Source organism: Anolis sagrei, chromosome 6 (genome assembly GCF_037176765.1).
Source record: "Anolis sagrei isolate rAnoSag1 chromosome 6, rAnoSag1.mat, whole genome shotgun sequence".
In the NCBI taxonomy this organism is placed as follows: domain Eukaryota; kingdom Metazoa; phylum Chordata; class Lepidosauria; order Squamata; family Dactyloidae; genus Anolis; species Anolis sagrei.
In genome coordinates, this window is record NC_090026.1 from 15,124,064 (window position 1) to 15,192,604 (window position 68,541).

The 68,541-nt window shown below is 42.6% G+C and overlaps 4 protein-coding genes across 4 annotated transcripts; 1 reads left to right on the forward strand and 3 right to left on the reverse strand.

The window, feature by feature from the left end:
• Positions 1-3,206: 3,206 nt before the first annotated feature.
• LOC137097325 (caspase recruitment domain-containing protein 8-like) lies at positions 3,207-5,503 on the reverse strand (the record flags this gene model as incomplete). Its single annotated transcript, XM_067469604.1, has 2 exons — positions 5,296-5,503; positions 3,207-3,340 (listed from the first exon to the last, which is right to left on the reverse strand). Coding segments are annotated over exons 1-2 (342 nt in total), but the record flags the coding sequence as incomplete, so codon positions are not given.
• A 6,884-nt stretch (positions 5,504-12,387) lies between these two features.
• Positions 12,388-29,993, reverse strand: LOC137094780 (NACHT, LRR and PYD domains-containing protein 1b allele 2-like). Its single transcript, XM_067469605.1, has 10 exons — positions 29,787-29,993; positions 29,632-29,667; positions 27,182-27,252; positions 26,556-26,620; positions 24,863-25,086; positions 21,141-21,394; positions 19,791-19,919; positions 19,228-19,369; positions 17,064-17,099; positions 12,388-12,674 (listed from the first exon to the last, which is right to left on the reverse strand). Exons 1-10 carry the CDS (start codon positions 29,860-29,862, stop codon positions 12,388-12,390), a joined length of 1,320 nt encoding a protein of 439 aa, XP_067325706.1. The 5' UTR covers positions 29,863-29,993.
• Positions 29,994-53,846: 23,853 nt separating this feature from the next.
• Positions 53,847-58,855, forward strand: LOC132783356 (uncharacterized). Its single transcript, XM_060788501.2, has 2 exons — positions 53,847-54,460; positions 57,886-58,855. Exons 1-2 carry the CDS (start codon positions 53,848-53,850, stop codon positions 58,515-58,517), a joined length of 1,245 nt encoding a protein of 414 aa, XP_060644484.2. The 5' UTR covers position 53,847; the 3' UTR covers positions 58,518-58,855.
• A 3,342-nt stretch (positions 58,856-62,197) lies between these two features.
• On the reverse strand, positions 62,198-62,922 carry LOC137097326 (apoptosis-associated speck-like protein containing a CARD). The gene has a single exon (XM_067469606.1). The coding sequence runs from the start codon at positions 62,780-62,782 to the stop codon at positions 62,198-62,200; it is 585 nt and encodes a 194-aa protein (XP_067325707.1). The 5' UTR covers positions 62,783-62,922.
• Positions 62,923-68,541: the final 5,619 nt, after the last annotated feature.

Genomic DNA, 68,541 nt, shown 5'->3' on the forward strand with positions numbered 1-68,541 from the left:
GAAAATAGGATTTATAGCTCAATGGCATCAGAGGCTGATGGTTGTCCATTTCTACTATACTCATATGTAATTAAAACAGTCCATTGTGGGACTCTAATAATTCAGCAAAGGTGGGACAGCATATACTGAGTGACCTATCAATAAATTACATGGAAACACCGAATACAAAATAAGAAATATATTCTGTGATGAAGATAAGCACTTGGAAACTTAAATGCTGAATCAATATCATGTAATAAACTTAGTTTGGACAGAATTCAGTCTTCACTACCAAGCCATCAACAGTTTGATCTACAAAATGTAGATGATAACTGTAAAGAAGTTGATTATAAATTGTATGACTTTAACTGTATTTGTGTTTAGATTGGCTGCACTAATGCTGGAGCGGCCTAGCTGAGAGGAGTGCGTTACCATGGAGACGATGCTGTAGAGAAGTGGGAGGAGCTTAGAGGGGAGAGTTTGAAAAATGACAGTTTATGTTCAGTTAGGGTTTTGGAGTCGGAGTTAGCAGTTGAGAGAGAGAGAGTGGGAAGTAGAGAAGCAGTGTTTGTGAATAGTCAGAGGTTTCTTCAGTTTAGGAAGGCTGAAGGGGAAACCTAATTGCTTTCATTAGTTAGAGAGGACTAAGAGAAGCTTGTTTAGATCACTAGTTAGAAATGAACTAGAGGTCTGGGGTTTGATCACGGAAGGATCAAACAGGAAGGCTATTCACCTCAGGAAACATTGTTTAAGAAAGTGCTTCACCACAGTAAAAGTCAATTACAAGTTGTAACATCCAGAAGTGTGAACTGTATTGCAACCAAGTTACATGTAAAGTTCTCAAAGTATTTCCAAGTTTATCAACAGCCTGCAACCATACGCTTTGTTCAAAATAAACTTGTTCTCTTTTGTTTGAAGACTGCCTCATCTCCATTAATTCTGCGTCCAGTGTGCCATATCTCCCAATAATACCTCATATCACACATTGGTGGCACCATTAAGAGTAATAAATAATAAATCGTCCCTCCTCTCTCCTAATTCGTTACAATAACATTAGAAAATATGTATTTACGGTTTAGAAAATGAGGACAATAGTTTTCTTGTGCACAGGCATCTTTGAGAACTAAGAAGGCTATTATTGGTGGGACTACTATTGCTGGGATCGGGGGCGGGGATCAGCAGAGTTTTAATCCTTGTTGTGGAAGAGAATGAGGTCTAGGTACAGCCCTGGTTACAAGCAGAATGTGTCAGTTTCAAAGTCTATAATTAGAAAGGAGAATTTAAATAAGAAAGTTAAAGTACATGGAGCTGCTCTTCCTTCCCCAACACACACAAAAAACATAGCCTGAAATTGCTACAATGTCACGGCTATGGTCTTCTGATCGAATTGCAGCCTCCCCGCTCTTCTCCAGTAAGGAGCCACTGTAGTGACCATGCATGTGTCTTGATAGCTAATAGGTTGGAGGTGAATACAAGCCATGATCACTTGGTGCAGGATCTTGACCGTACTTTCTAGGACCAAATCAAGGCAACATGGTGGAGCACATTGTTATGATCACTTCATGTAGAATCTTGCTCCTTCTAGGACCACACCAAGGCTGCAATTGACCTTGGGCTCCTAGGCTAGTGTGTGTCCCTCATGCAAACATTTTGCATCTCCAAGCACCAGACATGTCCACAGAATCTTCCTCACCTTCTATGGGAGGTGAAATAGTAGACTTCAAGTCCTCTGAAAGAAAACAGGAAAAGAAGACAGTTGGAGAGAGAATTTGACTGGTGTAGTTTTCTAAACCTTAAATCCCAGCTAGTTATGGATTCCACCCTGGGCCAAAACTCACCTTTTCTTATGAAGGCTGCCCAGACTATTGAATCTGTGTCCCTTTCAATCAGGATAATATATACATCTTTCATGTCTTTAGCGTGTAATTCAAGGTACTGTTGTTCCATGTCTGCAGGCAAGTATTTAAACTTCAAGTCCTGTGGAAGTGAGTGAGGGTTCAGAGCATGACGCTATTGCTTTGCTCATAGCTTTTCACTTAGCCCAGCCCTCCATGTTAACAAAACATTCTTGGTCTTTTGACTGTGAATAACTTGAGCCAAAACCTAAATAAAAAAATAACCTCTTCATGCAAATAAACAACCAAACCCTTGTAGGAAAAGGCAAAGTTTCCCTTCCTACCTTACTTCTTTGGTTGACAGAGTGACAAAAATGCAATCTTTGAGTCTCACCTCTGGACAGACGGTGACATCAGTCATCTTTTGCGGAGAGAAGCAGGAACCAATAATCAGAGCCTTCTTGGTCTCAGGTGGCTTCCGAACCCTTTGTGAAGAGTAGTTCAGTTCAAGCTCATGGACAGCCTGGAAGAGAGAATAAGATCACTTCTGAGACAGGCAGTGAGAGTTTACTTTATGCACAAGGTTCTAAAAGTATGTTCTGGTGTTGCAAACTTGTGTTTGTCAGCCCACACACTGCCTTGCCAGAGAAAGAAAATATCCCATGCAGATGAACAGTAAAAAAACAAGTAGTTTACACTTCTTAGTTCAGAACAATGTATGTGTAATATGATCAGTTGCACCAACTCATATAATGTCCTTTTATGAGAGATTTGAAATAGTCTTTCTTTGTCCATGTAAATAAACTCTTTCAGCAGCTTATGAAGCGAGAGCATACTCCAAACTCTCTCTTTCTGCTTCTCTTTCTGCACTTGCATAGCTCAAGCCCGAACAAAAATGTAACAGCATCCAAAAGTCCCAGGCTCAGCTTGCTCCCCGGGCATTGCCCAACCAATCAGTTTCATGCATCTTATTTTTCAGTTGACGCACACACACTACTGATTCCTTGCATGCTTCAACAAGCTTTAGTTTATAGGAAGCATGGTTCCTGTTTGAAACTTAGCTGTGAGAAGACCAACTACATGTTCCACCAAAAGCTATACACTTTTTGCCAGCAGAAGCTATGTACTATGACTGGCTTACAATGAATTCACAGCCCTTATTTCTAAGATACTGATTTCTGAAGAGAACTTTTACAGAGGTTATCATGAGGACATGACCTTGCTATGCCAGTTCAGGGTGCCCTGTCGCATTTGCAATACCTAGGGAAGTTAGAGGTTCCCAATTACCTTTTTTAAGGAAGAGTCATTGGGAAGGAGGTAGAAGTGTAATTTCATGCTTTGGACTCGAAGGTCTTGATACAGTAGGGCCACCGCATGGACTTTTATCTTTCGCTTGAAAACAACTCCACGAGGAGAGAACACAGGGTTTTTCAACTCCACATGATACGATCCCACTGAGTCTGGCTTCTCCAAGCTCATGCCTTCTTCAATAAAATGTGCCAGATAGATGTCAGGACAGCCTTTACCTGACAAAGGAATACAGAGGAAACCTATTCTAGCCACAGCAGCTGGCTCAAGACACTGCATGTGGAAAAAGCTCTTTCATTACTAACGCCTTTAGCTCACACAGTCCTGGTTCAAAACATAACGATAGAAATACCTTATGCTACATCTTGTGTTTGAATAAACACTGAACTCTCTTTTTTGTATGCTTTGGTAGCTTCTTAATAGTCATCTGACATTATGATTCCACTTCTGTGGTTGTCTTTTATGAAATCCTGGGGGTTGTAATTTTGTAAAATGCTAGAGTCTGCTGGTTGAGTCTTGCAAAGCTCACCTTCAAACTACAAAGCCCAGGATTCCAGATGATGGAACTCTGGAATTTCAAGTAGAACCTAAGGGTTCTAAGCAACCATAATGTGCAGACTTATTATTATTTTATTATTATTATTTACAGTATTTCTATGTCGCCTTCCTCAGCCCGAAGGTTACCCAAGGCGGCTTATAAATTGTCAGCAATTTGATGACACACAGTCATAAAACATAATTAAAAACATTTAGCACACATTATAAAAACCAAATAAAAATAATTAAAAACATATAATCACCAGTGACTTCCTGTTAACTCATTTACCAGAAGCATTGTCTAAGCTGTTCCATGCTCACTTTTTCCTAGTTCCATGTTATCTGTTACGCTGGAAGTCCAAAAGCTTATTCAAAGAGCCAGGTTTTTACTTTTTTCCGAAATGCCAGGAGGGAGGGGGGCAATCTAATATCCCTAGGGAGGGAGTTCCATAGCTGAGGGACCACCACTGAGAAAGCCCTGTCTCTCGTCTCCGCCAGGCACGCCTGCGACGAAGATGGGATCGAGAGAGATATGTTCGGACAGGTAAACTGTACCTTAAATGTAACTTTAGGCCCCCTCTATACTGCTTTATAATCCAGATTATCAAATCAGATAATCCATATTATCTGCTTTGAACTGGATTATATGATTTTACACTGCCATATAATCCTGTTCAAAGCAGATAATCTGTATTTTATATGGCAGTGTAGAAAGGGACACTAGACAAAACTGGCAGCTGGCTATCAAGTGAGTTTCATCTGGTTCATCTTGTATTTTGCTGATCTCAGACCTTTCTAAATGGTGGTAAAAAGGAAGGAAAGGAGGCAGGGCTGGGTGTCATACATATAAAGGCAGTCCCAAAGTTATGAACATGATGGGTTCTGTAGATTTGTTCTTAAGCTAAATTTGTTCGTAAGTCAGAACAGGTACATTTTAAAGTGTAATTCCAACCAAAAATGTATATTTTTAAAGCTCTGGAGAGCAAAGGGAAGGGTTAACACACATGTGGTGTTTGGTTTGCAGTCTGTGTCCCTGTTCAGAAGATTTCACTCACTTTCTGTCCCTGTGATGATTGGACTTTGAAAAATGTGGCTGGTTGTGGAAACAAGGACTGGTGAGGAAGCTTCAGTGAAGGCATCTTTTCTCCATGATGACTCTTCCAAGAGTGAACTTCCCTTCCTAGAGGCAGATTTAGCTCACTTCCTGTTGTCTCACCCCCGTTCTTAATTATGAATCATTTATAAGTCAGATGCTTGTAACTTGGGAACTGCCTGTATATTGGTATCTTCTTGTAATATCATGGAAAGGACCCTTGTAGACGTTTAGGTGAACCCCTAACTTGATGCAAACATTTCAGAGCTTTTGCTTAAAGAGTGAGACTACTCTTTTCCCAGTAATTGGTTCTGTACTAGTTGCTATTATTGTTAAAATATGCATAAAAGTAACGGTGAATCTTAAATTAGTATTATGACAAATACGAATGTATTAACTTTTAAAAATAATATTCTAAACTGGGCTTTTACTAGGAAATTTGCAGGTGCACAGCTGTTAGTTAGCTCTCCTCTTTAAGATTCCTCCAGTTGTATATTCAAATTCTGTATATTATGTATATTCACATTCTGTGTCCTGTTATACCTTCAAGACAAAGGAAGTGAGGAAAGTGAACGGCTGCCACAGCCTCTTTGGGGTGTGCCTGGATGTTGAGCAAAGGCCCCACAATATCACATTGCTTTTTATGTTCTTCGTTGAGATAGTCTGACCATAAATCAAAGTAGTAGGTGAAGGTGACAGCTGCTCTCACATCAAATATCAGATCAGTAATACAGCAGCGGAAGGAACCCATCTTGGCGCAGTTCAATCTGAAAACAATAAAAAGAAAGACAAAAGGGAAAGAGAATTTGAGCATGGATCCATATAGTTTCAACTGATATTTTTCCAAGAGGTCTGAAGTACTCTAGGATCACATTGCAACTTAGATAACTTTTTGAATTATCTGTTTCTTTTGTTCATCTGAATGAGACACAAGTGAGTGAATGGCCTGTAGAATTGGCCTTTTAGCCAAGTATACAGTTATTTGAGGCTGCTTCCATACGGCACTAAATCACAGGTTTTAAACAGGAGCAAAAAATTTCAGGACTTCAGAAGAGGTCCACATACAGACTTGTTGGTCCTGGGATTTCTGTCTCTCTTGTCCAGACTTGATGCTTTGTTTTGAGATTTAGAGGCTCCCAAGATGGCCGCCACGGGACTTCCACCATTGCTTTAAAAACAGCGAGATGCAGATGTGCGGAGATTCGGATATGCAGATCACTCCAAAAGTTCCATTCTTTGTCCCAAAACTTGTGCTCTATTTGACTAACTGCTTACTTTTCTAACAGGATTTCTTAACTATCTCTCATGAACAGGAATCCCTAACTCTCTGTCCTTCACAAACTGCAATCCCTAACTAACGGTCATTTTTTAAAAAAACTCTCCCTCTAACTCCCCTCCTTTTTGAACTTTTTTTTTAAATATATCTTTATTAAAAGAAGTTTCTTTACATGGGGATAGAAAGTAGAAAGTGAAGGGGGAAGAGCAGAATAAAGGAAGAGATGAGGGAAAGAGATCGAGGGGAGAGAGGGGGGGGTAGGGATGATAGGGGTAGGCGTGATAGGGGTAGAATAGGGGGATTGATAGGGGGGAATAGGGGAGAGATAGAGAGAAGGGAAAGAAAAAGAAAAAAAAGAAAGAAAAAAGAAAAAAGAAAAAAAGTAAAAGAGTTGGAGACGGATGTTATGTGTCTCTCTCGTTGACTTCCTTCGTATCTTCCAAGTGGGTTTTCCTTTTCCTTCTTCTGTCGTTCATGTTTCATTCATGTGCTCTCTTCTATTTAGTTTTCAGTGTTTTTATTTAATTGATCTATGTAATTTGTCACCTTCATCCAGTCAGTTTCTTTGATTGGTGTTCCTTTATTCTTAGACATCAGGTATGACAGTCTGTCCATATTTCTTATGTCAAGTATTTTTTCCAGCCAGTCCTTTATGTCCGGTATTTCTTCTTTTTTCCAGAGTTTCGCATAGCACATTCTGGCTGCTGTGTATAACAGAAAAAGGAGTTTCTCTGTGTTTTTTTCTATTTTTTCTTCCATCATTCCTAATAGAAAGGCTTCTGGTCTGAATGTGTGTTTCGTGTTTAGGATTTCCTGGGTTGTTTTATGTATTTTTTTCCAATATACTATTGCTTTTGGGCAGGTCCACCATAGGTGGAAAAAAGTGCCTTCCGTCCTTCCACATTTCCAGCAGTTAACATTTATATTTTTATATGCTTTATTCAATTTTTTTGAGGTCATATACCATCTATGAGCTATTTTTAGCCAATTCTCCTTTAGATCTGTTGCATATGTGTATTTAATCTTGGTTCTCCAGATTTTTTCCCATTCTTCTATTCTAATTGTTCTTCCCAAATTTTCATTCCATTTTTTTATATATTTCTTTTCTCCCGTTATTTCTGAATTCCATTCTAATAATTTCTTATAAAGTTTTGTTGTTATCTTTCTATCGGATTTTAATATTTTATCCCAGAACACCTCTTCTTCCTGGAAACCATTCCTTCTATCTTTCTTATAGCATTCCAATATTTGTCTGTATTGAAACCATGATTTTTTTTATTTATCGAATTCATTTCTTGTTGTGTTTTTAATACCACCTCACCGTCTTCTTTTTTTAGTAGTTCTCTATACCTCGGCCAATTGTTCCATCCCATTTCTCTTCTCTGTGTTGCCTCTAATGGGGAGAGCCAATAGGGAGTTTTTCCACAGATTTTTGATTTATATTTTTGCCAGATTTTTATAATAGATGATCTAATGAAATGATTTCCGAATTTTTTCTCTTTTTTAAAACCATCGTACCATAAGTAATGATGCCAGCCTGTTCGCAAATTGATGCCTTCTAGGGTAAGTAATTTTTCTTTTTTGAGTTCTGCCCAATCTTTGGCCCACATGAGGGCACTAGCCTCGAAATATATTCTCAGGTCCGGCACTGCAAAGCCGCCCTTCTTTGTATCTTCTATCATATTTTTCTGATTTATCCTTGCTTTTTTTCCTTGCCAGATGAATTTCAGTATGTCTTTGTTCCAATCCCTTAATATATTTTGATTCCTAATTATCGGCAAGTTTTGAAATAAAAAAACCATTTTGGGTAATATTTTCATTTTCACGCAGGCAATTCTCCCTAAGAGAGATAGATTCAGGTATCTCCAACTTTCCATTTCTTTTTTTATTTTTTTCCATCCCTCTATGTAATTGTTTTGTAATAGCTGTAGGTTCTTGGCCGTTAACACGATTCCTAAATATTTTAGTTTAGTTACTATCTGGATGTTCCATTTTTCTCCTAATTTCTCCTTTTCTTTTTGTGTAATATTCTTTGTTAGGGCTTTCGTTTTATCTAGATTTAATTTAAAACCCGTCACCTCTCCGAATTCATTTATTGTTTTAATCCATTTTCCCAGGTTTTTCTCCGGTTCTTCAATAATACACATGATATCATCGGCATATGCCCTTAGCTTGTATTCCTGACCATATATTTTCATACTTTCCAATTCTTTATCTTCTCTAATTTTTTCTAGTAAGACTTCCAATGTCAAAATGAATATTAAGGGAGAGAGGGGACATCCTTGTCTGGTCCCCTTCTCGATTTCAATTTTTTCTGTTTCTTTTCTGTTAATCCAAATTTTGGCCTCTTGTTTATCGTAAATCGCGTTTATCATATTTTGGAAATAAAATCCTGAATCCATCTCTCTCAAAAGTGCCTTAAAAAATTCCAATTAACCTTATCAAAGGCCTTCTCTGCGTCAAGGGCTAGAAACATAACTTTCTTTTGGTTGTTAATGTCATAGTATTCAATTAGATCTAAAATCGTTCTTACATTCTCCTTCTGTTGTCTGTTTGGCAGGAAGCCAGATTGTTCTTCTTTAATTCTATTTTTTAATACATTTTTTAGTCTGTCCGCAATTATAAAACTAAATAATTTATAGTCCAGATTCAGCAACGAAATAGGCCTGTAATTTTTCACTTTCTCCGGGTCCGAATTTTCTTTGTGTATCATTGATATATTCGCTTGTCTCCATGAGTTTGGAATTATTTTGGATTCTCTTATGTTGTTCATAATCTTTCTTAGGTAGGGTGTTAATTCTTCCCGGAAAGTTTTATAATAAGCCGCTGAAAAACCGTCTGGTCCTGGAGCCTTATCTGTTTTCAATTTACTAATTGCTTCCTTTATCTCTAGATCTGTAAACTCCTTATTTAGGTTCTCCCTTTCTTCTTCTGTAATTTTTGCTATTTTTCTTTCTCCCAAGTATTTATGGATCTTTTCTTCGTCTATATTATCTTTCTTATACAGATTCTTGTAAAATTCTGTAAATTGCATTTTTATCTCCTCTTCTTGTGTATATACTTTCTCGCCTTCTTTAAGTTTTGTCACGTATTTGGCTTCTTTATTCTTCCTTAGCTTCTTTGCGAGCCATTTTCCAGGCTTGTTCGCATTCATAAAGTGGTTTTGCCTCAGGTATCTTAGTTCTTTTTCTCTTTCGTCCAGTTCTAAGTATTCCCTTTGTTTATGTAGTACTTTAAGTTTATTTGTAATTCCATTGTTGTCAGGGTTTTTTTTCAGATTTTCTTCTTCTTGCTTGATTTCTTGCATAATCGCCTCCACTTTTTGCTTTTTCATTTTGTTTTTTCTTGCTTTCTGCTGGATAAAGTTGCCCCGCATAACAACTTTACTAGCTTCCCATAGAATGTATAGGTGAGTCTCTTCTTTGTCATTTATTTCGAAGAATTCCTTCAATTTTTTTCTGTTGTTTTCGATGTCCTTCTGAAGAGACAGCATGACCAGGAAACCTTTGTGTAGTACTTGTAGACCAAAAATAACAACAAAAACTTAAAATCATTGCTAAGTTTAATAAAATATTTGCATTCTTTAAAAAATGTTAATTTGTGTTAATTCTATGTAATGTAACTATATAAAGGTTTCCTGGTCATGCTGTCTCTTCAGAATATTTTTCAGACTTCGGGCTTGCTAATAACAGAACTCAGTTCCATGCTTGTTTAGTCTGTCAATTAGTTTTGTTTTGGAGAACGCAGCCCGAGGAGAATAGACACCTCCTTTTGAAGGAAGCAAACTCTTGTCCTTCAGAAGTGCCACGCCAGCCTGGACCATTGCAATGGGTGTGGCAACATAGGTTTTTCTGGCTTTCAGTTCTGAAAACCCGTGTACTAGTACATCTGTTTCCGTTTCATCCAACAAGTCATTTTCAATGGCCAAGGTACTAGTCCACTCAAGAGCTCTTGACTCAAAGTTGATCTTAAGTATGTTTTTATAAGTTTTAATTTTGAAAAACTCCACGGATACTGGAAGTGTTATCAGAATTCTCAATGCAATATGTAACAAAATTTGAAAAAAAATGTTCTGGGTTTAAAGTGTTCCTGTTTAACTGTGTGGTACTTACTTTGAAAGTAGTTGTTATACTCCAAAAACTGCCACAAATTATGTTGAATTGGTTGAGACTCTATGAGATATTCATTGAACAACTATAGCAAAATATGCTGCAGGGTATCCCGCAAAAACAGTTTTTTGCAGTTTAATAAACTTTTCCCATGTTTTTTGGATAACCAATTAGGAAATGACATTTATAACCCAGGAAAAAATAGTGTTATACTGTGTTATGTGTTCCTGCATGATAGGGGTAGGACTGGATGGCCCTTGGTATCTCTTCTGGCTCTATCATTCTATGAAGCTCTCTTAGCCAATGGTCTGGGAAGTGACCTCCTGGGACCACTAGCCCTTGGCCAGATTTCAAGGGAGTTCAACTCATGCACCAGTCTCTCCCTTCACAACAATGATGATATATTCCAGTTCAAAGCAGAAAATGTAGGATTTTATTCCGCTGTGTGGAAGGGGCCTGAGATTACGCAACTTCAGGTATAGGTACCTGAGTATGTCTGCCTTCCCTTTGCCTTCTCCCTATCCTTTTCCTCATAGCTATTCTCTACACAGCACAATACAAATGTCTCAGGTTTCTTGGTTTTTAGGCTTCTCCTTGGGGTCATTTGGAGATCTGATTCAGGAAATTGTATTGGATGGACCGCATTCGCTCTAGTTTCTTAGATATCGTTATCAAGGTTTTCTATGGGCAAAGCAGAGTGAAGAGTGATATATGTCATATGCCAATTTAGCTCTGAATGTAAAAGAATATGAAAGAACTTAATTGCCAGGGCTGTATGCTATGAAATCAGGGGAGTTGTAGTTTGCTGAGGGTCTGGGACTATTTTGCTCTTGTAAAACTACAACTCCCATGATTCCCTAACATGGAGCCCTGACAGTTAAAGTAATGTTAAATTGCATTAATTCTACAGTAATGATTCTCCCCCTGTCATCTACAAAGAGGGAGCTCTTGCAAAGAAGTGTCTCCCAAATAAAGAAGTGGGAATAAAGACCCCTTCTACACTGTCATATAAAATCCAGAGTAAATTTGAGCTTCAGTTACATCAGGAGAATTCTTTGGGACTTTCCTTCCTAGGCTTTTCCCTCATTTATTAAAGGGAGGTAGCATTTTAAGAAGGCCCTTTCTATAATAACTGTATTGGAGCAAGGCAATAATAGATTACATAATAATTTAATGACAACCCGGACTGGCCCAGGAATATGACCTGGATTATATGATTTTTAATTGTTTTAATGTTAATGTTTTCATTGGTTGGTTATTTGTTGATGTATGTATACATGCGTCATTGAATTGTTGCCTTTGTAAGGCCGCCTTGAGTCCCCTTAGCAGGAGGGATACAAGTATGGTAAATAAATAAATAAATAGGCTGAAGAGAGAAACAGCACAGTGGTTTGCCTATTGGACTCCATGTGGCTCTACACTGCTGAATGAATACAATGGCTCGATGCAATTGAATCCTGGGAGTTGCAGTTTGGTCAGGCTCCTGCACTCTTTGGCAGGGAAGGCGAAAGACCTTGTAAAACGACAACCCCATGTCACACTCTCTCAGCCTCTGATGGAGGCAAAGATCAACTCCTTTCCAAACAAACTTGGCTAAGAAAGAAACCTCAGTGATGGGTTGGGTTGGCCTTCTGGTCAATGGGAATTAACCTGAAAGCACACCACCACAAACAACCTGGTGGGTGGGTTGTTGTGAGCTTTCTGGGCTGTATGAGCATGTTCCAGAAGCATTCACTCCTGATCTTTTGTCTGTATCTATGGCAGGCATTCTCAGAGGTTGTGAGGTATGTTGGAAACTAGGCAAGTGAAGTTTATATATCTTTATATGTCCAAGGTGGGAGAAAGAACTCTTGTCTGTTTGAGGTAGGTATGAATGTTTCAATTGGCCACCTTGATTAGCATTTAATGGCCTAGCAGTTTCAAGGTCTGGCTTCTAACTGCCTGGGGGAATCTTTTGTTGGGAGGTGTTGGGAGGTGATTAACTGGCCCCGATTGTTTCTTGTCTGGAATTCCCCTGTTTCTGAGTGTTGTTCTTTATTTACTGTTATGATTTTAGAGGGTTTTTAAAAAATTTATGGGGGATAGTGCCTTGTCTGCTTTGTGGTTTCATTGCTTTTTAGGGTCATCAAGGAGAAGACAGTCACTGCTGCTTTGTACGATTGGCAGGATTTGGGATTGGTATCAAATATATTTAAGAATAAGAGCAGAGAAGTCACACTGTGCAGGTGTATGTCTTCTGGCATCATTTCATCATCTCTCGCCATCTTTAAGGTCCTCAATAAGATACTTCTGCTTAACCTTCAATGCCTCATAAAGACGATCCTTGCAAAAGCGGTTCCAGCTTGGGAGGAGCATGTAGAGCTCCCGCATTTTATCCTGGGAGGTCTTCATGGAGAGGATTTTTTGGTATTGCTCATAATCCAGGACAGCCCCATAAAGCATATCCAAGATTCCCTCTACATTGCCGGTCCGCCTTATCAGCATCTCTCGGTGCCGCTCAACGAAGTGCATTCCTGGTGCATCAGGCAGATGTTCCTCTGAACGAAGGGAGGGAAAGAAAGAATGCATAAAAATTAATCACATATAATGCTGTGACATCTTAGAGCTAGGGAAAAGGTAAAGTGACCACCTGTTGGATACTTAGCTCTGCCACCAAGCAACTCTGATTTCCAGAAAATTGGAGGGATTAAGAGAGCCTAGAATAGAAAGAGGGACTCACCTTCTGTCTCTGGATTTGCACCAACATCGACTGGTCTGTGGGTTGGCCTGCAAGCAGCAGCACCTGGAAAAGGAAGAAACAGCAACTGTGTGTTTAAACTGCATTAATCAGGGAGTGGAAACAGTGTAGTCACATGTGACACCAAAGATTATTTTGTATAAAAAAATTGCCTTTAAATGTGCAAACTGCCTCCTACATGTTTATCAGAATCTCTCTATCCTGGATATTTTTAGGCATGGGAGCAGCTCTTTTTCCCCAAAGGAATTTCCCCCCCTGGAGGTGATGCCGAGCATCTCCCCCCCCCCCCTCCCAAGTACTTATAGTTCTGCCAAGGGCAAGGACACCAGACTACACAGCAAGGGTTAAGTCTTGGCCACATTGCCAAGGCACTGACAACAACAAGGACCCCATGAGGTTTTTTTGGGAAATGGCTGGACCTTGGGACTTCTGCCCTTTTGTGGGAGTTGTAGTTCCCCAAGGGCTGAGCGATGGATTCTGTTATTGATCAACTCAGCGCCCATCTGCTGATTCCAGCCTGAATCCATGACTCTCTGCTGAGTGGACTGGACTGTTTGCCACAACCCTGGCCATGAACTTTCTATCAATGCTTGATTTGAACTGCTAGCAACCTCTGCTTCCACATGCCCTTCCTAAGAGCATGGGATTTCCAGTTTGGACCTTAATAAAGATCAAATATTGAAATAACCTTTATGGGGTGGGATGGGGGTTCCTCTTCTGCTCTAACTCTGTATCAGTGATGCCTATTGCATATGATATTGATATATGTATGTAACCTTATGAATTTCCTCTGTACCCTCATCCCCTTGACCCCTGCCCCACAAAAACTGCTGTGACCAGGAACTGCCTGGGGGAGGGCTACAGCCTCTCCCTCAATCACCCTTGATTGTTTCAATTGCATGGACAATGCTGTTGCTCCCCCAACCCTGGCCATCGGAGCAGGCCAGCCAGGAGAGGAGGGTCAACAGGAACTCGGAAAGAAAAGATTGATTGAATCAACCAGGTATCGTTGACCCCCCCGAGGTCCGATATCGAAAAAGCCTTTTCATATTTTCCCCAAATCCCATCACGGACCAGGCAGTTCATTGTTCCCCTATCTGACATCCCGCCGGTGAGGATAAAAGCCTCACATTCCAGCTGGCGAATGCCCTTAAGCAGATTATTTCCTCAGCCTTTGTCAAACTTCATCCCGCCTCCTAGCTGCCGATTGGTCCATCTTCAGAGGCGCTAGGAAGGCACTGATTGGCCCCTCAGAGGCAGCGGAGCTCGCTGATTGGTCTAGAGGCAAGGCGGGCTGCCAAGCCTCCTCCCAGCTGTTCCGCGGCCAGCCAATCAGCATGAAGCCGGCCGGCAGAGGGCGGGCGGGAATTTTGAAACTGTTTTCCTTTGTCTGCATGCTATAAAAATGCTTGGAAATTCTGTAAAATTATGCTTGCGGTGGAATGATCCCTGCAATGCATCTGATCTCAGCTGAATCACAAATAAACCTCGGTTGCTGGAAAGAAACCTCTTCCACCTTGATGAGGCATTATTATTTGTAATATTTTTTTTTACTCTTTGGATTGGCTCTCGCTGACCTCACCAAGGTTCCAGGGCCCTTTTGAGCGGTCCTCAGGGATCTCCTCCGCCGGGAGACCCTACTAAAATCAGCTCGATATCAGAGGGACATTGCAACTAATACAGCCCTCCCAGGGCTCTTCCACACAGCCCTATATCCCAGAATATCAAGGCAGAAAATTCCACAATATCTGCTTTGAACTGGGTTATCTGAGTCCACACTCAGATAATGTGGGATTTTCTCCCTTGATATTCTGGGATATAGGGTTGTGTGGAAGGCCCCCCAGGTTCCTCAGGGGAATAATCTGACAAATATGATTTAAAAAATGACAAGATATGAACCAATTCCTCTGGAACAGGTTCAGACAAAGTGTTCTTCCACAGGTTTTTATCAAACTGCAGTTCCCACCAGTCCTAGATGGGGTAGCCAATTGTCATGAAAATAAGATTCATAGCTTGATGGCATCGGACTGATGATTGTCCAATTCTGTTATATTCATATGTAGCCCATGGGCTGTTTAAACATGTAATTAAAACAGCCCATTGTTAGACTCTTCTCATTCAGCAAAGTTGGGGTTTCATATATTAATACATGTAAACACTGAAAAGAAAACAAAACAAATTATTTTAATTAAGATAAGCACTTGGAAACCCTGAATGCTGAATCAACATCATGAAATTAACTTAATCTAGATATACAGCCCCTTCTATAAAGCAGATAATGTGGATTTTATATGGCAATATAGATGGGGCCTACACTGCCATATAAAATCCAGATTATCTGCTCTGAACTGGATTATATGGCAGTGTAGACTCACAGAATCTGGTTCATCTGGATTCTCTGCTTTGATAATATGAATTATATGTCAGTGTAGACCCAGCTTTAGCTGCACAGAATTCAGTCTTCACTACCAAACTATCAACAGTTCGATCTACAATTTGCTTTTGATGTATAAAATGTAGATGTTAAAATAAGAAAATATGTATTTGTGGTCTAGAAAATGAGGACAATGGTCTTCTATTGCACAGGCATTATTTGAGAACTAAAAAGGCTATATTGTAAACTATTATTGGTGGGATACGGCAGAGCAGTCAGCAGAGCTTTAATCCTGGTTGTGGAAGAGCATGGGTTTTAGGTACAGCACCGATTACAAGCGGAATCTGTGGGTTTCAAAGTTATAGTTAGAAAGGAGAATTTAAATAAAACAGTCAAAATAGATGGAACTGCCCCTTCCTTCTCAAACACACACAAAATTATAGTCTGAGGCCCCTTTTAAACTGTCCTTATATCCCAGGATCCGAACCCAGATTATATGCTTTGAATATAATCTGAGATAAACAAATAATCCTGGGATAAAAGGACAGTGTAGAAGGGGCCTGAGATTGCTACAATGTCACAGCTATGGTCTTCTGATCCAACTGCCACCTCCTCCTTCCTCTCCAGTAAGGCACCATTGTGGTGGCCACTGATGTGTCTTGATAGCTAGTAGGGTGGAGGGGAACACAAGCCATGATATATATAATATATAATATAACTTTATTTTTATACCCCGCCTCCATCTCCCTGAAGGGACTTGGGGCAGCTTACAAAGGGACAAGCCCAAGGATTACAAGTTAAAACCGACATAGTAAAATACAATAAACAACAACAGATAATAAAAGATTAAAATCAATTGCCATCATAAAAACAACACCCTGGCTGGCCAACCATTTGAAGCAGGGTTCAGGCTCAAAGTAAGTGCAATGAAACCTTGGTAGAGCTCAGGGAAGGTGAAATAGTCAGTGGCTGGGTTGCCAGGATAATGCCCTTGGCCATTAAAGTGTCATAAGTAAAGAAAAGAGGCCAACTAAAGTGCAGAAACTTAGATAAGGTCAGGATAATTCTCTAGTGAACCACCTAGTTGAAAGCACAACGAAACAACCAAGTTTTTAATTCCTTGTGAAAAATGGAGAGAGTGGGGGCCTGCCTGATCTCCCTGGGGAGGGAGTTCCAAAGCCAAGGGGCCACCACTGAGAAGGCCCTCTCCCTCGTCCCCACCAACCGCACCTGAGACGGTGGTGGGAGCGAAAGGAGAGCCTCCCCAGAGGATCTTAGAGTATGTGCTGGTTCATAGGGGAAGATGCGCTCGTGAAGTTAGGCAGGTCTCGAACCGTTTAGGGCTTTGTAGGTGATTACCTGCACTTTGTATTGGGACTTACTGGCAGCCAATGGAGCTGTTTGAACAGTTGCAGTTTCTGGCCATCTTCAAAGGCAGCCCCACGTAGAGTGAGTTACAGTAATCCAACCTGGAGGTAACTAGGGCATGGACCATCATGGCCAAGTCAGACTTCACGAGATATGGGTGCAGCTGCCGCACAAGCTTTAATTGGGCAAAGGCCCTCCCAGTCACTGCTGATCACTTGATATAGGATCTTGATCATACTTTCCAGGACCAAATCAAGGCTACAATGAACATATGCAATTCCATGGGTGGAGCATGTTGCTATGATCACTTAATGTGTGATCTTGCTCCTACTTCTAGGACCAAATTAAGGCTGTAATTGACCTTGGGCTCCTAGGCTGATGTGAGTCCCTCATGAACACACATTTTGCATCTTCAAGCACCAGACATGTTCACAGAATCTTCCTCACCTTCTATGGGAGGCAAAATAGTAGACTTCAAGTCGTCTGGAAAACAGGAAAAGAAGACAGTCGGAGAGAGAATTTGAGTGACACAGTTTTCTGAACCTTAAATCCCACACTTAGAACCCACGTAGGACTTCACCACATTAGTTAAAGCCTACTACATTCTGCACTTAAAATCTGGGCATCCACTGGGCTTACTACATTAGTTTGGGTTAAAGTGTAGTTTTTTGGTCTTTCAAACGTAGGGGACAGCAGTGTTTTTCAACATATCAAGATGAGGTGAAGAAATTGATTTTTCTTAACTCTCCGGTTGTTTTTTTTTTAACCAGATTTCTAATGAAGTAGCAATTGTTGCTCCCAGTTGAAAATGTGGGAGGGGAAGTTATGGGAGGAGCTAAAACACCCACCCCGGTTAGGAAGAGTTCTGTCACCGTCACTTCCTTGGTCTTTGCCAAATAATTTCTTTTTTTAAAGCCTTGGAAATAATCTCCACTGAGTTCAGTTAAACTCTAACACCTTTCAGGGCTGCCTGGCCATGTTCCAGAAGCATTATCCCCCCAGTGGCAGGCATCCTTTCTGGGAAGTTAGAATGTAGAAATTGGTGACTTTGAATAGAACTGAATAGCCTTGCAGCTTCAAAGCTTGACTGCCATTATGCAATGATGCAAGTATCCAGATCTTTGGGATTCAGAAGCAGGAGTATATGGCAGAGTAGATGGGGGCCCCACTTATCAGAGGCAAGCGGGAATAATGCAATTGGTGACCTTGATTATCACTGAATAGCCTTGCAGCTTCAAAGCCTGACTGCCATTATGCAATGATGCAAGTATCCAGATCTTTGGAATTCGGAAGCTGGAGTATATGGCAGTGTAGATGGGGCCCTACACTGTAGATGCGCCCCCCACTTATTAGGAGCAATTGGTGAACTTAATTAGCATTGAATAACCTTTCGGCTTCAAGGTCTGACTGCCATTATGCAATGATGGAAGTATCCCCTAGTAATTTGGTTGTATATGATTATGAAAGTATTATACAGTGTATATGCAACTTTGTTCCCAGAACACATACAGCTAAGTTGCAGAGTTTGTCCCCCTTCTCACATGCCAGAAATGACACTAAAATACCGAATCCTTCTTTCTTCCCCCCTCGACAGCATCCCAAAGGGACAAACTGAGGTATCTTTAAGAAAAAAAACCTCAGAGGAATGGTGAGTGGGGCCTAATGTCTGCAAAAAAAGCTGAGTACACTGGAAAAGTAAACCAATGTGGAGTCAGACACAACTCTCCTCTCCTAGAATCATAGAGTGGAAGAGACCTCATGGGCCATCCAGTCCAACCCTCTGCCAAGAAGCAGGAAAATTGCATTCTAAACACCCCTGACAGATGGCCATCCAGCCTCTGTTTAAAAGTTTCCAAAGAAGGAGCCTCCACCATACTCCGGAGTAGAGAGTTCCACTGCTGAACGGCTCTCACAGTCAGGAAGTTCTTCCTAATGTTCAGATGGAATCTCCTTTCTTGTAGTTTGAAGCTATTGTTCCACTGCATCCTAGTCTCCAAGGAAGCAGAAAACAAGTGTGCTCCCTCCTCCTTATGACTGCCTCTCATGTATTATACATGGCTATCATGTCTCCTCTCAGCCTTCTCTTGTTCAGGCTAAACATGCCCAGCTCTTTAAGCTGCTCCTCATAGGGCTTGTTCTCCAGACCCTTGATCATTTTAGTTTCCCTCCTCTGGGCACATTCCAGCTTGCCAATATCTCTCTTCAATTGTGGTGCCTAGAATTGGACACAGTATTCCAGGTGTGGTCTGTCCAAGGTAGAATAAAGGAGCAGTGTAACTTCCCTGGATCTAGACACTATGCTCCTATTGATGCAGGCCAAAATCCCATTGGCTTTTTTTTTGCCATCGCACCACATTGTTGGCTCATGTTTAACTTATTGTCCATGAGGATTCCAAGATCTTTTTCACATGTACTGTTCACGAGCCACGCATCCTTCATTCTGTATCTTTGCATTTCATTTTTTCTGCCTAAGTGGCGTATCTTGCATTTGTCACTGTTGAACTTCATTTTATTAGTTTTTCCCATCTCTCTAACTAGAGAGATGGGCCAAAATTAATTAGGGACTTCCCAGCTTAATGTGGTGAAGTCCCTAATTAGGGATTCCACTCACCTTTTCTTATGAGGGCCATCCAGACCAATTCATTTGTATACTTTTCCATCAGGGAAATACTTAGTTCATCTTTCATAGTTTTAGCATATACTTCAAGGTACTGCTGTTCCATGTCTGCAGGCAGGTATTTCAACTTCAAGTGCTGTGGAAGTGAGTGAGAGTTCAGAGTGTGACACTATTGCCTTGCTCACAGCTTTTCACCCAGCTCGGCCTTCCATGTTAACAAGACACTATTGTTCTTTTGACTGGGAAGAACTTGAGCCAAAACCTAATATAAGAATAATTCCTTCAAGCAAATAAACAATCGAACCTTTGTAGCAATACAAGATTTGCATCCCTACCTTATTTTTTTGGTTGGCAGGCTGACAAAATATGTATGTATGCATTTATTTGAAGAATTTATATTCTGCCCTTCTCACTCTGAAGGGGGCTCAGGGCGAATCACAGAACATACATATGTGGCAAACATTCAATGCAATTTATACACAGACAAGACAGGCAATTGAACATAGATAGAGGTATATAGGTTTTTCCCATCTTTCCATGTAGCCTCCGAGTCTCACCTCTGGACAGACGGCAACATCAGTCATCTTTCGCAGAGAGAAGCAGGAGCCGATTTTTAGAGCCTTCAGGGTATCAGGTGGTTTCCGAATTCTCTGTGAAGCATAGTTCAGTTCAAGCTCATTGACAGCCTGGGAAGAGAAAACAAGATCACTTCTGAGATAGCCAGTGAGAGTGGACTTTACTGCACAAGGTTCTAAAAGTATGCTCTGGTGTTGCAAACTTGTGTTTGTAGAATGGCAGATGGCATTTGAATCATCCAATGAATCATCTGAGCAATGGTGTTATGCCTCTGCTTGTAGTCTGTCTACATGATCTTCTTGCAGCAGCTGAGGATGTGATCTGTTGTTTCATCTCCTTCCTTGCAGAGTCTACATTTGGGATCTGTCGTTGACTTTTCAATTCTGGCTTTGATAGCATTTGTTCTAATGGCTTGTTCTTGGCTCTTCGTCTCCTTTTTCAAAATCACATTTGTGAGCCACAGCCATGTTGTTGTTGTTGTTGTTGTTATTATTATTATTATTATTATTATTATTATTTGCACAATTTGGAGAGGAAAGGAGGAAGGCAACCCCCCTCCCATCTCCAAACTACATAGGCACCTTTTCTGATATTGATAAAGGAGTGCAGCAATAGCTAGGAGCAAAAATACAACACAGGTCAGTGGAGTCCCCCTTTCCCTCCAGTGTGGAGTGCTGGCAAAGTGGGATGGTGGCACTGGCTCATTTGAACAGAAGGGCCAGTTCTGACTCCTCAGCAACTTAACTACAGAACCTTTGCAAACTTTAGTTTGTAGGAAGCATGGTTACTGTTTGAAACTTAGCTGTGAGAAGACCGATTACATGTTCCACCAAAAGCTGTACACTTTTTGTCAGCAGAAGCTATGTACTACAGACTGGCTTACAATCAATTCACAGCCCTTATCTCTAAGATACTGATTTCTGAAGAGAACTTTTACAGAGGGTGTCATGAGGACATGACATGATGTAAGGTTTGCCATGCCAGTCCAGTGTGATCTTTCTCATTAGCAACACCTAGGGACAGGCATGTAGCCGGGGGGGGGGGGGGCTTCAGCCCCCCCCCCCAAATTCTCATGGTGGTTTGCGAAAAGGCCTTACTGGTGCATTATTTAAACTGTTATGTTTATTCATATCATGATCTGATCACCATTCTCAATATATCCCATATGCATGGGGGTATTGGGGTAATGATACAAAAGTTTTGCTAGGCTAGACCCTCTTTCACTCAGACTCAGCCCCCCCGAAACCCTCCTGAAAAAAATTCACCCCCCCCCCCCCGAAACGAAATCCTGGCTATGGGCCTGCCTAGGGAAGTTAGAGGTTCCCAATTACCTTTTTCAAGGAAGAGTCATTGGGAAGGAGGTAGAAGTGTAATTTCATGCTTTGGACTCGAAGGTCTTGATACAGTAGGGCCACCGCATGGACTTTTATCTTTCGTTTAAACCATGGTCTCTTGAAAACAACTCCACGAGGAGAGAACGCAGGATTTTTCAACTCCACATGATATGATCCCACTGAGTCTGGCTTCTCCAAGCTCATGCCTTCTTCAGCAAAATGTGCCAGATAGATGTCAGGACAGCCTTTACCTGACAAAGGAATACAGAGGAAACCTATTCTAGCCACAGCAGCTGGCTCAGGAAACTGGATGTGGAAAAAAAGCTCTTTCATTACTAACGCCTTTCGCTCACACAGTCCTGGTTCAAAACATAACAATAGAAATACCTTATACTACATCTTGTGTTTGAATAAACACTGAACTCTCTTTTTTGTATGCTTTGATAGCTTCTTAATAGTCATCTGACATTATGATTCCACTTCCATGGCTGTCTTGTATGAAACCCTGGGGGTTATAATTTTGTAAAATGCTAGAGTCCGCTGGCTGAGGCTTGCAAAACTCACCTTCAAACTACAAAGCCTGGGATTCCAGATGATGGAACTCTGGAATTTCAAGTAGAATTACAGTATTATAAGTGCCCAAGGGTTCTAAGCACCTGTAATGGGCAGACTGTATTATTATTTTATTCTTATTCTTATTATTTACAGTATTTCTATGCTGCCTTTCTCAGTCTGAAGGTGACTTAAGGCAGCTTACAAATTGGCAGCAATTTGATGCCGCACAGTCATAAAATACAATTAAAAGCATTTAAGATACAATATAAAAACCAAATAAAAATAATTAAAAACATATAATCACCAGTGACTTCCTGTTAACTCATTTTCCAGAAGCATTGTTTAAGCCATTCTATGCTCACTTTTTCCTAGTTCCATGTTATCTGTTACACTGAAAGTCCAAAAGCTTATTTGAAGAGCCAGGTTTTTACTTTTTTCTGATATGCCAGGAGGGAGGGGGGCTGATTTAATATCCCTAGGGAGGGAGTTCCATAGCCAAGGGACTGTGGCAGTCATTAGGAAGAAAAGTAATGAGAAACTAATGAAATTAATGAGGAAGTCTTACCTTAAAGGCTTTCTTAAGGTTCGGGGGTAGAATTCTGGTGGAAGGGAAACTAACAGATGGAACAAGACTGGGACAAGGCAGGAGAAGCCATATCTTAAGTAAACAAATAGAAGGACGGCTATGTGCTAAATGCGGAAGGTCAGAGAATTGGCTCTAAAAGTAAATCGATAATTATTGATCCAAAACAAACATCTGAAGATATGGTACAACAGCGCCATCTATCCTCCATCTGATGTAAATAGCAGGTAATTCAGTCCTATGAACAATCCTACATAAGTAAGAATATAGGAAAATAATGTGAAAGTAATTACAGAAGAATTAATAAGGGAAATGCTTGCTTTGAATAAGTTAAAGATACATATATAAAGATATATGGAGTCATATATGTGTGAAGAGATATATGAAGTTAAGATTCACTTTTACGTAATTCATCTAGGAACGTGGCTGGTCAGCTGATGAAAGGGGAGCAGTGGAAATTATAGTATCTTGCCAACAAGTGTTCTTGGCCACGATTCCTCGAGGACAAACTGATATTGATTAGATTGTGTAAATGTCAAGAGAGTTATGCGCATGTGCGAACTAGGTAATTCTGCCTATAAATACTGGATGCTTTTGGGGTAGTGCTCTGTGCCACATCAGCCATTTTGAGAAGCTGGGGCGCCCTTACCCGGGGTAAGCATTAAATTCTGTGAACTTGCAAAAGCTGTCTCTGTCTCTTCCTTCTTCACTGATCTCTTGGAATCCTGGAAATCGGGGACACCCCCTCAATAGGACCACCACAAAGAAGGCCCTGTCTCTCGTCCCCGCCAGGCACGCCTGCGACGAAGATATTTTTTTGTCGTGTCAGGAGCAACCGCTCCTGTTGTGAGAGAATTGGCCATCTGGATGATTTTTTTTAATGTTTTATCATCCTTGTGGGAGGCTTCTCTCATGTCCCCACATGAGGAGCTGGAGCTAATACAGGGAGCTCATCCACCTCTCCTTGGATTCAAACCTGCGACCTGTCGGGCTTCAGTCCTGCCGGCACAGTGCTTTAACCCTCTGCACCACCGGATCGAGAGAGATACCTTCAGACAGGTAAGCTGTACCTTAAACATAACTTTAAGCCCCCTCTATACTGCTTTATAATCCAGATGATCAAATCAGATAATACATATTATCTGATTTGAACTGGATTATATGAGTTTACACTGCCATATAATCCAGTTCAAAGCAGGTAATCTGGATTTTATATGCCGGTGTAGAAAGTAGGCTTGGGTAACCATGGAAAAATTTGGTTCTAAACTCGTTTTGTTTTTAGGGGGCCCTTGCGTTTTGTTTTTTTTAAGAATTCCGAAATTTTCCTTTTAAAAATTTTGAAATACACGAAATTTCGTAAAATTACGAATCGATTCGTTAATGGCGGACACGATATGCTAAAAAAACCTCCAAATGGGACAGGGGGAACTTCTGAAGCTTCCCTCTCCCTCTGTTGTTGACTGTTGGTGTGATAAAACAAACAACAACTATAAAACTTGCACCAGACATGCGAAAATAATTACGAAATAATTACGAAATAATTACAAATAATTGTTTGAATCTTAATTACTCCTCACACTATTCCTGCATGACTCAATATTGGATCGTAAACTAATTTAAATACGAATTAATAACGAATTACGAAATTAACTAACAAAACCGCCCAAGCCTAGTAGAAAGGTACCCTAGTCAAAACTGCCAGCTGGCTATCGAGTTTGATCTTGTTCATCTTGTATTTTGCTGATCTCAGACCTTTCTAAATAGTGGTAAAAAGGAAGGAAAGGAGGGAGGGCTGGGTGTCATACATATAAAGGCAGTCCCTAAGTTGTGACCAAGATGGGTTCTGTAGATTTGCTCTTACGCTAAATTTGTTCGTAAGTCGGAGTAGGTACATTTTAAAGTGTAATTCCAACCAAAAATGTATACTTTTAAAGCTCTGGAGAACAAAGGAAAGGGTTAACACACATGTGGTGTTTGGTTTGCAGTCTGTGTCCCTGTTCAGAAGATTTCACTCACTTTCTGTCCCTGTGATGATTGGACTTTGAAAAATGTGGCTGGTTGTGGAAACAAGAACTGGTGAGGAAGCTTCAGTGAAGGCATCTTTTCTCCATGATGACTCTTCCAAGAGTGAACTTCCCTTCCTAGAGGCAGATTTAGCTCACTTCCTGTTGTCTCACCCCCGTTCTTAATTATGAATCATATATAAGCCAGATGCTTGTAACTTGGGAGCTGCCTGTATATTGGTATCTTCTTGTAATATCATGGAAAGGACCTTTGTAAACATTTAGGTGAACTCCTAACTTGATGAAGAAAGCTCAGAGCCTCTGCTTAAAGAGTGAGACTACTCTTTTCCCAGTAATAGGTTCTGTACTAGTTGCTATTATTGTTAAAATATGCATAAAAGTCAAGGTGAATCTTAAATTAGTATTATGACAAATACAAATGTATTAACTTTAAAAAATAATATTCTAAACTGGGCTTTTACTAGGAAATTTGCAGGCGCACAGCTATTAGTTTGCTCTCCTCTTTAAGATTCCTCCAGTTGTGCTTATGTATATTCACATTCTGTGTCCTGTTATACCTTCAAGACAAAGGAAGTGAGGAAAGTGAACGGCTGCCACAGCCTCTTTGGGGTGCGCCTGGATGTTGAGCAAAGGCCCCACAATATCCCACTGCTTTTTATGCTCCTCATTGAGATACTTTGACCATACATCAAAGTAGTAGGTGAAGGTGACAGCTGCTCTCACATCAAATATCAGATCAGTAATGCAGCAGCGGAAGGAACCCATCTTGGTGCAGTTCAATCTGAAAACAATAAAAAGAAAGACAAAAGGCAAAGGGACTTTGAGCAGGGATCCATATAGTTTCAACTGATATTTTTCGAAGAGGTCTGAGGTACTCTAGGATCACACTGCAACTTATATGAAATAACTTTTTGAATTATCTGTTTCTTTTGTTCATCTGAATGAGATACAAGTGAGTGAATGACCTGTAGAATTGGCCTCTTAGCCAAGTATACAGTTATCTGAGGGCGCTTCCATACAGCACTAAATCACGGGTTTTAAAGAGGGGCAAAAAATCCCAGGACTTCAGAAGAGGTCCACATACAGACTTGTTGGTCCTGGGATTTCTGTCTCCGTTGTCCAGACTTGAGGCTTTGTTTTGAGATTTAGAAGCTCCCAAGATGGCTGCCACGGGACTTCCACAATTTTTTAAAGAACAATGAGATGTAGATATGAGGAGATTTGGATATGCAGATCACTCCAAAAGTTCCATTCTTTGTCCTGACGAGCGAAATGGTGCCCTACAGACATTTCATGAATTATCTCCCACACAAACAAACCTAATGGGGTAGGATCACTTCTGCCCAAGTCAGCACTGCACAATCAAACAGGAACACACACTTTCAAGCCAGGAACAGAACTTTGTCATTATTGACGTTTTTTAGAGACTAGCTGTCCAGACAGATTTAATTGTGTACTTGTGACATGGAACAAGTGGCTGCTCCTATTAGCCACCTGCAGAACCTTGGCTCTCGGTATTTACATTCCCCTCAAGCACATCCATGTTCCAACAGCCAGTAGTACGTTTTTGCCATTTACTAAACTGTAATTAATTTAATTTAATTTAATTTACTTCTCTTATATACCGCAATTCTCAGCCTAATGGCGACTCATTGCGGTGTAAACTGTACCCTTGCTGTAAGCATACACCCAATCAGGAACCAACATGTATAACCCAGCAACATCATCCTATTGTTCCCGGGTACAAGTACACTATGAAACCTGTCTGCACAGATAGCCATATAAGGTCTGAGTAATTACAGTAATGATGACATTCTGTTCCAGGTTTGAAAGTGTCCATTCCTGTTTCATTGTGTACTACTTAATGTGAAAATACTTGTTGCACCCCAGGAACTTAATTTTTCTGCCACAAACTTCATTAAACAGGTGAAGGACAAAGTTCCTCTTCCCGGGACAAAGTTTTTGCCTTCTACTCAAGTGTCATCTTCTTTTTAGGAACTGACCAATCAGGAACAAACATCTAAAACCTGGGAACAAACCCAGATTAAAAAATCCTGTGATTTCTGATTTCAGGGACATACAGACATACAAATATCTGCATATTTGGCTCAAAACCATGATATTCCCGCACCTGGAAATCTCACATTTTTTGCCTTTTGCAGTGATTGCTTACGCATTTTGAGGGAAAACATACCAGAAATCAAAAAAGCTTGAAAACCACTGGCCAAAAATAGATATTCATGTGCTCACCTGTACATATTGTAGCCCCTTTGAAGGTCCGAAACTGTTTCAGGTTGGATGCTTACTGCATAATTCTGTAACAAAACAGTCACCTTTGATGTAGCCATCTCATCTGAAGTTAGAGCAATTAACAGAGATCTTTTGGGCTGAGCTCCATCCCTTCCAGTCAGAAAAGGTTCCTCTAAACGTGGTATGGTCTGTATTCATGGGACCCTAAGAGCCCACTCTCTGTCACACATCTAGAAACCCAACTCTATGAGGTGGGATATAAGACAACTGGACACACCTTTATCTAACATGGCAATTCATGTCATTGTTGGAGATACAACAAGATGCCCTTAAATAAAAGGAGAATACGTCACTTTTCTATTGGACGAAAGTGTTTGGATGGAGACTCAACAAAAAACACAAAGTTTTAAGGAGCAACTTTAAATGTGTTATAAATCAGCACTAATTACTAGCCTGGATGAGCCCAATCTAAATAAGTCCATGGAGGTGGTAGTGGGGTGAGCTGGTGATAGTGAGCCTTCCCACAATGAGCTATAAAGCTAAATCCCATGGCTCCCATTAAAAATGCATCTATCTGTGCATTACTCCCATACACAATTAATTTGGATCAGATGATTTCAGCTTACCAAAATTAGACAGTCAATGCATTTGAAAAATGGATTTAATTCTTCAGTGTTCTCCTCAATTTTTTCTTCTCCTGCAAATAGGGGAATAGATTTAAATGACAGCTCTCTGCTCCATAATACTCTCTGCATAGTTGATAGTCACTAAACAGGAAGGTATGGGATGGAAACAGAGAATGTAAAGGATAGATTTTTGCTCATGATAAATTAATAGTTTACAATATCTTTCCCTCACACTGTTTGTAAAGGGAAGATGATGTTATCCTGTTGTAGCAGAAAAGGGGAGCTGGAGAAGGAATGCAACATATCTTTCAACATGATTTATTGTTATTGTCGTTATAATCTTAAAGAGTTCCTCTTGTCTTGTTTACTATTTTACTAATATTAGCAAATCCGTAAATGTTAATAAAACTGTGATCGCACCCGGGGAGTTTTCTTCTTCTTCACAATTAGGACTAAAAGTTGAAAGTTCACAGTATGGAGAAGATTGTTGATGTTCACCACAAAGGCTAATTTAAGCAACTACTAATTTAATCAACTACAATTTAATCAACTACCAAGTTTGCAAATTTTGTCGTTTTCTGTCTGTTTGTTTGTTTGTTTTTGTTAAAAATGTAATACAAATGTCTGGTTGCTGATGACATGATAAATAAATAAACCTCAAAGGCTAATCCATCTTCCAGTCAAATTTAGTAACATTTATTTTAGAAGTAACAAAATAGCTTGCCTTTATGATGATTTACAAAGCCAATGGAAGGGAAGGTTTTTAGACCTTGGGCATCATAATGAAGAGAAACACTTGGAATCCCTAAATGTGGAATCAGCATAATCCTATAAAGCTGGCCAAAACCTAGTATTCACCAGTGAGCCGTCAATAATTTGAACTTCTGTATAGACTCGAGTATAAGCCAACCCGATTATCAGCTGAGGCACCTAATTTGAGCACAAAAAAACCTGGGAAAACTTACTAACTCAAGTATAAGTCAAGGGTGGGAAATTCAGAATCTACGCGTAAATTTCAAAATAAAAATAGATACCAATAAAATTACATTAATTAAGGCATCAGTAGGCTAAATGTTTTTGAATATTTACATATAGCTGTAATTTAAGATAAGACTGTCCAACTGATTAAACCATTATTCTAACCTTCTTCAATGTAAATGCGCTTACGTATCCTTCCAATAATAATAGAGTGAAATAATAAATGTAGTAGTAGTAGTAGTAATAATAATAATAATAATAGAGCAAAATAATGGAAATATAATCATAACAATAACAAATAGAATAAAATAATAAATGTAATAATAATAATAAATAGAGTAAAATAATACTTGTAATAATTATAAATAGAGTAAAATAATGTAACTGTAATAATAATAAATAGAGTAAAATAATAAATGCAATAGAAATAATAACAGCAGAGTAAAATAATAAATAGCCATGGCTCAACTATAAGCCATGGGGGGGGGGGGGGGCTTTTTCTGCCTTAAAACTCCGCTTATACTTGAGTATATATGGTACATTTTATTTATATGGCCACCAGTTACTCCAGAGGAAGATAAAGGCCTGCTTCAAAAATTAAAAACAGGAAAAGCCCCTGAATTGTTTAAATGCAACATCACCTGGTGTGCTTCTATCCTGGCCAAACTGTTTACACATATCAACTAGACAGGAATCATACCAAATGGATGGAAAACTAGTATAATTGTCCCACTATATAAAAAGGGCCATAGAACTCACAATTACAGACCTGTTAGTATGCTGGACATAGTGTGAAAGATCTCTGGTAGGTTTTTGTTAAATAAATTACATAGCTGGGAGGGGAGAGTAATATAATAAAATGAAAGAACAAGGAGTTTTTTGTGTGTATCAGAAGTGACTTGAGAAACTGCAAGTGTGAGAAAACTGGCCATCTGCAAGGACATTGCCCAGGGGACACCTGGATGTTTGATGTTTTGCCATCCTTGTGGAAGGCTTATCTCATGTCGCCACATGGAGAGCTGGAGTTGATAGAGGTAACTCAACCCACTCTCGCTGGATTCGAATAACTGATCTGTTGGTCAACAATCCTGCTGACACAAGGGTTTAACCCATTGCACCACTGGGGGTTCCAAGGTGTTTTCAGAAAAGAAAATGGGAAGTTTTGAAGCCCTGCACTATACATTTAATATGTAATCCATGGTTTTGATGAAATGAAGCATTAAAGAAAACATGTCTTGCTGAAAGGCCTCTCTGAGCTTCCTCGGTGGCCAAGAAGAGCTGTGCTTCTTACTGGTGGAGAAGGGAAGAGAGGAGGAGGAAATTCTCACTTGATGCAAAATCTTGACCAATGTGCTCGAAGGCCAAATCAAGACTGTAATTGACCTTCCAGAGCTAGTGGGTTGGGGAGAGTCCCTCACACAATCACGTTTTGCATCTTCAAGCACCAAACATGCCCACAGAGCCTGACTCACCTATTATGGAATGGATATTAGCATACATCAATTCCTCTGAAATGAAAAAAGGAAAAGGAGAGTGTCAGAGAGAAAAATCTGGGTGAAATGGTTTTCTGAATACTAAATCCCATACTTTGGATCAATTATGAAATCCTCCCTTGGTCAAAGCTCACCTTTTTTAATGAAGGTCTTCCATACTAAATCATTTGTGTCGTCTTCGAGTAGGACAAGTTCTAGTACATCTTCCATGAACTCTAGATATAATTCAAGGTGTTGAAAATGTCTATCTGTAGGTGGATATTTAAAATGCAGTTTCTCTTTCTGTGGAAGTGAGAGTTCAGAGTGTATCAATATTGTTTCACTCACAGCTTTTTAAATAGCTCAGCTTTTCCTCTTAATAAAACACAATTGCATTTTTGATTGGGAAGAACCTGAGCCAAAATCTAATACTGTACTGTATGAATAAAAAATAATCCCTTTCTATAATATATATAACTGAATCCTAAACTGGTAGCAATGCAAAGTTGTTATGATGGCAAAACTTATCATTGTCTCTGAATCTCACCTCTGGATAGATGAATAAACCAGATGTGCTTTTCAGAACGAAGTGGGAGCCAATAATCAGAGGCTGCATGGTCTGGGATGGACATTGAACTTTATGATACAGTAATTCACGCTCATGGACAGCCTGGGAAGGGAGAACAAGATCAGTTTTGAGACATGCAGAGAGACACTAAGGTCCTAAGAGACTGGTCTGGTGTTGCAAATGTGTCCTTGTAGAGTGGTGAGGATAGAAGCTCTTCAGAGCATAAAAGGTTGCTGAAGTGCTTGATCAGCTTAGTACATGAGCTGAACCTTAAATACTCCTGAACTTTTGAATTGTCTGTTTTACTGGAAGATTTCAGCAACTCAAAAATGTAACCATTCTTGTATGATTTTGCTTTTTATATCTTCATTTCTGAGAACCTAGATTCTTTACCAATTCTGCCTACTCTCTGCAAAGCATCAAAAAGCTATGCATGTTGACTTCATGGACTTTACACTTAGATGAAGGAGAGTATATGGCTCAGTGTAGCATAGATCAACATGTATCCAGATATGGACCTATGCTACACTGAGCCATATACTCACTTGAGATGTTGGACTGAGACCATTGTGCATTATAAAATGTCATATGAACTGTGAAAATCATCGTTCTTCAATTCTTCCCCCAACTCTTTTCTATTACTGCCTTCTCTGGAAAAAGCATTTTACCATCTCCAACTATTTAAATATGGTATGAATCTGGAGCCATTTTCAAATAAACTCCTCCCACATTTGGGGCACAATCAAAATGTCATATGTTAGCACGGAGATATGTTATGCATCCTGAGCAAATCATACAGCCTAAGGGGCCATCTACAGGGGCCACAAAATCCAGGACTGGTCCAAACCAGCCCCAGATTCTGTCATGGTGTTTACACCATTTTGGTCTCAAACCATGGCAGGGGTAGCAGTGGCGCCCCGAGACAGAGCACACCAGTGAGCAACTGGCCATCATTGGACTCCTTTCTTCATGTCAGCACCTAATTGTCCAGCCATGATATTGATATTGTTTTAAATATGTTTGTTTGTGTTGATGTGTTGTTGCTGATTTTATTTTATTATGTTTGTTTTAATCTGTATTTTGTTGGCTTCTTCCCCTTGTAAGCCATCCCGAGTCTCTTCAGGGAGATGGTGGCATGGTATAAAATAAAGATAGATAGATATCTGCATAACTTGGAGAGGACTGGGGTTAAAGGAGAAGTCTAATAAGAGCAACAAGAAACAAAGCTGTCTGCATGATTTGGAAAGGATTCTAATATAGCAACATGAAACCCCATAGGTAAGTGACATCTCCTTTCCTTGTCTTACAAAGCATGGGCAAAGTGGGATGGTGACACTGGCCCATGTGAATGGCAGGGCCTACTTTGAACCCCCAACAACTCTACTACAGAACTTTTGAGGATTGAGTTTACAGGAAGTGTGATTGTTGTTGGAGACTTAACTGTGAGAAGACACTGGCTACATTTTCCACTAAAGACCTATACACTTTCCAGCAGAAGCTACCTACTGTGACCTGTGTACATATGTTCACAGCTCTTACTTCTGAACTACTGATCTCTGAAATTTGAAATCACTTTCAGATAAATTACCACAATTGCATAACCTGATACAAGATTCTTCCTGCCATCCAGTATGATCTACTTAATTTGGAACATCGAGGAAAGTTAGAGGTTCCCAGTCACCTGTTTTAGGGAAGAGTCATTGGGAAGGAGATAGAAGTATAATTTTGTGTGTCTGGTTCTATGTTCCTGATACAGCAGAGTTACTGCATGAGCTTTGATCTTTCCTTCAAACCGTGACTTCTTGAGAACAGCTCCACGAGAACAGGGTGTGAGATTCTTCAATTCCACATGATATGGCCCCACTGAGTCTGGCTTCTCCAAGCTCATCCCCTTTTCACCAAAATGTGCCAGATAGATTTCAGAACAGCCTTTACCTGCCAAAGGAATACACAGGAAGCCTATTTCAGCAAAGCATCAGGCTCAGGACATTATAAGTTGGTATTAAAATCAGTACAAATGAGTTAATTTTAAAAATTACTATTCTAAGCTGGTATATGAAACTGGGCTTTTACTAGGAAATCTGCCAGGATGCAGTGATTAGTAGGTTCTCCTCTTTAATATTCCTCCAGTTATACTGATGTATATTCCAATTTTGTGCCCTGTTCTACCTTCAAGACAAAGAAAGTGAGGAAAGTGAATGGCTGTCACAGCCTCTTCGGGATCTGCCTGGATGTTGAGCAAAGGGCCGACAATTTCCCACTGCTTTCTATGTTCCTCATTGAGATTCTGTGACCATGAATCAAAGCTGTAGGTGAGAGTGACAGGTGCATTCACGTCAAATATCAGATCAGTTACACAGCAGCGGAAGGAACCAGCTTTGGTGCAATTCAATCTGAAAACAATAAAAAGAAGAACAAGAAGGAAAGGGATTTAGAACAGGAATCTGTGTAGCTTTCTATGCCATCTCACTGGATATTTTTGTAAGGGATTTGACGTGCTCTAGGATCACATTGCAACTTATACAAAAAGTTAATCTGCTTCTCATCTAAATCTATTCAGTAGAACTTCAGCACTACTTGAATTACCTGTTTCTTGGTTTATTTGCATGAGACACATCCAAGCAAAGAAATTGACATGCTAGGTTTTGCCAGGTATACAGTTATCTGAGCCCAGAGAGGAACCTCAACCCTGTCCTCTACTAGACTAGAAGAAAAGGCCAATGAAAGGTGTAAAGTAGAGGTGGGTAAAATACAGCCTGTAGGCTGCATGCAAAATATTTTGTTTTGTCCCAAAATTCCCTTTTAGGTCTTGGAAGGAGCCCTATCTTCATCGTTATGTGGTCACTAAGGAACCCAGGTAAACTGAACATATTCTGAATGGAAGACATTCAATGCAGAAAACATACCAGAAAGATAAAAAGTTTGAAAACCACTGGTCAAAGAGAAATGTTCAAGGTGCTTACCTGTATATATCATGGCCCTCTTTATGGTCCCAAAGCCATTCAGGTTGAATTTTTATTGTAAGATCCTGTAACACAATAGTCCTCATTGACACAGCCTTCTCATCTGAAGTTAGAGCAATCTTGTTCCCACACCAGAGATCGCTTGACCTGAGCCCCATCCCTCTTAGTTAGAAAAGGTTCTTCTGCACCTGCCATGGTCAGCATCCACATGACCCTAAGAGCCCAACTTCTGCCAAACAACTTCTGCAGCTGTGGGTGGAGTATATAAAACTTTGTTTTATTGTTTTAATTAATGCTATATGTATTGGTTTTAATTATTGTTTTGTATTTGATTGTGTTATTTTATTGTAATTGTGATGTAGCAGTCTTGCACCATTACTAATGTAAGCTGTCCTGAGTCCCCCTTCGGGGGTAGAGAAGAGATGGGGTACAAATGCCAGAAATAAATCAATAAATAAATGAAAAGACTGGACACACTTACATCTAACATGACAATTCATGCCATGCCTGGGGAAGCAACAAGAAGCTAACATGTCACCTTTCTATTGGAGTTATTGTTGTAGTTCAGCGTGCTAGTAATGTACCTGCTACTAGTAGTAGGGAGAAGAGGGCTGCTCAGGTGTTGGAGGAAGAGCAGCAGAGAAAACGGATGAGGTAAATACTCGTGGCCCCAACTGATTCAGATGAGTTCGAGGGTTTCTCAGAGTCTGATATGGAGCAGGGAGAGGAAAGCAGGGGAACGAAACGGTCTACTCGAGATCAAGACTCAGATGAGGAGATCCAGAGGAAGCGTATCTGCGATATACTTAGCGCTCCAACAGAAGAAGAGGATTTTGTGGGCTTCACAAGGAGTGCTGGGACTGAGAGTGAAAGTGATGAGGAGGAGGACGGTTTGGACTGGACCCGTGTGCAGGAGGTTAGAGACATTTGTACTCAACCTACGTCTAGTGATGATTTTGTGGGTTTCTCGGGGGATTGACACTTGGGAAACACTTGGGAAGACCTAAGTCTTGAAAGATGCTGGCAAGACTGGAGGGATGGGCGGCAGCACGCAGCTGCAGGAGATGGGGCAGCTGAGAGCGATGACGAAAGGGTGGGGAGCAGTTCATCTTCGGATAACAAGCTATAGGATTTAAGTTGGGGAAAAATGTATGGCACTTTGCAGAAGGCAAAGTGTCTTATCAGGTTTGGGACTTTGTTACTGCCATTACTCTCGAGCTTGGGTCCTTGGACTGCAGATCTCCGTGTTGCTGGAACTTCTGACTTCAACTTCCCGTTTTGACTCCGGATTGTGTTTTGACGACGACATCGCGCTTTGGACTTCAACATCTCTTTTTGGACATGCCTTGACCTTGGACTGTTCTTGGACTTTGACTTTGCGTGCTCCCACCTTGCTTTCTTCTGTTTTTTGGATTTTGTGATTTTGAAGCAGTTTGCTGATACTTTTTGTTGTTCCAGATTATACTCCGGTTTAATCCGGATTATATTTGAGTTACGTTTTTTGCTTAGCGGTTGCTACAGTCTTTCAGTTTATGCTAGAGGCACTGAGTTAAGTGTCTCTAAGCTATTTTTGTGCTTAATAAACCTTTGTTTGGACCTTTAATACTGTGTTTGGCTTCTTTGAGGCTTCTGAGTCATGACAGCTATTTTCTTAAAATGGAGAATGTTTAGATGGGTACTCAACAAGATACACCAAGGTTTTAACTATGTGTTAATATATGCTGTTATAGATGTGGAATGACCTGCCGGAAGAGATCTGACAGCAAACTGAGCTGTTGGAATTTAAAACTCACCCGAAAACCTATTTCTTCCAGCAGACCCACCTAGTCAATTTCAACCACGCATTTTAACTCACATCCTGTGTTCATCATACAGGGTTAGTCAAAATGAATAGGCCAATAATAATAATAATTGTAGCCGAATGGGCCTATTCATTTTGACTAACCCTGTATTTTAATGTTTGTTCTGTGCATTCTAATAAATTTATTTGGTATCTATTTTAATCCAATTTAATATGTATGTTTTATGTAATCTTTAAGATGATTATATGTTTTAACTATGTTGGGATTTATAATACATGTAAAGTTGCTCATTATTATTATTATTATTGAGCAACTTTACATGTATTTTAAATTGACACTAATCACAAGTCTGGGTGAGCCCAATGAAAATAATTTTGAATGATCGTATCTTTACGCATTTGTCAGATATCTACGATAATCTGGGGAGAGCATTCTCTATCCTACCATCTGTTCAAGCGCGTTGGGTGGGAACCACAGAGAGGGCCTTTTTGGTGGCTGCTCTCTGACTTTGAAAGTCCCACACAAGAGAGATCAGGATGGCACCATACCTGTTGGTCTTCCACAAATTGTATTGTTATTAGATTGTATGTTTATTAGCCACCTTGAGCCACCACAGAAAGAAAGGTGAGGGTATAAATAAAACTAATAAAACAATGATTCCATAAATTAATGTGGTGGTGGGGTAGGGAGGTGGTAGTAATACTTTCCACAATAAGCTTGAAACCTAAATCCCCTAGCCCCCCCCCCCCCAAAAAAAAAACCTGAAATGCATCTATCTATGTATTACTCGTGCCGGTGGTTAATATGAATCAGATGGTTTCTGTTGCTTACCTCATTCGTACACTGAGTGCATTTGAAAAATTCCTCCAATTCATCATCGTTTTTTCCCCATCTTCCTTTCTCTGTAAGTTGAGACATACAATTAAATGACAGCTTCTCACTCCATAACATTTCTTGAATAGTGGATGGGCATTAAATAGGAAGGTGAGAAATAAAAACAAAACATGTTGAAAATATTGTCGAAGGCTTTCATGGCCGGAATCACTCAGTTCTTGTGGGTTTTTTCGGGCTATATGGCCATGTTCTAGAGGCATTTCTCCTGACGTTTCGCCTGCATCTATGGCAGGCTTCCTCAGAGGTCTGCTGGAGCTGGGAAAAAAGGGGTTTATATATCTGTGGAATGACCAGGGTGAGACAAAAGGCTTTTGTAAGTTAGGCTAGGTGTGAATCTTTTCAACTGACCACCTTGATTAGCATACAATGGGCTGACTGTGCCTGGAGCAAACTCTTCTTGAAAGGTGATTAGATGTCCCTGCCTGTTTTTCTTTCTGCTGTTTTAATTTTAGAATTTTTTAATACTGGTAGCCAGATTTTGTTCATTTTCATGGTTTCTTCCTTTCTGTTGAAATTGTCCACATGTTTGTGGATTTCAATGGCTTCTCTGTGTAGTCTGACATGGTGGTTGTGAGAGTGGTCCAGCATTTTTGTGTTCTCAAATAAAATGCTGTGTTCAGGTTGGTTCATCAGGTGCTCTGCTATGGCTGATTTCTCTGGTTGGAGTAGTCTGCAGTGCCTTTCATGTTCCTGGATTCTTGTTTGGGCGCTGCGTTTGGTGGTCCCTATGTAGACTTGTCCACAGCTGCATGGAATACAGTAGACTCCTGCAGAGGTGAGAGGATCCCTCTTGTCCTTTGCTGAACGTAGCATTTGCTGGATTTTCTTGGTGGGTTTGTAGATTGTTTGTATGTTGTGTTTCCTCATCAGCTTCCCTATGCGGTCAGTGGTTCCCTTGATGTATGGCAGGAACACTTTTCCTCTGGGTGGATCTTCATCTTTACTCTCGTGGCTTGTTCTTGGTCTTGCAGCTCTTCTGATGTCTGAGGTGGAATATCCATTGGCCTGTAGAGCCCAGTTGAGGTGGTTCAGTTCATCTTGGAGGAGGTGGGGTTCACAGATTCTTTTTGCACGGTCTGCCAAGGCTTTAATGGTGCTTCTTTTTTGACTTGGGTGATGGTTGGAGTTTTTATGTAGATATCTATCTGTGTGTGTGGGTTTTCTGTAAACGGTGTGACCCAATTGTTGATCTGGTTTGCGGATGACTAGGACATCTAGAAAAGGCAGTCTTCCTTCCTTTTCTTTTTCCATAGTGAACTGGATGTTAGGGTGGATGCTGTTAAGATGTTCCAGGAACCCGTTGAGTTCTTCTTCTCCATGGCTCCAAATGGTGAAAGTGTCATCCACATATCTGAACCATATAGTGGGCTTTTTGGTTGCTGTTTCAAGAGCTTGTTTTTCAAATTGTTCCATGTAGAAGTTAGCTATGAAGTGTTCCTGCCATACATCAAGGGAACCACTGACCGCATAGGGAAGCTGATGAGGAAACACAACATACAAACAATCTACAAACCCACCAAGAAAATCCAGCAAATGCTACGTTCAGCAAAGGACAAGAGGGATCCTCTCACCTCTGCAGGAGTCTACCGTATTCCATGCAGCTGTGGACAAGTCTACAGAGGGACCACCAAACGCAGCGCCCAAACAAGAATCCAGGAACATGAAAGGCACTGCAGACTACTCCAACCAGAGAAATCAGCCATAGCAGAGCACCTGATGAACCAACCTGGACACAGCATTTTATTTGAGAACACAAAAATGCTGGACCACTCTCACAACCACCATGTCAGACTACACAGAGAAGCCATTGAAATCCACAAACATGTGGACAATTTCAACAGAAAGGAAGAAACCATGAAAATGAACAAAATCTGGCTACCAGTATTAAAAAATTCTAAAATTAAAACAGCAGTGAGAGAAACAGGCAGGGACATCTAATCACCTTTCAAGAAGAGTTTGCTCCAGGCACAGTCAGCCCATTGTATGCTAATCAAGGTGGTCAGTTGAAAAGATTCACACCTAGCCCAACTTACAAAAGCCCCTTTGTCTCACCCTGGTCATTCCACAGATATATAAACCCCTTTTTCCCCAGCTCCAGCAGACCTCACCTCTGAGGAAGCTTGCCATAGATGCAGGCGAAACGTCAGGAGAAATGCCTCTAGAACATGGCCATATAGCCCGAAAAAACCCACAAGAACTGAATGTTGAAAATAGACAGTTTTTTTTCAAGAAGAAATTAAGGGTTCAAGGTGCCCACTTCCCTATCTATCCCAAAGCATTCCCAGGTCCTCCAGTCCCATCCTGGGAACTTGTGGAAGGGGGATCCCTTTCCCCAGCAGTGGATAGGATGCCTGGAGTTAAAGTGTCCTTTAACATTTCCCTAACCTCAGAGCCACGGTTGGGGTGTATTTCCATTATCCCCAGTTTGCATGGTGGAAAATCAGTGGTGGATTATCAACAGTGATGGGAGTTGCTGTACAATAAGATCTGAGGACCCATTCTGGGTAAAAGCTGTGGTGCTCCTTCTCTAGCAAGATTAGATCATCCCCCTCCCTCATAGCCTTCAGATGGAGAATAAAAACCTGGCTTTGGGGTCAGGCTTTTGGGGAATAGCACAATGCAATAATATAATTAGAACATGTGAAATGACAACGGAAGGGCTTTAGACTACAATTTTTGGATGGCGTAATTTTAATATTGAATGTAATTGTTAAATGTTTTATATGTATTAATTTTAATTCAATTGATTTTAAGCTTAATGTTTGTATGTGTTTAAGCCATTGAATAATTGCTGTATGTAAGCCGCCTTGAGTTCCCCTTGGGGTGGAGAAAGGCGGGGTATAAATAGGGTAAATAAATAAATGAATAAATAAATATAGTCAGCCCTTTGTATTCACGGATTCTCAGTCCATGGATTCAATGACGCTTTGCTGGCAACTGCAACTGTTGGGTTTCATCCCTGACTGCACAAGTCTCCAGCTCTCAGTGAGTAGTTAGCCTAGCTAGACTGAGGGATTTCTCCTCAATTTCCTTTAGTTAGTTTGTTTTAAGAAGGGGTTAAGAAGGGGGGTTGTCTTACTGATCTTTGCATGGCACTGTCTCCTCCCCATTTGAATACCTAGGAATGTAATCCCTTTAGGGAAACCTAACTTCCTCTTTTGTTGTTGTTGTTGTTGTTGTTCATTCATTCAGTCGTCTCCGACTCTTCGTGACCTCATGGACCAGCCCACGCCAGAGCTCCCTGTCAGCCATCACCACCCCCAGCTCCTTCAAAGTCAATCCAGTTACTTCAAGGATGCCATCCATCCATCTTGCCCTTGGTCGGCCTCTCTTTCTTTTTCCTTCCACTTTCCCCAGCATAACTGTCTTCTCTAAGCTTTGCTGTCTCCTCATGATGTGGCCAAAGTACTTCAACTTTGTCTCTAATATCCTTCCCTCCAATGAGCAGTCGGGCTTTATTTCTTGAAGTATGGATTGGTTGGATCTTCTCGCAGTCCAAGGCACTCTCAGCATTTTCCTCCAGCACCACAGTTCAAAAGCATCTATCTTCCTTCGCTCAGCCTTTCCTATGGTCCAGCTCTCACCTCCGTAGGTTACTACGAGGAATACAATTGCTTTGACTATGTGGATCTTTGTTGCCAGTGTGATGTCTCTACTCTTCACTATTTTATCGAGATTGGACATTGCTCTCCTCCCAAGAAGTAAGTGTCTCCTGATTTCCTGGCCGCAGTCTGCGTCTGCAGTCATCTTTGCACAAGGTCTGTCACGGCCTCCATGTTTTCTCCCTCTATTTTCCAGTTGTCAGTCATTCTTGTTACCATAATCTATTGCCCTGGTCTCCATTTTCTGGCCTCTTTTCTTTTTGTCTTCTCTAGAGTGAGGAAGCATCTTGCCCTTGTTGAAGGTAGTAGATATCGTTACTTTTATTATTTTTCCCTTTTTCTTTTTCCTTTGAAGATAGCTCAGTGAAGCTAGTTAGCTCCAAGAACCTTTCCTATCTAGAATGGATTTCTTTTATCTTTAATAAACATATTATTTTTCATCCTATGAGTTGTGGATCTGCAATCCTGTTCTATCCTGTTGAATGGAAGTCAATCCTTGCTCACTACACATAAGTTTCTGCTGCTTATGTACTTTGCATCCTGCACTCTGCTATATTTTTGGTGGAATCACCCCCAGAGAAGGTCATTTTGAGCCTAACAGCTCCTGATTCCCAACAGCAACCAAAGCCAAAACCAAGGCCACAAGAACATCTGTTACAGAACTCCAGTATGCTGAAGATAACGTAGTCTGTGCGCATCCAGAAGAAGACCCACAAGCCACTCTAAACACTTTTGCAGAAGCATACAAGAAGCTCAGCCTGTCATTGAACATTGAGAAAACCAAAGTGCTCTTCCAGCAGTCACTAGCCAATCCCTCTCCAATGCCAGAAATACAGCTCAACGGTGTAACATTAGAAAATGTTGACCATTTCTGCTACCTTGGCAGCCACCTCTCCACAAAACTCAAGGTTGACACTGCTCTGCGAGTGCAGCATTCTTCCAAATGAAGCGGAGCGTGTTTGAGGACTGGGACATCAGTAGGGAGACCAAGGTGCTTGTTTATAAAACTATTATCCTCCCAACCCTGCTATATGCCTGGGAGAAGTGGGCTGCCTACACATGTCCCACTCAACTCCTAGAATGTTGCCTCCGAAAATTCCTGCAAATCTCTTGGGAAGACAGGAGGACAAATGTCAGCATGCTGGAAGAAGCAAAGATCACCAGCATTGAAGCAATGGTCCTCCGCCATCAACTCAACTGGACCGGCCACGTTGTCTGGAAGCCTGACCACTGTCACCCAAAGCAGTTACTATTCTCTGAACTCAAAACCGGGAAACATAATGTTGGTGGACAGGAGAAACGATTTAAAGATGGGCTTAAAGCCAACCTTTTAAAAAGTGTGGCATAGACACAGAGAATTGGGAAGCCCTGGCCTTTGGACACGCTAACTGGAGGTCAGCTGTGACCAGCAGTGCTGCAGAATTCGAAGAGGCACGAATGGAGAGTGAAAGGGAGAAGCATGCCATGAGGAAGGTGCGTCAGGGCAACCCTGACTAGGACTGCCTTCCATCTGGAAACCGATGTCCTCACTGCAGGAGAACATGCGGATCAAGAATAGAGCTCCACAGTCACCTGGGATCCACCACCAAGACACTGGACTTGGAGGACTATCATCCTCGGGCTAGGAGAGATCGCCTAAGTAAGTAAGGAAAGCAGGCAACTATGATAAAGCTGCTGTGGCCCTCCATGAGAAGGAGTTGGACAGCCCTTGGCTACCCTGTAGAATCCACACAGTTTGAAGCCACTTTAAGTGCCATGTGCCCCAGCTAGGCAATCCTGGGATGTGTGGTTTGGTGAGGCACCAGCGCTCTTTGGCAGAGAACCCTAAAGACCTGGGAAGACTACAACTCCCAAAGTGAGAGTAACGAAGCCTCCCTTCTCCGCCTTGGAGGGTCCGATGTGACTCCACCCCCTCCTCCCCTCCCTGCTCACCTTTCTCTGTGCTTCTCCGGAGCTTCTCCGCTTGGTCCTTGCAGTCGATCTTCTCCAGCAGCCGGATCGCCAGATCTGTAGAAGCGTCTCCGGGGCGGAAGTGGAGCAGGATTTCGGCCACGAGCAGGGCACGCGTCCCCCACAGAAATATGGCGGGGAGTCGGTAGGCGCCCAGGGAGCGCTGGAGCGCCCACTTGAATTGGGAGAGCTCGCTCTCCCTCAAGTCGGCCAAGGCGTCCAGCAGCAGGTCGCGACGTCTCCTGTCCCGGAGACTTTTGATGCTTTTGCTCTGGGCAAAGACGGGCTCCCATTCCCTCCTGTCGTCCGAAGGGCCCGGCTGGGGGTCGCCAGGGGTCTTCGCCATCGTCCTGAGGGGCCTTCAGGGGATCGCCGCCTCCTCCTCTTCCTCGTCCTCCTCCTCTTCCTCCTCTGCACGAGCGCCTCGCCCGGGGAAAAGCACCCGACGGGAAAAGAGCCAAAGGGCGTGGCAGAGATCTTGGTTTCACTTTTCCGTGAATGCGGTTTCTTCAGGGCAGGGCGGGGCGGGCGGACGTGGGCTCAGGCGGCAGCGAAACCACCCCTTCGCCGCCTGCCATCCTCCTTTCACCCGCAGCACCTTCGAGCCTGGAAGACGGGCCTCTCTCTCCTCGGGAGGGAAGCCAAGGAAGCGCGCATCTTCTCTACTGAAGGATGAAGGCACCTTGAGCTCACTTTTCACCCACTCGGCTTTTGTAAGACCCACATCACACTTGAGCACTGATCCTCAACCTTCCTAATGCCGCGACCCCTTCATACAGTTCCTCATGTTGTGGTGACTCCCAACCATAACATTATTTTCATTGTTACTTCATAACTGTCGTTTTGCTACTGTTATGAATCGTAATGTAAATATCTGATATGCAGGATGAATTTTCATTCACTGGACCACATTTGGCACCAATAAACTCAACGCCAGTGTTTCTCAGCCTTCCTAATGCTGTGACCCCTTCATACAGTTCCTCATGTTGTGGTGATCCCCAACCATAACATTATTTTCGTTGCTACTTCATAACTGTAATTTTGCTACTGATATGAACGTCATGTAAAAACCTTATATGCAGGATGTATTTTCATGCACTGGCCCAAATTTGGCACAAATCTCCGATACACCCAAATTTCTTTGTAGTTGCTGGGATGAATAGTTCACCTACAATCAAAGAGCATCCTGAACTCCACCAACGATGGAATTGAACCAAACTTGGGACACAGAACTCCCATGACCAACAGAAAATACCAGGAGGGTTTGGTAAACATTGACTTTGAGTTCACCTACATCCAGAGAGCACTGTAGACTCAAACAATGGTGGATCTGGACCAAACTTGGCACAAATACTCAATCTGCCCAAATGTGAGCACTGGTGGAGTTTGGGGAAAATGGACTTTGATATTCGGCAGTTGTAATTGCTGGGATTTATAATTCACCTCCAATCAAAGAGCATTCTGAACTCCATCACTGATGGAATTGAACCAAACTTGGCATACAGAACTTCTATGACTAAGAGAAAAGGGTTTGGTGGGTTTGGTGGGCATTGACCTTGAGTTTTGGAATTGCAGTTCACCTACATCCAGAGAGTACTGTGGACTCAAACAATGATGGATCTGGACCAAACTTGGCATGGATAATCAATATGCCCAAATGTGAACACTGGTGGAGTTTGGGGAAAATAGACCTTGAAACTGAGAGTTTTAGTTGCTGGGATTTATAGTTCACCTACAATCAGAGGACATTCTGAACCCCACCAATGATAGAATTGGACCAAACTTCCCACACAGAACCCTCATAACCAACAAAAAATACTGTGTTTTCTGATGGTCTTTGCCAACCCTTCTGACACCTCCTTGCCACCCTCCCCCCAGGAGTCCCGATCCCTCGGTTGAGAAATGCTGCACTAGAGAATGAATCCACTTTAAATCTGGTTGCTGCCTCCTGCAGAATTCTGGGTTTGTAGTTTAGTGAGGAGCCTTTAACAGCGTCAGAATTCTGCAGGAGGCAGAAACCAGATGTAAAGTGGATTCATTCTCTAGTGTGACAAATTAGCGAGATCTACAGCAGCATATCTTAACCTTGGAGTCGGGACCCCTGGGGGGGGTTGTGAAAGGGTTTCAGAGGGGTTGCCAAAGACCATCAGAAAACATATATTTCTGATGGTCTTAGAAACCCCTTTGGCAGAGAAGGCTGTAAATCTCTCCTCCTGGTGTTCTCTTCCTGTTTGGAAACAGATGGCGAATCCTCCCACAAAAATCCTTCCTCTCTGTGATTGGCTGGCCTCTCGGCCTCCCTCTCAGCCAAGGGGAGGGCTGTTTCTGAGACTCCAATCAGGAAGGGGAGAGCAGGTGTGCTCTGTGCATAGCAGTGTGGTGCACATGTGCAGCCGAGGGGGAGCGTGCAAGGCTGGAGGGAGGCTCGTGCTAGCGAGTCCCTTCAAAGCATGGGTGTTCTGTGTGCAGGGCCGGCCCGAGGTAATTTTCAAGTGTAAGCAAACAGTATTTTGCCACCCCCCCCCCCAAACTAATCACTGAAAAATAAAAGGTAGAAGGTAGAGGTGAATAAAAGAATTACCTTAAAAACCAAAAGTTTACTTACAGCATTATGTTTATATAGTTACATTACATAGAATTAACACAAATTAACATTTTTTAAAGAATGCAAATATTTTATTAAACTTAGCAATGATTTTAAGTTTTTGTTGTTATTTTTGGTCTACAAGTACTACACAAAGGTTTCCTGGTCATGCTGTCTCTTCAGAATATTTTTCAGACTTTGGGCTTGCTAATAACAGAACTCAGTTCCATGCTTGTTGAGTCTGTCAATTAGTTTTGTTTTGGAGAACGCAGCCCGAGGAGAATAGACACCTCCTTTTGAAGGAAGCAAACTCTTGTCCTTCAGAAGTGCCACGCCAGCCTGGACCATTGCAATGGGTGTGGCAACATAGGTTTTTCTGGCTTTCAGTTCTGAAAACTCGTGTACTAGTAAATCTGTTTCCGTTTCATCCAACAAGTCATTTTCAATGGCCAAGGTACTAGTCCACTCAAGAGCTCTTAACTCAAAGTTGATCTTAAGTATGTTTTTATAAGTTTTAATTTTGAAAAACTCCACGGATACTGGAAGTGTTATCAGAATTCTCAATGCAATATGTAACAAAATTTGAAAAAAAATGTTCTGGGTTTAAAGTGTTCCTATTTAACTGTGTGGTACTTACTTTGAAAGTAGTTGTTATACTCCAAAAACTGCCACAAATTATGTTGAATTGGTTGAGACTCTATGAGATATTCATTGAACAACTAGAGTAAAATATGCTGCAGGGTGTCCTGCAAAAATAGTTTTTTTGCAGTTTAATAAACTTTTCCCATGGTTTTTTGATAACCAATTAGGAAATGACATTTATAACCCAGGAAAAAAATAGTGTTATACTGTGTTATGTGTTCCTGCATGATAGGGGTAGGACTGGATGGCCCTTGGTATCTCTTCTGGCTCTATCATTCTATGAAGCTCTCTTAGCCAATGGTCTGGGAAGTGACCTCGTGGGACCACTAGCCCTTGGCCAGATTTCAAGGGAGTTCAACTCATGCACCAGGCTCTCCCTTCACAACAATCATGATATATTCCAGTTCAAAGCAGAAAATGTAGGATTTTATTCTGCTGTGTGGAAGGGGCCTGAGATTATGTAATTTCAGGTATAGGTACCTGAGTATGTCTGCCTTCCTTTTGCCCTCTCCCTATCCTTTTCCTCATAGCTATTCTCTACGCAGCACAATAAAAATGTCTCCTGTGTCTAGGTTTTTAGGCCTCTCCTCGGGATTAGATTCAGGAAATTGTATTGGATGGACTGTATTCGCTCTAGTTTCTTAGATATCGTTATCACGGTTTTCTATGGGCAAAGCAGAGTGAAGAGTGATATATGTCATATGCCAATTTAGCTCTGAATGTAAAAGAATGTCAAAGAACATAACTGCCAGAGCTGTATGCTATGAAATCAGGGGAGTTGTAGTTTGCTGAGGGTCTGGGACTATTTTGCTCTTGTAAAACTACAACTCCCACGATTCCCTAACACGGAGCCCTGACAGTTAAAGTAATGTTATATTGCATTAATTCTACAGTAATGATTCTCCCCGTCATCTACAAAGAGGGAGCTCTTGCAAAGAAGTGTCTCCCAAATAAAGAAGTGGGAATAAAGACCCCTTCTACACTGTCATATAAAATCCAGATTATCTGCTTTGAACTGGATTATATGGCAGTGTAGAAGGGACCAAAGAGTAAATTCAAGCTTCAGTTACATCAGGAGAATTCTTTGGGACTTTCTTTCCTGGGCTTTCCTCTCATTTATTAAAGGGAGGTAGCATTTTTAGAAGGCCCTTTCTATAATAACTGTATTGGAGCAAGGCAATAAGAGATTATTTAATGACAACCCAGACTGGCCCTGGAATATGACCTGGATTATGTGATTTTTAATTGTTTTAATGTTAATGTTTTAATTGGTTGGTTAATTGTTGATGTATGTATACATGCGTCATTGAATTGTTGCCTTTGTAAGGCCGCCTTGAGTCCCCTTGGGGGACGGGATACAAGTATGGTAAATAAATAAATACATATTATATGAGTCTATACTTAGAGGAGGCTGAAGAGAGAAACAGCACAGTGGTTTGCCTATTGGACTCCATGTGGCTCTACACTGCTGAATGAATACAATGGCTCAACGCAATTGAACCCTGGGAGTTGCAGTTTGGTCAGGCTCCTGTACTCTTTGGCAGGGAAGGCGAAAGACCTTGTAAAACTACAACCCCATGTCACACTCTCTCAGCCTCTGATGGAGGCAAAGATCAACTCCTTTCCCAAAAAACTTGGCTAAGAAAGTGATGGGTTGGGTTGGCCTTCCGGTCAATGGGAAGTAACCTGAAAGCACATTATCACAAACAACCTGGTGGGTGGGTTGTTGTGACCTTTCTGGGCTATATGACCATGTTCCAGAAGCATTCTCTCCTGATGTTTTGCCCAAATCTATGGCAGGCATTCTCAGAAGTTATGAGGTATGTTAGAAATTAGGCAAGTGAAGTTTATATATCTTTATATGTCCAGGGTGGGAGAAAGAACTCTTGTCTGTTTGAGGTAGGTGTTAATGTTTCAATTGGCCACCTTGATTAGCATTTAATGGCCTAGCAGTTTGAAAGTGGCTTCTAACTGCCTGGGGGAATCTTTTGTTGGGAGGTGATTAGCTGGCCCCGATTGTTTCTTGCCTGGAAACAAGTGTTCTTTATTTACTGTGATGATTTTAGAGGTTTTTTTTTAATTTATGGGGGGTAGTGCCTTGTCTGCTTTGTGGTTTCATCGCCTTTCAGGGTCATCAAGGAGAAGACAGTCACTGCTGCTTTGTAAGATTTGCAGGATTTGGGACTGGTGTCAAATATATTAAAGAACAAGAGCAGAGAAGTCACACTGTACAGGTGTATGTCTTCTGCCATCATTTCATCATCTCTCACCATCTTCAAGGTCCTCAATAAGATACTTCTGCTTGACCTTCAATGCCTCATAAAGACGATCCTTGCAAAAGCGATTCCAGCTTGGCAGGAGCATGTAGAGCTCCCGCATTTTATCCTGGGAGGTCTTCATGAAGAGGATTTTTTGGTATTGCTCATTATCCAGGACAGCCCCATAAAGCATATCCAAGACTCCCTCTACATGGGTGGTCCGCCTTATCAGCTCCTCTCGGTGCCGCTCAACGAAGTGCATCCCTGGTGCATCAGGCAGATGTTCCTCTGCACGAAGGGAGGGAAAGAAAGAATGCATAAAAATTAATCACATATAATGCTGTGACATCTTAGAGCTAGGGAAAAGGTAAAGTGACCACTTGTTGGATACTTAGTAGGGCTGGGCGGTTTCGTTTCGTTAATTCGTAATTCGTTAAAAATTCGTTAATTTTTTTTGTTAACGAAGCGATAACGAACCATTCTGGAGCAACCTAAAAACGAAACGAATTTTTCAATTCGTTTCGTAAATGCTTCGTATTTCGTTATGTATTCGTTTCGTTATTGGTTTGAGGTCGTTTCGTTATTATTTCCGCATGTCTGGGGCAAGTTTTATAGTTGTTTTTTGTTTAATTAGTGAAAAAAAATTATAATATCACACCAACAGTCAACAACAGAGGGAGAGGGAAGCTTCAGAAGTTTTTTTAGCGTATTGCGCGATTGCGGCCGCCATTAACGAATCGATTCGTTATTGTTTCGTTATTGTTTTGTAATTTTTTTACCATTTACGAAATTTCGTAAATATCGAACTTTTTTTAAGGAAAATTTCGGAATTCTTTTAAATATCGAAACGCAAAAAACCCCCAAAAAACGAATCGATTTTAGAAACAAATTTTTCCGTTGTTACCCAGGCCTAATACTTAGCTCTGCCACCAAGCAACTCTGATTTCCAGAAAATTGGAGGGATTAAGAGAGCCTAGAATAGAAAGAGGGACTCACCTTCTGTCTCTGGATTTGCACCAACATCGATTGGTCTGTGGGTTGGCCTGCAAGCAGCAGCAGCACCTGGAAAAGGAAGAAACAGCAACTGTGTGTTTAAACTGCATTAATCAGGGAGTGGAAACAGTGCAGTCGCATGTGACACCAAAGATTATTTTGTATAAAAAAATTGCCTTTAAATGTGCAAACTGTCTCCTACATGTTTATCAGAATCTCTCTATCCTGGATATTTTTAGGCATGGGAGCAGCCCTTTTTCCCCAAAGGAATTTCCATTCCCCCCCTCCCCCCCCCCCCCGGAGGGACATTGCAACTAATACAGCCCTCCCAGGGCTCTTCCACACAGCCCTATATCCCAGAATATCAAGGCAGAAAATTCCACAATATCTGCTTTGAACTGGGTTATCTGAGTCCACACTCAGATAATGTGGGATTTTCTCCCTTGATATTCTGGGATATAGGGCTGTGTGGAAGGCCCCCCAGGTTCCTCAGGAGAATAACCTGACATATATGATTTAAAAAATGACAAGATATGAACCAATTCATCTGGAACAGGTTTAGACAAAGTGTGCTTCCATGGGTTTTTATCAAACTGCAGTTCCCACCAGTCCTAGATGGGGTAGGCAATTGTCATGAAAATAAGATTTATAGCTTGATGGCATTGGACTGATGATTGTCCATCTCTGTTATATTCATATGTAGCCCATGGGCTGTTTTAACATGTAATTAAAACAGCCCACTGTTGGACTCTTATCATTCAGCAAAGTTGACGTTTCATATATTAAGTGACCTATCAATACATGTAAACACTGAAAAGAAAAGAAAACAAATTATTTTAATTAAGATAAGCACTTGGAAACCCTGAATGCTTAATCAACATCATGCAATTAACTTAATCTGGCCCTTCTATACAGCAGATAATGTGGATTTTATATGGCAATATAGATGGGGCTACAATAGTCTACATTGCCATATAATCCAGTTCAAAGCAGATAATGTGGATTTTATATGGCAATATAGATGGGGCCTACACTGCCATATAAAATCCACATTATCTGGATTATATGGCAATGTAGACTCACAGAATCCGGTTCATCTGGATTCTCTGCTTTGATAATATGAATTATACATCAGTGTAGACCCAGCTTTAGCTGCACAGAATTCAGTCTTCACTACCAAACCATCAACAGTTCGATCTACAATTTGCTTTTGATATATAAAATGTAGATGTTAAAATAAGAAAATGTGTATTTGTGGTCTAGAAAATGAGGACAATGGTCTTCTATTTCACAGGCATCATTTGAGAACTAAAAAGGCTATATTGCAAACTACTATTGGTGGGATATGGCAGAGCAGTCAGCAGAGCTTTAATCCCAGTTGTGGAAGCGCATGGATTTTAGGTACAGCACCGATTACAAGCGGAATCTGTGGGTTTCAAAGTTATAGTTAGAAAGGAGAATTTAAATAAAAAAGTCAAAATAGATAGAACTGCCCTTTCCTTCTCAAACACACACAAAATTATAGTATGAGGCCCCTTTTACACTGTCCTTATATCCCAGGATCTGATCCCAGATTATATGCTTTGAATTGGATGAGTCTCTACTTCCATATAATCTGAAATAAACAAATAATCTTGGGATATAAGGACAGTGTAGAAGGGGCCTGAGATGGCTACAATATCACAGCTATGGTCTTCTGAAACTGCCACCTTTTCCTTCCTCTCCAGTAAGGCACCATTGTGGTGGCCACTGATGTGTCTTGATAGCTAGTAGGGTGGAGAGGAACACAAACCATGATATATATATATATAATATATAATATAACTTTATTTTTATACCCCGCCTCCATCTCCCCGAAGGGACTCGGGGCGGCTTACAAAGGGACAAGCCCAAGGATTACAAGTTACAACAGACTTGGTTGGTCCATTGTAAAATACAATCAATAACAACAGACAATAAAAGATTAAAATCAATTGCCATCATAAAAACAACACCCTGGCTGGCCAACCATTTGAAGCAGGGTTCAGGCTCAAAGTAAGTGCAATGAAACCTTGGTAGAGCTGAGAGAAGGTGCAATAGTCAGGGAGCTGGGCTGCCAGGATAATGCCCTTGGCCATTAAAGTGTCATAAGTAAAGAAAAGAGGCCAACTAAAGTGCATAAACTTAGATAAGGTCAGGATAATTATCTAGTGAACCACCTAGTTGAAAGCACAATGGACCAACCAAGTTTTTGATTCCTTGTGAAAAATGGAGAGAGTGGAGGCCTGACTGATCTCCCTGGGGAGGGCGTTCCAAAGCCAAGGGGCCACCACTGAGAAGGCCCTCTCCCTCGTCCCCACCAACCGCGCCTGAGACGGTGGTGGGAGCGAGAGGAGAGCCTCCCCAGAGGATCTTAGAGTACGTGCTGGTTCATAGGGGAAGATGCGCTTGCGAAGTTAGGCAGGTCTCAAACCGTTTAGGGCCGTGATGGTGAACCTATGACACGCGTGTCACTACTGACACGGGAAGCCATTTCTACTGACACGCGCCCACGGAGTGTCTGTCTCTCTTCACGATGCTCCTAGCCTTTGGCCGCTCTCCTCTTGCTGCTCCTGTTGCCCCTGGACGGGAGACCAGCAGCAGCCAGGCTAGTAGCAGGGCAGCAAGAGGAGAGTAGCCGAAGACTAGGAGTGTGGTCAAGAGAGACAGACGCCCCAGCCATGGCGCACCCCGCCTCGAACACCCTGGAGCTCTACAGGTGGAGATGGAGCATCCGGAGGCTTGGGGGGGGGGGGGCGCAGGAAGGCCCTGATCTGCTTGCCTGCCTGCTTTGAACTGCATTATCAGAGTCCACACTGCCATATAAGCCAGTTAAGTGTGGACTTCATACAGCAGTGTGGAACGGGCCAGAGCAGCTTACATTTCAATACAGTTTTAAATCTTCAAATATATGAAACATTACAATAGAATTAAACATCATTGCTATTCTTTAAAACAGGCATGGGCCAGCTTGGGCCCTCCTTGTGTTTTGGACTTCAACTCCCACAATTCCTAGCAGCTAGTAGTGGGAGTTGAAGTCCAAAACACAAGGAGGGCCCAAGCTGGTTTATATGGCAGTGTGGACTCTGATAATGCATTTCAAAGCAGATATTGTGGATTATCTGCCTTGATATTCTGGGTTATATGGCTGTTTGGAAGGGCCCTTTCAGACAGGCCCTATATCCCAGGATCTGATCCTAGGTTTTCTGTTTATCCCAGATTATCTGGCAGTGCAGACTGATATAATCCAGTTTAAAGCAGAAAGCCTGGGATCAGATCCTGGGATATAGGGCGTCTGGAGGGGCCCACAGTCACCTTGTGGAGACAAAAGGTGATGTATAAATAAACATAATAATAAAATTGTAGAACAGAAATCTGTTCCTGGTTTGAAAGAGTTATTTTCTGTTTAATTGCGTGGCCTTTACTCTGAAAGTAGTAGTTCCCGTCCAGAAACTGTGTGGCTGCCACAAACTATCGGCCAAACTCCCATGGCAAGAGGTCATGGGAGTTTGGCCAATAGGCGATCAGTAAACATATTCATAGGTTCCTGCTGTTATAGTAAACCTGTTACCCATGCCACGACATGCTTGAAGTCAAAATTTCATTTATTTGTAATTAGAAATAAATGTTTCACAATATATAAAAGAAATGTTTAACAATATTCCTGTGTAAACTCTAGTCTGGCCCTCCAACAGTCTGAAGGACAGTGAACTGGCCCCCTGTTCAAAAAGTTTGAGGACCCCTGGTCAAAGGCTTTAGAATAGTCAATAAAACAATAACTATTTTATTTAGTTTAAATAACAATATATATATAACTATATTTAATATAATTAGGTTATGGTTTATTAAATATAGGTATATATTACAATTATATATTTTTTGTTATTTAAACTAAATATTGCGAAATTATGGGTTTTTGTCCTGAGGTGACACACCACCTGAATTATGTTCGGTTTTTTGGCGAATTTTGACACACCACACTCAAAAGGTTGCCCATCACTGACCTAGAATTTTGATCCAAAAATATAGTTTGTATACAGTGAAACAAGAAAAGATTGCAATATCAAGGAATAAAACAAATATATCAAATTTCTACCCAAAACATAGAAGGCTCCCTTCTGTAGATGAGGAACACACAATGTCAAACCTGAAAGCCAGAGAAGCTGAGAAGGAAGGCAAAGACAGCAGAAAACAAAAGTAAGGATTCACAGAAAGGAGAGGGTTTCCTATTAATCTCATTCCTGACTACAGATTTGTAGAATTGTGTAGATGTGGGCGCCTTGCAGAGGCTAAATGGACAATTAATTTTTGTCACATCTGTAACTCCTTTCATTCTGCTAGTTCTTATTGAATGTATGTTGAGTGTATATATAGTATCGCATCTTATTGTCCTTCTGGTTGCTTCTGGGTCTGCCCTACACCACTGGAGAAATCACACTATTTAGCTGGTATTGCACCACCTGACATCCACCGGGAAGTAGCAGCCAATAGTGAAAGGACCAAGGCAGAGACATCTCCAGCTCATCCCTTGTTTGGGTATCAGCCAGCACTTCAACGACTTAAATCAATAAGTAGTTTTCTAAGATCTATAGAGACGGGACTCTCCCCACCAACGAAGTTGGTGGGGAGAGCGATTTGCCCCTCCCCCTGAAGAAGAGAATAATGGTAGGTTCCATGGAACCTCCTGGAAAGGGGGCGGGGCTGGCTGAGCGTTACAGCCAGCCTCCGTCCTCACTTCGAAGAAGTTTTTGAGGACGACGGACGCGACTGGACTTCTTCGTGGCAAGATTTAGATTGGCTTACCCTGCTCAGGTCGGTATTGGGGGGGGGTAGGGGAGGTGGAAAGCCTTCCCCCTCCCCACGGAAGTCCTGGCGGGGGGCCGCGGCCTAGCCGCGGCGTTAATCTTATCCTCGGCCTTGCCGCCGTTGGCTGCGGCCTGTGCCGCCATGGAGCGGCCTGGCTTCGGCGGCCTGCGGCGCTGGGCGGCGGCGCCGCTGGAAGGAGCCTGCGTCGGCCGCCGTGTTGGTCGCCGGCAGCGGGGGCTGCGCAGCGGCCCCTGCATCTGTTCCCAGCGGTTGGTGAGCCGTGTATCGCGCTGCTGGAATGAGCTGGCGGCGCGGTCCAGCGGCAGCCGCCATTTTCTGTTTTGGCCGCCCTGCCACGTGCGGAGCCTGCTGCTGCTGCTGCACGCGGCGGCGGCGGTGCTTCGGCCCGCGGGCGGTGCATGTGGGGCGTGGTGTCTCGCGCCCTCGGCTCCGGCCTTCTGGGGCAGAGATGGAGTCTCATGGTTGGGGCTGGCTGCCGTTTTTACCAGTGGCCGCCAGCGTGGGAGGCGGCCGCCATTTTTCCTGCGGCCGCCATTTTATGGTGGCCACCATTTGGCATGGGGGGATAGGTGGTGTTTACAGGGAGACCGGGCCTTGGGGCCAGCAGCCTACACATGCATGTAGGTGCCTTGTAAAAGCTGGCCGCAGGCTCATGCATGACAGTCACCTTACTGTTATAATAATAATAATAATAATAATAATAATAAATACAATATTAATAATAACAATAAATGAATTATATATATATGTAGATATATATATATATATATATATATATATATATAATTATGGATTAAACAAATATTAACAATGCAATAGTACGGCGATATTTATATATGTATATATATATCCATTATAATAATATTAATAATAATAATAAAAAAAACAACAAGAAGAAAGGGGGAATAGAAACAATATATATCGTTCTAATTATACAGATATTTAAGACAAGAATAATAAAGTGCATACACAGGTATCAGTATGTAGTTATAGAGTTATTTTATGGCTTAATGTCTGTGGGGAGCATCCCTTATTTGCAGCGCTGGATGCAGCTGAATGCTCATACGCTTGTTCTCCCCCCTCCCTCCCACCCCCTCCCCTTTTTTCCTTTTAGGATGCCTTCACGGAAGAACAAGGGCGGCCCCAAAGGAAAGGGTCCCGCCGAGAAGACGGCTCGCAAGCGCCCCCTACCTACGGAGGGGTCATCATCGGACGATGATGACGTGACCATCGAGGACCTTCATGCCCTCCTCCAACGCATTGATAAAGTGGAAAGGGCTAAGGGGGTGGCATCTGGGGAGGCGGGAGCGCGACATTCTCGACGGCTTAGCAAGAAACAGTTATTTAAATCTTTGCTGTCCCGTGTCTCTATTTTAGAGTTGGTGATGAGTTCAAGGGCACTGGAGGCGCCGCGGCCTCCTGATCAACCTGCTGTCGCAGAGTCCCCCGAGCAGTCGGCTGACCGACAGGGGTCGGTGGAATCCGGGCCTTCGACCACTTCAACCGCCGCTAGCCCAGCGATATTACTCCAGGGATCTTCGGTGGCGAGTTCCATCCAACCGGCGTCGGCGGAGTCCACTGGGGCAGCGGAGGTCAGGCCCAATCAGCCAACGGCACCGTCCTCCTCAGCAGCGGCTGAGCCGAGGCCAACCCAGTTGATGATGCCAGTATCCAATCCGACTGACCCTCGGCCTAGGCAGGTGGACGATGGGCCTAGCACCTCAAAAGGTAATTCCACCACACTTACATGGCCCTGGGACCAGGGCCAGCCACATGTTGAGGTTCCAGGTCAGTTAGTTAGTGGGTCAGGGTCCGGCATGTTAGTCAATGCAGCAGCTTCTACTCCGTTACCAGCTACTCAGGCCATCGTAACCTTGGAATCGGCCCGAGTGGGTGACGCCAGTAAGTTTTGGGGTACGGCCAAATGGCCACCTCAGGCGACCCCGACGGTCAGTACGACTGCCCTGGGGTCTCACCTAGCGGCCAAGACTATAGAAAGGATTTTGAGGAATGAATACATTGACTTATTCTCCCTTCACTTTAGAGAACTTGATAAAAAGGAGAAGGATGAATTGGATGAGGAGAATAAGGAAAAGATTAAAAAGCGCAGGGTTGAGCAGAATTGGGAGAATTGGCTCCCTTGCTTTACAATTTATGCAAACCTCCTTTCAGATGCATCCCCGGATAGGGCCACGTCCTTGTGGCATTACCAGAATATCGTTTACAAGGCTTAGGTAAGTGGCCCTGCAAACGCCTGGCTGGAGTATGACAAGCGTTTTAGGTCAGAAGCTGCGTGTCATCCAGAGAAACGCTGGGACCTGATCGATGAGCAAATTTGGATGGAGGTTATGAACCCATCTCGTGCACCCACGGCGTTGAAGGGGGATAGCGGGCACACTATCCAAAACAAGACCGGGCAGCCCTTTCGGCAAGGGGCTCCCCAGCTTCAGGCTCAGCGGCAAAAAGCTTTGTGCTGGGAGTATGTGGCCCAGGGAGCCTGTTCACGGAAGAGCTGCCGATTCCGCACGCATGCTCAATTTGTTTTGGCACACACCCAACCAGAAACTGCCCCAAGGGAAAAGCTGCCAGGCCCAATTTTAGGGACAACCAATTTGCCAAGAAGCCCGCAGGACAATCCACCATTTCAAAAGGGCCCCAGCCCAATTAGGCTGGATCAGCTGAGGGGCTGGTTAGAGCGCTACCCTGATAAAGTGGCGGCTGAATATCTTTTAAAAGGTTTTTCAGAGGGATTCCGCATACCTGCCGAAGGCCCGCGTTCTCCATCATTATCCCCAAATCTAAAATCCGTTATGGGCATGGAGGCCATAGTGCAATGCAAAATTGATAAGAAAGTATCGGAGGGACGAGTCCTGGGCCCATTTAAGACCCCGCCAACTCCAGTGCTGCGCGTGTCGCCCCTGGGGATAGTACCAAAAAAGGCGGAAGGAGAGTATCGCCTCATCCATCACCTGTCCTATCCCAAGGGCAGGTCGGTGAATGACGCAATCCCCGATGAGCAATGCTCAGTCCAATATACCTCTTTTGATTCGGCAGTGCGGCTGGTTCGTCGGTTTGGGCTTGGGGCTGAACTGGCGAAATGCGACATTAAGTCTGCATTTCGCTTGTTGCCCGTCCATCCGGCGGATTTTGAGCTGCTGGGGTTCCAGTTTCAGGGTTTTTTCTATATGGACAGGGCTCTTCCTATGGGTTGTTCCATATCTTGTGCGGCCTTTGAGAGATTTAGTACCTTTCTTGAATGGGCGATTAGGGCTGAATCAGGCTTGTCGGGGGTCGCACATTATCTGGATGATTTCCTCTTTGTAGGGAGCCCTGGGTCGGGTCAGTGTTTAGCGTTGCTCAAATCATTTCAATGGCTAGCCCATCAATTAGGCGTACCCTTAGCGGAGGAGAAAACCGAGGGTCCGTCACCCGTTTTAATCTTTTTGGGGATTGAATTGGATACGATTAATCAATATTCCAGGTTGCCACCCAAGAAGGTGGCAGACCTGACGGACAGGGTACAACAATTCTTATACCGTAGAAAGGCCACCTTAAGGGACTTTCAAGAGTTGATTGGCCACTTAAATTTTGCGTGTAAAGTTGTAGCCCCCGGGAGGGCATTTTTGAGGAGGCTATGCAATGCCATAGCAGGCATTAGGTTGCCCCATCACAGGATAAGGGTTACGCGTTCAGTTAGGGAAGACTTGGCCATTTGGCTAGAATTTTTGGCAGGTTTTAACGGGGTGTCATTCTGGAGACAAGAACTGAAGCTTCGGGATGCACTTCAGGTGGCATCGGATGCATCCGGTGCCGTGGGGTTTGGGGTCTTTTTCCAGGACCATTGGTGTGCTGAAGTCTGGCCGGACAGTTGGCATAGGCATGGGATTACGTCCGACTTGACATTTTTGGAATTTTTCCCCATTCTGGTAGCAGTCACAGTTTGGGTTGATGCCTTTGCTAATTCTACAGTCCACTTCTGGTGTGATAACCTTGCCACGGTACAGGTTATCAACACTTTGACATCAAAATCCACAAGGGTAATGGGGGCAGTTAGGCATTTCACCTTGCACTGTTTACGTTTTAACATCTTGTTTAGAGCTTTTCACATAGCGGGGATTGACAATTCTTTGGCTGACGCTCTATCTCGCATGCAGATGGAGCGCTTCAGACAACTCGCACCCAGCGCCGACGTTCATCCACAGCGTATGCCAGGCCATCTTTGGCAGGTTGGAGGGACGAAACGGTGATGGGTATGGCTCTAGCTTTAGCCCCCAGTTCTCGGAACACATACACGAGGGTGGTTAGGGAGTTTCACGAGTTTAGGCAGTTCTATGAGTTACCAGACACAATGCCGATTCCCTATGACCATCTGGCACAATTCTGTGTTTATTTGCACAGGAGGGGCTTAGCGCCGCATACTATTAGGTCGCAACTGTCGGCACTAGCCTACTGGTCAAAGGCTCAGGGCCTCCCTGACACCACAAGCGACTTTCGCCTACATAAGATTATTGCGGGGTGGTCCCGTCAGCAAGGACCGTCTCGAGACGCGAGGGAACCCCTTTCACCCACAATATTGAAGGGCTTGAAGGAAACATGGCCCAAAGTTTGTCGGTCTCAGTACGAACAGATTCTGTTTCATGCAGCGGCGTTAACGGCCTTTTTTGCTGCTCTCAGAATAAGCGAGTTACTCGCTATGTCTAAGAGAGATACGTCCCAGCGTGCACTGTTGATTTCGGACTTAAAATTGTCTCATGAGGCCCTGCAAATCTTGGTGAGGTCGTCTAAAACGGACCAGCAAGCCAAGGGTGCTGTGGTTAAGTTAACCAGATGCAGCGACCCCGATTTATGCCCGGTGGCGGCAATGGAACAATTTGTACAAGTCAGGGCTAATTGGCAGGGATATTTGTTTTGTCATCAGGATGCCACCCCCCTTACTAAATATCAATTCTGGACCATCACAGATAGAGCATTACAGATGCTCGGGTTAGGTCACAAAAAATTTGGCACGCACTCTTTTCGTATAGGGGCTGCATCTTCGGCAGTACACTTAGGTTATGACACTGAGGCCATCAAAACGATTGGCAGGTGGAAATCTGGGGCTTATAGGCGCTATGTCCGTGCGGTACTGTTTTAAATTGTTATTGTTGTTTCAGATACTGCCAGGCTGGTGCATAGACGGAGAATCCTTATTTTTGGTCACAGCTATGTCCATTGGGCCGAGAGATACGCCCGAAACTCTCCCTTTGGCCAGCATCTGGGTTTTGCTTCCACCGCATCGGTCGAGTGGAAGGGTGTTCGGGGCCTTCGTTGGGATGGCCTAATCCCCTTGTTGTTCCAGGACAGGAGCGGGCCCCCTCCTGATGTCCTAGTGCTCCATTTGGGAGGTAACGACCTAGGCCTACTGAATGGTAGGGCCTTGTATTTGCAAGCCCGCGCCGCCATCCTTAGGATTTGGCAAGCATGGCCTCGGGTTCACATTGCTTGGTCGGCCGTCATTCCACGCCTTCGGTGGCCAGGAGGCGGTGATGTCAGGAAACTCGAGAAGGCCAGAAAGCGTGTGAACAGGGCCATGCGCACCGCACTGGCGCGAGGCAGAGGATCTTATATCCTGCACAGGGACATTACACACGACAAAACACAATTGTACCGTTCTGATGGTGTACACTTATCGGATTTGGGCAACCACCAATTTTTGGCTGATTTGCATTTAGGGATTAAGGAGGTCTTAAGGGGCTTGGTGGGGGATGGGGGCGAAATAGACATTTGCCCCCAATCCGTGGCATAAATAGCTCAGGAAAACACGAACACTGAGGTATACGCAAGGCACCCCTTAAGGGTGGGGGGTCATTGCACAGCAAACACTCACCTAAAGGTCAGCAAATGGGTGAGGGGACATCAATTGGAACAGAAATAAGAGAGGCTGATATCAATAATTTGGGACAGGCCTCTCCGGACTTTTACATTCAAGTTGCCCGGTTGGGGATCCAGGGCACGCAGACATTACACATTAAATAGCCGAGGACGTTGCCTCGGTTAGCCACCAAGTTCCTAGACACATAGTTTAGTTCAGGTAAAGTTAAATAGGTAACAGTTAATAAAGTTGCCCAAAAATTTGAACCCATACTATTGTTGTCTGTCTCGTTATTTCGGGGGTGAAGGGGCAAATTCGCTGGCTCAAATGGCAGGCTCAAACCCAGAACCTCAACCAATGGCTGATACCAAATGAGAGACTCCCCCCTGGGCACACAGAAGACTGGGTGACTTGGAAAGTGCTGAACAGACTGCGCTCTGGCACCACGAGATGCAGAGCAAACCTCAAGAAACGGGGCTACAAAGTGGAATCCACGACATGCGAGTGTGGAGAAGAGCAAACCATTGACCACCTGCTGCAATGCAACCTGAGCCCTGCCACATGCACAAGGGAGGACCTTCTTGTGGCAACACCAGAGGCACTCCAAGTGGCCAGATACTGGTCAAAGGACATTTAATCCACTACCAAGCTTGCAAACTCTGTTTTGTCTGTTTGTTAAAAATTTGTTTAAAATGTAATACAATTGTCTGGTTGATACTGATATAATAAATAAAATAAAAATAAAATCTTATTGTTCTGCAGTTTTTATAAGCAGGCTTGGCTATATATTATTAACCCACTACTGAGAAACTTGCCCAATGGATCAGCCCAATTCTCTGTAAAGTTTTTAGTAAAGACTTTCTATATATATATTAGATTTCAATCTTAATGTCAAAAATAAGTAGTATGATTTTACATGGGATTTCATAGAATCCTAGAGTCGGAAGAGACCTCATGGGCCATCCAGTCCAACCCCCTGCCAAGAAGCAGGAATATTGTATTCAAAGCACCCCTGACAGATGGCCATCCAGCCTCTGCTTAAAAGCTACATTTGTGCTACATTGTGCCCCCTCTCAAAGGTGCCCCAGGGACAGCGAGGGAGAAAGAGAAAGACAAGTGTTACTTAAGTGAAATAAACATTAAATATTAAATAACCAGAAAAATAAAATAAGGTGTAAACACGAAACTAATCTGGGAATCTGCTATTGCAACACGTCCAATGAAGTGGCTTAAAACAAAGATTAGGACTAAGTATGTTCCAATCTACTTGGATTACACGAAGCTCATTCCAGAAGTGTGTTTAAGAACAGGTCCAAGAGTCCAGAAGAGCCTTGACAATTTCCCCCAAGTTCCTCTCTGAGGAAGCCAGGGTAAGACAACTTCCTGCTTTAGATTCAGGCTGAAACTTGTTTTGTACGTATTTGCAATGTTCTTACCCTTGTTCATATGCATCTTGGTCTTATCAGTTTATAATCTGTTTGCAGTTGTGCACCTTTTACTGTGGAGCAAATTGGATCTTTGGACCATCATAAAGTTTTGATTGATTGATAATTGGATAATTAAAATCAAACTGCAGGAGTAATCCCATTGTAAAATCCAAGTGGACACGAAATGTATAATCTGGACTAGAGAAAGGACTTTTAGCCATCTCCCCCTTCACAGCTTTTGTTGCATGGCTGTAGATCAGAAATCCCTTGTTTTACTGTCTGGGGGCAAAGTATCCCTACTTATTTCTAAATGGAAGGAAATGACTTGAAATGTCTCAGATGTGTAGGGGTAAACATGCCCTCAAATTCTTTATGCAGGGCATGGATTTCACGGAAGAAGTGGGTTTTAAAAAAAAAACAGGCCCTGAACGGAAGTTTGCTGTGGAAAGGAAATGATGAGGAAATACGTGAAATTGAAAGCACAGGGAAGCATTTACAGGAAGGTGGGGGAAAAGGAGGCTCAAGTGGAAATGAAGTAAAAAAAAAGCAACTTTCAATCTTTCTTATTTCTTCTTTGTTTCATTTTCATTCTTAAAGTTCAAGAGTGTGTTTCAGACAAAGAAAAGTACTTGACAAATAATCCCAAATGCCCTGTAAGTTGACTCTCAGGGATGGTTGAGATCTTTTTTTTCTGTTATAATTGGTTTGTGCAATTCTTTTTCCCATGTCAGGAACAACTTGAGAAACTGCAAGTGGGGAAGGGAGGGAAGGGTAGGAAAGAAAGGAAGGGGAAGGATGAGAAAGGAAGGAAGGAGAAGGGGAAGAAGGGGAAGGAAGGGAAGGGTAGCAAATAAAGGAAGGGGAAGGAGGGGGAAGGAGAAAAGAAAAGAAAGGCAGGGAAGGGAAGGGATGGGTAGGGAAGAAGGGAAGGGGAAGGATAGGAAAGGAAGAAAGGAGAAGGGGAGGAAGGGAAGGATAGGGAAGAAAGGAAGGAGAAGGATGGGAAGGAAGGAGAAAACAAAGGGAAGGAAGGGAAGAGAGGGAAGAAAGGAAGGGGAGGATAGGAAAGGAAGATAGGAGAAGGGGAGGAAGGGAAGGATAGGGAAGAAAGGAAGGAGAAGGATGGGGAAGGAAGGAGAAAAGAAAAGAAGGTGAAAAGAAAGGGAAGGAAGGGAAGAGAATGATAGGAAAGGAAGAAAGGAGAAGGGAAAGAAAAGAAGGGGGAAGGAAAGGATAGGGAAGAAAGGAAGGGGAAGGATAGGAAGGGAAGGAATGAGAAAAGAAAAGTAAGTAAAAGAAATGGGAGGGAAGATAGGAAAGAAAGGAAGGAGAAGGGGAAGAAAAGAAGGGGGAGAAAGGGAAGGATAGGGAAGAAAGGAAGGAGAAGGATAGGAAAGGAAGGAGAAAAGAAAAGAAGGTGAAGAAAGGGAAGGGTAGGGAAGAAAGGAAGGGGAAGGACAGGAACGAAGAAAGAAGAAGAGGAAGAAAAGAAGGGGGAAGAGAAGGGTAGCAATGAAAGGAAGGGGAAGGATGGGAAAGGAAGGAAGGAAAAAAGAAAAGAAGGGGAAGAAAAGAAGGGGAAGAAAGTGAAGGGTAGGTACAAAAGGAAGGGGAAGGATGGGAAAGGAAGAAAGGTGAAAGTGAAGGAAAGGAAGGATAGAGAAGAAAGGAAGGAGAAGGATGGTGAAGGAAGGAAGGAAGGAAGGAGAAAATAAAAGAAGGGGGAGGAAGGGAGAGATAGGGAAGAAAGGAAGGAGAAGGATAGGAAAAGAAGAAAGAAGGATAGGAAAGGAGGAGGGGAAGAAAAGAAGGGAAGGAAGAGAAGGGTAGTGACAAAGGAAGGATAAGGATGAGAAAGGAAGGAAGGAGAAAAGAAAAGAAAGGGAAGAAAAGACCGTGAAGCAAGGGAAGGGTAGGTACGAAAGAAAGGGGAAGGATGGGGAAGAAAGGAAGGAAGGAAAAAGAAAAGAGGGGGAAGGAAGGATTGGGTAGGGAAGAAAGGAAGAAAAAGGATGGAAGGAAGGAGAAAAGAAAACAAGGGGAAGGAAGGGAAAGATAGGGAAGAAAGAATGGAGAAGGATAGGAAAGGAAGGAAGGAGAAGGGGAAGGGAAGAGTAGGAAAGAAAGGAAGGGGAAAAAGGAGGGAGGTGACGGGGAAGGGAAGAAAAAGAAGGGAGGGAGGAAACTTTAGATTACGAAGTCCACTCCCCACTTTTGACAGAAGGAAAAGGGGAGAAATAACAAAACACCCCCTTCCCATCTGTAACAGGCATCCCTATGGCGCTTGAACCATTGAAGGTCCTTCAGTCCCACTTCAGGGGGTTTCCCATCACCCAGTGGTTCCCAAAGGTGGATCCTCCAGATGTTCAGGACTTCTTCTCTCTGGCCAACTTGAACCACAGCTAGACCTTCTGGAGCTGAAGCCCTAAAGAGCTGGGCGAGCCAGGTTTGGGGAATCAAAAGCCACCCCCCCGGCTCCCCCTTCTCTTCCTTACTGGTCCCGGCTAGAGAGGCGAGCTTCTCGGCCTGGCGCTTGCAGTTGATCTCCTCCAGCACCCCGATGGCCACCTTCTCGGCGTACTCCTCGGCGTAGAAGCTGAGCAGGAGCTCGGCCAGGTCCAGGGTGTCCGCCTTCTCCAGGCGCCCTTTGGGGATGTTCTCGTAGCCTTTCTTCACCGGGAATTCGTTGAGTTTCCTCTTGAACCGCTTCAGATCCGCCTCCCCCAAGTCATCCAAGGCGTCCAGCAGGCGGTCGTGGGCGGACTTGGACATCCTCTCCCCTCTCCCCTGGTCCCCAGTTCGGTCTCAGAGGAAGGCAGGCTCGTTTCCCCCCTCGAGGGTGCCCCAGGGACAGCCAGGGCGAAAGAGAAAGAGAAAGAAGGCGCTTCCTCCACCTCGCGAGGCCATTGGCGCAGAGGAGGCAAGACCGGCCCACGCGTGTTTCGGGATCAGCCCCACGCTTCCTTTTCGAAGGGAAAGAAGTTGTGGGTTCTCCCCTGTCCTTCTCTCCGCGGTGCTTTCGGGGAAATGCCCTTTTCCACAACCCGAAGTGGCGCATCTGTAGAAAGAAGGGACGAGGGTGGAATGAAAAGTAATGCCTCCACCTTCGTTACTTGGGTTTGGATGGGAATATTTTAATAAACCAAACACAGAAATAGTCTTTAGAATGTGCTCTTTAACTACTACTATTCACTTTTCCACATAATTATCAGACCAAATTTGGCACAAATACGCACAAATGTGAAGACTGGTGGAGTTTGGGGAAAATAGCCTTGACATTTGGGAGTTGTAGTTGTTGGGATTGATAGTGAACTTACAATCAAAGAGCGCTCTGAACCCAGCCCACAATGGATCTGCACCAAACTTGGCACACTACCTACATGACCAACATTGAATACTGGTGGGGTTAAGGGGCTGTTTTTAAATTCTGGGAGTTGTAGTTCACCAACACCAAAAAGGAAGAGAAGGACAGGCAGAGAGGTCTTCAGCCTCCTCCCCCAAAAGGGTTCCTAAGACAATTAGAAGCATGTGTTTTCTTTTTTAAAAATATCTTTATTAAGAGTTTTCCTTTACAGCATGTAATATACGATACAAAAAAGAAAAAGAAAATATATGCATGAATACAAATGGAAGCATTGAAATCATACAGGATATGCAGTTGGATTTCTGAAGGATCCTGCTCTGCTTTTATTGTGGCCTCATCTCCTTTCAGTCATCAAGGATAAAAAAGGCAATATCGTTTATTGCTGCTTTGTACGATTTGAAGGATTTTTGTTTTATGTCAAATACATTCAAGAACAAAAGCACCAAAGTCACACTGTCCAGGCAGCCAGGCAAATATTTAGTGGCATCATTTAGTTATCTGTGGCGCCACTTTTTTCAAGATCATCAATAAGATGCTTCTCCTTGATCTTCAATGCTTCATAAAGCAGATCCTTGCAATCGTCGTTCCAGCTTGGCAGGAGGCTGTAGAGCTCCCGCATTTTATCCTGGGAGGTTTTCATGGAGATGATTTTTTGGTATTGCTCATTATCCAGGACTTTCCAATAAAGAATATCCAAGACTCCCTCTACATTGCAGGCCCGCCTTATCAGCTCCTCTCGGTGCCGTTCAATGAAGTGCTTCCCTGGTGAGTCAGACAGACAATAGGTAAGAATCAGTGGCAGAGAAGGCTATGGTATCTTGAAGTTTTTAGGAAAGGCGAAGTGACTAGCAGCTGGGCACTTTGCCCTCCAGCAACCCTGATTTCCAGATGTCTGGAGGGATTAAAAGCAGCCTATGATAGGAAGATGGATTTAACAGTGCAATTTACTGTCCAACTTGCTTCTTATCATCCAATTCACTGACTTGAGACACAGTTGTTTCTGCTTCAGTAGCAGCTCTTATCTTTATTTACATTTCATTTATTGCAATAACACTTACTCTTTAGCACTATCAGATGCAAGGGAGAAGAGCCAAGAGAAAGACCAAGATGGTGTCTGCTCTATTTATACCCCACTGTTATCAGCTCATTAATTCAATGTCCAGCCTCCTAGTCTATTGCAGCATCTTCCTTGTCTGTTCCACGCATGCTTCATAATGCTCCGCAACTTAACTTTTTCAGGTAGCAGCATGGAGATTTTAAACTTGTACAATATATATTGGCATTACACTGATAGGGCTCACCTGATATTTTGGATGATGAGCCAGCTTCCATTGGTGTGTGGGTTTGCCTGCAGGCACCAGCATCTAGAAAAGGAAAGAGGAATAAACTGCATACATGAGGGAGTCGAGTAAATGTGATCCTTGGGTGACATGTGGCCCCAGAAATTATTTCAGATCAATTTTTTTTGCATTCATATTAGTCCAGGAGCCTCCTATAGGATATATATAAGAAAAATTTATCCGTGTTTCCAAAACTTTGGTCCTCCAAAAGTCACAGAAGACCTAGCCAACGAGGCCAACAGTATTCAATTTTGGGAACTGAAGTCCAAAACAGCTGGGAGACCAATGTTTGGGAACCACTGATAAATTGTTTCACATACCTGATGTATAAGAATGTTTTTACTATCATAGACATTTTACTGTAAGGGAGCAGCCTTTCCCTCTCAAGAAAGAAGTGATCCAGAAATTGACATGTCATTTGTCATGGAAAAACTGCCTTTCAGGCCCACCAGGGAGTAGGTGGATACAAAAACATTTTCCCATGCTTTCCAGTGATATGGAATTTAGACCACAATAAACTGAGAGGGAACTGCCTGTTGAGCTCGTCTAACCATATTTAATAACCAAAGTTCCAGATCAAAGACTCGCCAGTGAAGTGAAGACATAGGACAGAGGCAATTATTGCATTCCTGGCCAAGAAGCGACTAAAAAGAGACTAGGTAGGATCCATGTGGGGATTGGTCTAGAGTGGAGACTGCAGAGCCGCCCCATGGGAGGGAACAGCCTGGAAATATAGCTTAATCCTGTTTTATATTAAACAAAAGCCAAAATTTAGAAAACAACAAAAGAGGCACATTCCAGGCCCCCTGCTTCTGGGAGCAAACGGGCAAAGAAAGGAGGGTCTTCAGGAAGTCTATTCTCTGAGGTTGAGAATATATTCCTGAGTAATAGCTCTGGGGCCTGAGTCAGGCAGTTTAGACGGTCTTATATTTCGTACATTTAAGAAGAAGGTAGAATAAATACTTGGGAAATAGATACAAGATAAAGTCTAGTTGTGTCCGACTCTGGGGTGGTGGTGGTGCTCATCTCTATTTCTAAGCTGATGTGCTAGCTTTGTCCATAGACGCCTCCAAGGTCATGTGGCCGGCATGACTGCATGTAGCACCATTACCTTCCAGCTGGAGTGGTACCTACTACTTATTGATCTACTCACATTTGCATGTTTTCAAACTGCTAGATTGGCAGAAGCTGGGGTTAACAGCGGGAGTTCACCCCGCTCCCTGGATTCGAACTGCTGAACTTTCAGTCAGCAAGTTCAGCACTCAGCAGTTTAACCCGCTCTGCAACCAGTATTAGATATAATAGATACATTATACAAAAGGATAACAGTGGGTTGTTGTATGTTTTCTGGGCTGTATGGCCATGTTCTTCTGGAACATGACCATACAGCCCCGAAATCATGCAACAACCCAGTGATTCTGGCCATGAAAGCCTTCAACAATACAAAATGATAACAGTTATACAGAAAGGAATAGATGTAAATATGTTAGCTGCTTGATTGTAGTTTTGTCTTTGGATGTCTAAGCACAAAGATGATGGGATTATGTAAATAGAGAATATTGACAGGACCAAAGTCCCCTTTGATTCTAATCCACACCCAGGACTCTAGCTGGATAACTTGCTTCCTGACCTAGGTCAGGTAGAGATCAATGTTTCCTGTCCCAGAAGTAAAATGGAACATATTTAATAGATTTATAGGAATAAAAAAGGAAACAAAACATAGTTTATGGTTAGGGGATAGAAGAGAGAGGCAAGGGTCTTAAGGTGGAGGGGCCTAGAAGGCTTTATGTAAAAGAGAGAATAGTACTTATTTCATTCTTGCATATTGCTCTTAGAAAACTATAAATCCATTTTCATGTCAAACTATAACTCTCTTTTTTAAGGGGTGGGGGTTAGTTGTGTTCAGTAACAAAAGGAGGGGCATGGCAAGGATTTACTCCGTTCTTTGCCTTGTTTAGACACAGGAGGGATATATTGCATCTTCCAGCTGAAATCAGGGTTTCTTTTTATCATGCAGTTTTAGGGTGGATGAAAATTGGAGCTTGGATTGGGAGGGGGGGCATTATCAGGACACCCCTGCCTTAATCCATTATCAAGCTGGATTATGATGCCTGTGTGGATGGGGCCCAAGTTTGCTCAGGGGACCAACTCCTGACAGCTGTCACTCCCAGCATATATGATACAAGAAGGATGTGTGGAGAAAGGATAGCAGTGACAGGATAAGAACCAATGGCTATAATCACGTGATGTAAAATCTTGACAGCACTTTCCACGGCCAAATCAAAGCTGCAAATGATCTTGGGCTATTGGGATGGGGTGAGACCCTCAAGTAAAGACATTCTGCATCTTCAAGCACCATATATACCCGTAGAGTCCTCATCTTCTAAGGGATGCGAAACAGTAAACTTCAATTCTTCTAAAAGAAAACAGGAAAAAGAGAGTCAGAAAGAGAACCTCTGTGGGATACTTTTCTTACATCCAATGCTTTGGTTCAGTTATGGGTTCCTCCCTTCGTCCAAACTCACCTTTTCTTATGAAGGCCTCCCAGACTATTTCTTTTTCATTATTTTCATCCTTAAGGGAAAGCTTGAGTTCATCTTTCATGTCTCTTGTAAATAATTCCAGGTACTGCTGCTGCATTTCTGGAGGCCGGTATTCCAATTTCAGTTTCTGTGGAAGTGAACATGAGTTCAGAGTGCGTCAAGACTACTTCCCTCACAGCTTTTCACCTTGCTCAGTTTCCCCTGTTCAAAAATCTATGGTTATTTTGGCTGGAAGAGCTTGAAAAATCCCTTAATGCAAATAACTTATAACTAAACTGTAACCTGGTAGCAATGCACTTATGCCTTGCTGCTTTGGTTGGTAAGCGGGCAAAAGGCATCGTCTCTTGTGTCTCACCTGTGGACAGATTGTGACACCAGTCATGTTTTCCAGATAAAAGTGAGAACCATTCATCAGAGCCTTCATAATTCCAGGTTTTTGAATTTTATTTGACTTATTTTCCAATTCCTCCTGATGATTGACAGCCTGGGAAGAGGAAACGAGATCACTTCGGTAGTATTAGCAGGTTTCTGGCAGATAGTCCGCAAACAAAACCTCTTTATTCTGGGCAGACAGGTCTATGGGCAAATCACAGGTCTCTAAATCCTCAAGTCTTGCTCCCCAGCCCCACTTTCTCAACCCCCATTCCTTCCAATTACACAGGTGATGGTTATCAAACTCTCATCTGACATTTTTGCAGGCCTAGGACAGTCTTCAAGTTAAGAGTGGATATTTTAGTTTCTCCAGGAGTTGTGCCCTCTTTACTCCCTGCCCTGTTACAGTCCCTTACATGGATGAATGTCTTTTATTGGGTACTGCTGGGACTAGATTTCCCTATATTCTTCTTCTACAGCAGCCCCACCCCACCATCTCCTTACTAAAAAGCATTTACCTTTATTAAACACACATATGTGGAGCTGATTCCTGGCTTGCGGCACTACCTAGTTTGGAAGAAGTCAGAAATGCCATCAGCCAACAAAAAATAACAAAGCCAGTGGACCTGATGGGATCCCTGCTGAAATCTTTAAAGAGGATGGTCCTGAACTTACACAACAACTCCACCAGTTCATTGAAAAATTGTGGGTGACCGAGAAAATCCCAGCAGACATCAAGGATGCCACTATCATCACCCTTTTCAAAAAAAGGGGAAAGAACAGGCTGTGGAAACAACTGAGGTATCTCCTTTCTAACCTTCGCTGGGAAAATCCTCACAAGAATCCTTGCAAACCATCTTCTAGCTGTCTCAGAAGACATCCTCCCAGAATCCCAGAATGGCTTCCATCCCT

Excerpts from the sequence above, each read along its gene's own strand:
- LOC137094780 (XM_067469605.1), bottom strand. The coding sequence starts at position 29,862 with ATGGAAGATGTACTAGAACTTGTCCTACTCGAAGACGACACAAATGAT. Across the intron at positions 19,370-19,790 it reads ATGTTGCCGTCTGTCCAGAG|CACTTGAAGTTGAAATACCT; the intron begins GTGAGACTCGGA and ends TCACTTCCACAG. Across the intron at positions 12,675-17,063 it reads TATTTTGCCTCCCATAGAAG|AGGAACATCTGCCTGATGCA; the intron begins GTGAGGAAGATT and ends CCCTTCGTTCAG.
- LOC132783356 (XM_060788501.2), top strand. The coding sequence starts at position 53,848 with ATGCCTTCACGGAAGAACAAGGGCGGCCCCAAAGGAAAGGGTCCCGCC. Across the intron at positions 54,461-57,885 it reads TGGGCCTAGCACCTCAAAAG|ATACTGCCAGGCTGGTGCAT; the intron begins GTAATTCCACCA and ends TTGTTGTTTCAG.
- LOC137097326 (XM_067469606.1), bottom strand. The coding sequence starts at position 62,782 with ATGTCCAAGTCCGCCCACGACCGCCTGCTGGACGCCTTGGATGACTTG.